At 42.6% G+C, this 71,199-nt stretch overlaps 5 protein-coding genes across 10 annotated transcripts in view; 1 reads left to right on the top strand and 4 right to left on the bottom strand.

Annotated features, from left to right (window-relative positions):
- peli2 (pellino E3 ubiquitin protein ligase family member 2) overlaps positions 1–4,203 on the bottom strand; it is a 13,987-nt gene extending 9,784 nt beyond the window's left edge. For both annotated transcript variants that reach the window (XM_034222284.1, XM_034222283.1), the window contains exon 1: positions 3,889–4,203. In XM_034222284.1, the coding sequence (XP_034078175.1) occupies positions 3,889–3,992 (104 nt within the window). In that variant the 5' untranslated portion in view covers positions 3,993–4,203. The remainder of the gene's footprint in view (positions 1–3,888) is intronic.
- A 3,782-nt stretch (positions 4,204–7,985) lies between these two features.
- Positions 7,986–28,289, bottom strand: ktn1 (kinectin 1). 5 transcript variants are annotated; one of them, XM_034222101.1, is made up of 36 exons: positions 28,039–28,289; positions 23,047–23,726; positions 22,723–22,881; positions 22,520–22,636; positions 22,298–22,428; positions 22,051–22,155; positions 21,774–21,914; positions 21,489–21,595; positions 20,654–20,798; positions 19,900–19,996; positions 19,566–19,750; positions 19,349–19,438; positions 19,211–19,248; positions 19,033–19,123; positions 18,809–18,877; positions 18,668–18,705; positions 18,458–18,548; positions 18,239–18,307; positions 18,110–18,147; positions 15,425–15,515; positions 15,195–15,304; positions 15,003–15,099; positions 14,772–14,809; positions 14,562–14,652; positions 13,699–13,785; positions 11,897–11,986; positions 11,693–11,779; positions 11,536–11,616; positions 11,363–11,455; positions 11,190–11,258; positions 10,990–11,073; positions 10,487–10,570; positions 9,495–9,578; positions 9,304–9,399; positions 9,084–9,194; positions 7,986–8,982 (listed from the first exon to the last, which is right to left on the bottom strand). In XM_034222101.1, exons 2-36 carry the CDS (start codon positions 23,723–23,725, stop codon positions 8,953–8,955), a joined length of 3,813 nt encoding a protein of 1,270 aa, XP_034077992.1. In that variant the 5' UTR covers position 23,726; positions 28,039–28,289; the 3' UTR covers positions 7,986–8,952. The 5 variants fall into 5 exon arrangements, with proteins under 5 accessions (XP_034077992.1, XP_034077991.1, XP_034077995.1 ...); XM_034222100.1 differs by having other exon boundaries at positions 14,772–14,812; positions 28,039–28,288; XM_034222104.1 differs by lacking the exon at positions 13,699–13,785 and having other exon boundaries at positions 28,039–28,288.
- Positions 28,290–28,425: 136 nt separating this feature from the next.
- msh4 (mutS homolog 4) lies at positions 28,426–36,370 on the bottom strand. Its single transcript, XM_034222105.1, has 20 exons — positions 36,137–36,370; positions 35,497–35,670; positions 35,251–35,414; positions 35,021–35,131; positions 34,416–34,531; positions 34,159–34,332; positions 33,897–34,069; positions 33,714–33,781; positions 33,495–33,569; positions 33,336–33,400; positions 33,079–33,248; positions 32,637–32,773; positions 32,428–32,531; positions 32,101–32,225; positions 30,291–30,491; positions 30,062–30,180; positions 29,840–29,968; positions 29,467–29,641; positions 29,297–29,385; positions 28,426–29,022 (listed from the first exon to the last, which is right to left on the bottom strand). Exons 1-20 carry the CDS (start codon positions 36,336–36,338, stop codon positions 28,825–28,827), a joined length of 2,769 nt encoding a protein of 922 aa, XP_034077996.1. The 5' UTR covers positions 36,339–36,370; the 3' UTR covers positions 28,426–28,824.
- Positions 36,371–36,928: 558 nt separating this feature from the next.
- vcpkmt (valosin containing protein lysine (K) methyltransferase) lies at positions 36,929–38,685 on the top strand. The gene is made up of 5 exons (XM_034222331.1): positions 36,929–37,200; positions 37,392–37,505; positions 37,606–37,678; positions 37,816–37,935; positions 38,059–38,685. Exons 1-5 carry the CDS (start codon positions 36,944–36,946, stop codon positions 38,161–38,163), a joined length of 669 nt encoding a protein of 222 aa, XP_034078222.1. The 5' UTR covers positions 36,929–36,943; the 3' UTR covers positions 38,164–38,685.
- A 7,538-nt stretch (positions 38,686–46,223) lies between these two features.
- On the bottom strand, positions 46,224–48,843 carry arf6b (ADP-ribosylation factor 6b). The gene is given in 3 exon segments (XM_034222332.1): positions 46,224–47,595; positions 47,597–48,443; positions 48,694–48,843. Coding segments are annotated over 2 exon segments (528 nt in total). The 5' UTR covers positions 47,792–48,443; positions 48,694–48,843; the 3' UTR covers positions 46,224–47,262.
- Between the last annotated feature and the right edge of the window lie 22,356 nt (positions 48,844–71,199).

The raw sequence follows: 71,199 nt of genomic DNA on the forward strand, positions 1-71,199 counted from the left end.
TAAAAAGACAAGGCACAGTGTAATGCCTGCTAATAGCTCGCCACAGGCATAGCTCAGTTCAAAAATAAAGCACAGCTATTGTGCAATACATTTGTATTGCATGTATATTTTTTATTTGTAAAAATGTCAGTTAAAGCTTAAAAGAATAAAGATATTTTTGTCATCTAAACGTTTGACCTCTTTCTTTTACAATTTTGGAATCAAAACGGGGAATCGATAAGAACCGGAATCGATACATTTCAAACGATACCCATCCCTACTAATATGTGGATCAGAGTTCTACTAAGTGGATTTGAGGGCTATCTGCCGGTTACCTGTGCCTTGGTGTCTCACATATAAACAAATAAAATATGTGCATCTTTGCATTTTCTAATGATCAGTTCTTACTGCTTTCTAACTCTTTGAGAAGAACAACCAACGACTTCTTTTATTCACCTTTACTTCGAGGAAATATTCTGTCACTAGGAACTGCCACATTAGTGAAGGACAGGCTTTTCAAAGCACTTTTTCTTCTGACCTGTGCGAGACAGACGGTGGATTTACCTTCCAATACTTGAAGGGATTAGAAGACTCTGGCGAATCACCACCTTTCCTCTGGGTTGCACTAAAGGAGCCAACAGCATCTCCTACCTCTTGTGCTAACATAAAAGGCTAGTGTTCGCAGAATGAGGAGGGGATATGCGGAGTGGTTAAACCCTCATTAGCGTGACACAGGGGCAGGGTGGTCTTAAAGGGTCACAGAAGATGGCATCGAGGTTAGACGATGCTGCAAATCAACTACAGGCTAGTAGTGCTCTGGTTAGGTCAAACTGTACAAATACATCAACGCTACATGGGAGGCAGCCAGATGGTACAGTGAGAGGGAAGAGCATCAGTCAACTGACTCAGATTTAAGCTGCCATGGCCTCAAGTATCCATCTGACTGATATAACCTTGCACCAGACACTGACACCAGACCAGCTCCACCAGCACGCTGACCTTGTTGAGGAACGCAAAAGGATAACTAGGGATGCTCAGTATGGCTTTTTTCAGCCAATACCAATACATTTCTGCTTTTCATAGCGGGCCTGATAATAACCAATAATTGTATACGTTTATAGCTTTAAAATAAGGGCATAAACTGTAGTTCATGCATACCGGGGTTAAAGAAAGGCTAGCAAGTAGTGAACAAAGACAGATGACTTTAAACTCCATCACTATGACCTGACCAAATCTAACTGACATCACTATTGTCAAAAACAAAACTAGTACTGGCTCTTGTTTGTTCATTTCTTTTTTCAAATAAAGTACATCTAAAAACTTGTAATGTATATCTGTGAAAAGTCCACATCGGTGACATGATGTTTAGTCTGACTTAGTCTAGTCAGCGTGCTGCGCTTGTAAAGACATTTAATAAAATGTGGCTTGTATTATTAGCTGATCATTTATCGGCAATCATGTTGTTATTGTACCCTGCAGTTTACATGGTGCAGCGTACCCCAAAATGCTCCCATAGGCTTGTGTACAGTATTGAAGTTCATGTTAAATAACGTGTATTATTTAACATAATATAAATGTCCCATTAACAACAGAATACATGTCCGCCTTAGGATAAGTTTTCTTCTTGGATGAATCTGTATAGCATCCGAACAATCAGTGCCAGTTTGTACCAAAGATGTCTGCAAGTTCATTTGTGCACTTCCTTTACGGACCGGTTCTTTAGGGGGAAATGTACAAAGTTCAATCAATAGGACCAGTCTCCCTGCCACAATGGACAGAGGAGGCTGAGGAGAGGCAAGGGCTGGGTCCTAATCAATCCATCCTTTCATTTCCAGGATACCCACGCAGCTAACCCCCCCCCACTGACCAGCACCAAGCCAATCCACCCAGGCAAAGATGGGGGGCAGCCATGCAAGTAATAAGAGCCACCACGGTCATGACAACAAACCACTGAGAGAACTGCTGCTCAAACAAGCTTTGTTCCATGCTGTCAGCTATCTTGTCTACCATCAGTTTTATCAGTGGGATGTGATGTCATGGCAGTGATTATACACCCGTCACATCTAATTCAAAATATGTGTCTTTATGTCAGGAGAGAGAACAAAAGTCTCAGCTTCAAACGTGCCACATGTTAAGCCCGGGGTAATAAGCAGTCAGCACTTTTGGTCCCTTCTAATAAGCAGTGTGTCTGTGAGTGTATGGGTGGAGGGCCAGGGACACAACCACACTCTGCATATATACCCTTTATTTATAAGCATCTCATTTCAAATGCTTCAAACAAATGCTACACACATGTCATTTTGTCAGCACAAACAGTCAAAGTGCTTATGTTAAATCAGTTGCAATACGGGCCAAACTCTAATCACTGATGACACAGCAGGTGTTTTCCATAATCTGTGGCAGCCGTTGCCCTTGACAGTTTATCAATATAAACATGATTGTTCATGGTGATAAGTATCTGCGGTGTCTCCTGAACAAATCATAAAAAAAACAGTAGTAGTTTCGTAATAGTTGATATAAACAAAGAAAGAGGCACGCCAGTTTGTACTCAGTGGCAGGATGAGACACGTCTAACTAATGCCACTATAACAGCCTTGCTTTTTTAACATCAACAGACCATGGAGGCATATTGTATGGTTTTTTTATTACGTGCCAACATCATAGTTTCAGTGGCAAAACTTTTGAACCCTTGTGTTTTTCTTCAAATGCTGTTTTAAAACTTACCAAATGTCAAATGACTCTCTTAAAAAGGGTCAACACAACCCAAGAACTGTGCCTTAATGGAGCAGTCTAATGGGCACTTAAGTCAGGATCTATCTTGTATAAAACAAGATCTGAGATAGCATTTGATGCAAACAAGCACAGTTAACAAAAAGTAACTTAGCTGATGAACAGTTAAGAATAGATTAATCAGCAACTATGTTGATGATCGTGTTTGATGATAAGTCCTTTATTAGTAAAAATGGGAGTTCCAAATGTTTAGAATTAGTGTTAACAGTATCCCTTTTTTCCCATTATAATTACCAGATTGTGATTTCAAAGTGCAGCATGATAAGGTGTTTATCTTCATCCCCCACTTATAGCTGATGTTGGTAGTTGTGCTCCAAAGCCTGGTTACAGTTAAGGCCCTCTACCTGACCATGTGGACAGCAGACATTACTCAATGTAAGTCATCCACTTTGTTTTGGGAAAAGCAAGGTATGTGCTTTCAAACTATTGAACGACACAATGACCTAAAGGTCAATTGTAACATCTTGTGAATAATACAACGCAGGGCCTTGTGACCACAGTGGGTGTTTCTTGAAGATGTAAAGTCTTGCGGTCTGAGCTACAGATAGTTTAGAAAATAGGAAGAACCCAGGGGGCTGGGGGAGGGGACCATCACCACTTCCGAATTCCTGAACCCCATGAATCCAACTTTAAGGTAGAAGTAGCAGCTCAGAGTTGCTGAGTATGGGCTTCGTTTCACCTGGGTTTGTAAAGTTGTGCTGAACGCATCTATTTGGTGGACAAAGGCTGGTTAAAATGTACCCAGGCTGTTGTTTATTTTAGAGAATGTAACATCGCCACCGACACGGCTCGGTGGAAGCAAAATGTACACATTTCTGATTGCGCACGTGTCTGATTAGCTGAGTAACGTGAGCCTGTAAATATAAACTGGGCTTGGCATGTTTCCCTGAGTATATTTTGAGAGTTCGCTGTGTAAAGTCAATGCGTGTTTAAAAATAAAAGGAAATGTCTTAAGCCTTAAGGTCACACCTTATTTGAAAAAATCACGTCACTACGCTCAGTTACCTACGCGAGTGCCCTGTTGTGAAACTTCCTCAAGCCACATAATCGCCTTTACGTTAACGTAGAGGAGTCTTATAAAGTAACACAAGAATGTATACAAGAAAAAGCACAACTTACCCCAGGACCACCAGCTCCCCGTATTTCACCGGGTCTTTGGACGGGGCGCAGTGCTCCTCTTGGCTTGACGAAAACATGAGGCTACTGGCTTCACTGTGTAACATTAGCTATACAGTAATAACAGCGGCTCAGAAATCACCGGGAAATACCTTCAAAAAACACGACAGGCTCTCATTTTAGATCATATATCCAGCGGCATATGTCTCTGTGCCCACGCCAATCCACTTTTCTATAAATAAACTGTCTCAAACTTCTTTAGCGTGACATGGCAAAATGTAACTTACTTGGCGGTCGAATCCGCTCTGAAGCAGATACAAAAACAGCGAGCAGCAGGGCCGGGATGTACCATTCGCTTGTTCTTTACTTTGTGTAGGGGGGGCTCCATTACAAATGTTTGTTTAGAATTATGTTTTTGAGCCTATTTTGGTTTTAAAGTTATACAATATATATAGAAGACAAAATAGAAGTACTTTTTGTTTAATGTATTGTTCGTTAAATAACGTTATTGATTTTAGAGTAAACCCCCCCCTACTTTTGCCACCTCAAATGGTCTATGGGTCGCACCCTGTGTTATGTAAACAAAGAGTACAATTTGGGAATGCTTAAAGGAATCATACTTTTCCTGAAATGTTTGCAGAGTTTCCAGTTTACTATATATTACGAGAAAAGGGCTTACACACCGTTTGTCATAACCTGCTTTAAATATTGGCAGGATATGACTCACTCCTTTTCAGCACAGAGGTTGCAAGGTTCACACAGTTGTATTTGACATTAATGTGTTTTGTTATAGTTACACAGGCCTAAGGGAGCCTGCAGAAGGTGAAGCAGTAATAGAAGGAAACACATGGTAAAAATAACCATCCTGGTACATTTCCTGACAGAGATAACATGCAGGGAGTCAAAGGATTGTGAAATCAGATTTGCTTATTTTATTGATGACTCCATGGGCCCTTTGAAAAACTGTATTTGATTATGGCTTTATTGCAGTTGGCTAATGTATGAAAGTTTTTTTGCAACCTAATGACATCGCTGTTTGTCTGCATGCCCGGACGTTTTAATTTCATATTGCCATTGCTCATTCTCATTCTGTTTAATTGTGTTGCCCAGCTTACCATTCTCATATTTCCTTTTGTCGGTTGCCAGCCCACAGGTATATGCTTATTTCTTTCCGTAAAATCTTATTTCTGTATTCACCAAGCTCCATGTGAGGAGATGCAAATCAATCTAATAATAACACCTAGTAATTTGCATAATTGCTCCTTCTGAGAATAACTCAGACTGTCTAATGTAACCAAAGGTCTACCTTATGTCAAAATACCTCTCAACCTTCCAGTATCTCACATGTCCAATTCTCACGGCTTTCTCTTCTTCACTTTTGTCTGGCCGTCTCATCAACATTTTACTGCCTCTGTCTTGTTTTCACAAGAACCTTCATGGCTGGAGGCGCCCTCACTGCTTCAGGCCCCTTCGGTGCTCCCATTGCAATTATGGCCTTCTGTTTGAACTGGTGTTCAGTTTCAAAGTGCCATAACACTTGACACAAAAACAAAAGGTAGTAGGGGTTTTCTGGGGTCCACAAAGTTACTTTCATCCCCACCCTTATTTACTTAAACTCTTTAATACTATAAGATGCATTAATGTGTTATCCAATTTGTGAGCAACCCAGATTAATCTGTGGCATTTGTTGGTTCCGTTCATAGCTGCACATACTTGTCCATTAATAGTACAGAGGAGTGGAGTTCAGCTCCTTCAGCAGTTGTGCAAAGGCTCAAGCTGCATTAGGCCTCTAACTGTAGGCCTAGGGGCTGAACTTAAAGCTGTGGGTATAATGAATGTTTACTGCTCTTTTGTGCCACTGCCTCTCTCCGCTTGCTTTCATCCATTTGGCATTGTCTGTGTAAACGAGCACTACAGTCTTTTCTGTGTCTGACTGACTCACCCTCCCGTATGCGCGTGCACACACACACAGTAGAGTTTGGGGGGGGGGATCAAAGGCTCTAGCACATACCACACTGATGGAGAGCAGATGCAGGGAGTGGGCTTCTTTGCTGTAGTTGTGCTGGCATAGTGTGAGTGCAAATCTGTTTAGGAGGAGGAGTTTAACGTTACCAGGCAAGAAGCATGCAGAGCAGAGGCCTACCGCAACAAGCTAAATTGCGCAATTGAGATCAAGTGTGTGCAATGATGACATGGGAAAGACAAAGCCCCTATTAAGTTCCTCACTGCTCTTTGGCAGGCTTCACACGTCAGACCTTCAATGGAAGTCATGGAGCTATTAGTAAGTGTCTGACAAAGTGTAACCTCGGGCAAATGTATTGCTGTTTTTCAATGCCATTTTTAATCCTTTATTGTCTATGACAGGATTTCCCAAGAACTGTGAGGCACATTATAAAGGATAAAAGTGACAGAACTGTAGAAAATCATCATTTTGTCAGTTTTAGAGATCATACAATGAGATGTATTGCAAACAGCTTGTTTATTTTATTCATAGGGATCATAGTATTTAAACTCATGACGGTAAATAAGCTATGTTACAGAGGACTGTGTACATATAACAGCAGCCTCCAGCAACACGTTATGAAAGGCACTAGTGTTATCGAATGACGAACATGTTGAAGATACAGTAATTCCTGTCTCTTCGCGAGGTTTCCATGAGGGTGAACGCCAGATCTCCAATCAGCTGACTGCAGCATGACAGTGTGGGAGAATGTGAGGAATGTGCTGATCCCATGTTGCTCGCACCCCTGACCTGACCGACCGACCGACCGACCGACCCCCCCCGCCCCCCCCAGCCGGCACAACAGTCCTGTTGTTTTAAAAAGGTCTTTTAACACAACAGTCCTGTTGTTTTAAAAAGGTCTTTTAACATGCAGAAGATGAAAGAAAGAGCTTTCTGTGCAGATACCCAGAGTCAGGTCCAGTCACACATAACCTGTACTTATCCTTGTATTAAAAATAGAAAGTGTGCAAAGAAACGTTAAAAAGGAAAATCACACCCCAAGCACATCTGGGTTTGCGACACACTTTCACACTCAACCACTCATAGCATCAACAAATGACCGCAGCAGAATAAAAGAGGTTCTTGGTAAGCTATTTTATTTTTACTTACTTTCACATCTTGTTGGAATATTTGTGTACAACTCAGGCAGGAGCTGAGAAAACAGTTTCCTGTTCTGAGGGATTATACCGTACGTTTCCTTCACGGGAAACTGGTCACACCCCAAAATGTTTCATCATTTAGGCAGCACAGTGTGTCACCTACTCTGCAGTCCACTTACCTGAAATAGCATCACTACATCATGACTAACATGATTCAAATGTACAGGGAACGCAGACGATTTTGTAATTTCCCTTTGCAAAATCTATTAGAAAGCTGCAGCTGATTCAGAACGCAGCTGCTCGAGTCCTCACTAACACTAAGAAAGTGGATCACATCACTCCTGTTCTGAAGTCTTTACACTGGCTTCCTGTGTGTCAAAGAATAGATTTCAAAAATACTGCTGCTGGTTTATAAAACACTGAATGGTTTAGGCCCAAAATACATTTCTGACCTCCTGCTAAATTATGAACCATCCAGATCTCTCAGGTCTTCAGGGACTGGTCAGCTTTCTGTCCCCAGAGTCAGAACTAAACATGGTAAAGCAGCGTTCAGTTATTATGCTCCAAATATCTGGAACAAACTCCCAGAAACCTGCCAGTCCGCTGCAACTCTTACTACTTTTAAATCCAGACTGAAGACTTTTCTTTTTGCCGCTGCTTTTAATTGAAACTGAGCCCTTGTGTTCATCAGTAAAGTGGAACTTCTGTGTGAACTATTTATATCTTAAACTGCACTGTAACTTTTTACTCATGTATTTTATCTTTTAATGTTTCTTTTATTATCTTTTACTGTTTTTAAATGCCTTTGTCTGAATGTCTTTCATTTTTGTAAAGCACCTTGAATTGCCTTGTGTTGAAAGGTGCTATATAAATAAACTTGCCTTGCCACATTCCGTTTCTTCAAGTCATCACAGTTTGAAATATTAACTAAGGTAGCATGCTGCCCCACAGTGGTGGGGAGAAAGAAATGCGCTGGAAAGAAAAAGATGTACGCTGGACAGATTTATCAAGCATCCCTTTTATTATCATCGCCTGTTACAAAAAGAACAAAATCTTCAGTGTTAATGAACTTAGCAACAATATAGCGAGTGTTGATTACAGATGATATGAGACGCTTATTCCTAAAGTAGTTGGAGAAGGATTAAAAACCTCTACACTGTTGACCTGGCCTTCTCTTTCCACAGCCTTCTCTGGAGCTGCAGTACAGACTCAATTTAATATGTCCATGCATCTCCTTAGTTAAAAATCACGTAGTGACCCTTCTGATATGCTCAGACCCCTTATGATCTCCCTTCTCCCACCCAATAGTAAGCCATGGTATGCATGGAGCTATGAATTCATGAACGCACGATTATGCAGTTTGATAGTTTTCTGGTCAGGAGGCAAACATGTATTTCAGCAGGTCCTAACTTGAACATTTAAACAATACATATCTTTTAAGTTAAGAAAAAAAGTACTGAAAACCCAAAGTTTGTTCCGTCAAGCTGGACATTTGTATCACTGCCACCCCTTGACAAATAACAACAAAAACTACTGCAGTATTCAAAAAGGGATTTCATTGAAAAATACAGGCGTTTCAAACAGAGGAATGGTTGCCACGCAGTTTAAATTAGGCTGGGTGTCATCTTAAAGTTTAGAATACAAATTGGCGATGCTGCTGCAAAACAGGAATGTGGTGGGAGTGGAGTAGTTTGTTTTGGTACAGTGTCTGGAGTGTTTGGAGTAAAGCAAGCTCTGCCTGCCCCCCCGCAGTGAGACTGGGGGGGGGGGGGGGGGTTTGCCAGCGCCTCTGCCAGAGTCAGATGGAGGCTCGTCTACAGTACAGGTGGGGTGACGGAGGTTGGGTGAAAGGGGGGTGGCTGGGTGTTACAGTATGGTGTGACGGTGTAAGTGATAAGACCGAAGGGCAAAGGTGATCTTTGTAGTGCAGTCAGGGTGGCTGCGGGGGGGTCTGTCGTCCTCTCACTATACCTTGGGCAGACCTTTGTCAGCCTCCTGAAGGGAAACACAAATGCAGAATGCTCAGTCTCCACATTCAAACACACCGTTGCGATTAGAAAGAATGATACTAAAATGAGCAGAGCAGCAGTCCTTACCTCTTCCTCTCTCTTGGTGAGTTTCCTGCTGACGCCTTGTAGCAGCTGCTGCAGCTCTTGAACTGTTTGGTTTAGTCCTGCAGTCATTTTCTCCTTTCTGTCAATCTCTTCCTATCAGACAAAATGACTGGTTTAAGCTCAACGTATCCACTTAGTCACCATACATAAATACACTTACACCAGAATCTGTTTAAACACCCAAACTGCCCCAGGCTCTTACGGTTTGTGACGAGAGACTGCTATTCTCTATCAGGCCATCAGCGTTTTCCGTCACCTTGGAGAGCTCCCCCTGGATCAGATCAAGAGACTGCTGGGCCTACATTAGGGACCAGGAAGTTACACTTGTTAACAATGCGGCCTGGAGTTGGACTCCTTGCAGCAGGGTAGTCAAATAATGACGAGTATTCTTACCGTGTACAGGTCACCTGCCACTTTTTGCCTCTCGCTCTCTTCTGTCTCCAGCTTAGACAGAGTCTCAGTGAGCTGGGTTTTCAGCTGGAATAAAAACAGACACTCAGCACATGTTTTAAAGCACATTATAGCTTTCCGTTATCACCTGGGAATCCCATTTAAATCTAGCATTGGACTTACAGAAAAGGCATTATTTCAGAGCCTCCTGCTAACATAAAATGCGTTCATTACGGTGCTCAACATTTGCACAGTGGTTCTACAACTAACAGTTATTTAGGGTAATCTAATGATTATTCAATTGAATAACTGTATATGCTATAAATGAGTAATACATAACTTAAACCTTATTAGAATTATATTTACATAACAATTATAACCAAGCATTTGCACTTTGCAAAGCCAAAGGTTAAATGCATTGTTGCCGGAACATATAGAGATGTATTGTAGCAAAACTTAAATGCTTGTTGTTTTTGTGTTGAAGTTCTCAGTGTAAATGCTCAAGTCTCATTTTTGACATGCAAATGCACTGTCAAAAATCTAATAACTGTTAACACAGGAATGGAGATCACAGACATACGTTTAGTGACACTATGGCACGACAAAGGCTAATAGACAGACAATCAGACAGACAAGGTTTGTGAGAAGGCCGAAGAGTGTAACATGTTAAGATTTAAGCTGAAGATGCACAAAATGAATAGTTTTTTGGAGACTCTGCAGAAGGAAGGCAAGCTGCAGTTAGTAGCCTGAACAGGCATGAGATAAGGTGCCAGTGTAAAGAAGGGAGGGTTAGTCTCTCAAAGTGTGAAGGAGAGTCATCACCCTCAATCTCAAAAACACAGAAATGTTTTTGAATGTAAGGTTTGAGGTTACAGAGGATGACCCCCAGTAGCAGAATAGAGAGATCCCGTCCTGTAGCAGTGCAGAGCCACTGCCGAGTGAAATAAGGGAAAGGCTTTAAAAGGAGCGCTAGCTAGAGGGTGAACACCGCTTACCAAGTTCAGCTCCTCATTCTGTCTGAACGCCTCTGTATATGAGCCATCAAGTCTGGTCTGCAATTCAGTCAACAGATCTTTGAGCTGAAATTAAGATGACGTTTAATGGGAGTCGGTCCAGGACAGCACTACCAGCACAATCTACTCAGTGAGCTAATCAGGCCATGAGAACAGAAAGGGAACGCTATTTAACAGAGCCATGTAGGGATGAATGAAGCACAGGATCGTGGTGTGCATGACTGTAATTTACCCAAAGCAGTCTATTAGGTTAGTCTGGTAGGTGGTGTAAATAAGGCTTTGGTAGACTAATTGCTAGATTGCTAACAGTGTGGAGCATGTGTGCTTTCAGTGTCTGTGTTGTGTGCATTTGCCTCCAATAAACAGAAAATAACAAACATCCAAAACAGGAAATGAACAAACAACAACAACTCGTGTTTTTGTCACAGGAGGATGATGCTGCTACGACATGATTTAGGGATCCAAACAGAGAGGTATGTGCTTACCTCTCTGACCTCTGTTACATAGGTGGCACTCTCCTGCTCTGCCCTCTCCAGCTCAGACTCCAAGTGCTGCTTTTCTCTTCTAAGCTGCAGGGGAAAGAGAGGTTCAAAGATAGTGAGGACACAAACAAACCAGAATGTAACATGGCCGGTGATCTGAACAACAGTGTAAGTTTGAAATGAGCGTTTTTAGGAAGACTTACATTTTCCAACTCGGCCCCTTCAGTTAGTCTCTCAATCTCCTGATCCATAAGTGTGACTTTCTGGTTCATCTATAAAAAAGACACGGAAGAGTTATACAATGAAACAGGCACGCAGTACTATATCTGCTCAGTGATCTGTTGTGCTATCTGGGAGTGGTTACTTGAACACACACCTCTTTGAGCTCTCCCTGAGATGCCTCCAGCTTCACCTTCCAGCGGGACTCCTCCTGCTCCACGCTGTTCTGCAGGCGCTGCAGGATGCCCTCCTGTGGACGCAGCAGGAATGACAGCTCAGTTTGGAACGATAGGCCACCATAAAAGCACACATTTTAAAACCTCATCTTACCGTCTCTGCCAACACCTTCTTGTACGTCTCGCAGTCTTTCTGTAGGATCTTTTGTGCTTCCTCCAGCTTCTCAGCCGCTCTCTGTTGAGAGGGAAGTTGCTTAAGATATCTTCAGTTTGAGGAAAGACATTAACCTTTACACTTCCACTTTATTTACCTCAGAGTCCCCTGATGCAGGGGTGGATAGTGCAGCTGAGCTTTCAGCTACTGCCCCCTCAAATCTGTGAAGCCACTCTTGGTGGTTCTAGAAGAAAGGAAGAGAAAGATAAACAAGGGACATCTATACACAGCAGAAGTACAACAGTGTAAGACGGGTAATCGAATACAATTTCCATGGTGATAAATATCCCGTTACCCTTACCTGCTCACTGGGCAGAGGCACATGGGGCAGAAGTCTCTGCAGAACATCTCGACACTCGGCCTGACACATTTCCAGTGCTGTCTGGTTCTCCTAAAAGGCGATGGGAGGGGGCAAAGAGGAAAAAGAATAAAAACAGAGGAGAGGAGATTGAGCACCCAAAGTTCAATTAGTTCAGTCGATTCGAAGACAAAGTCCAGGCGTCCTCAGGGCAGATGACCACCACCCTTCTGCTTTTTCATTCACACCATGATTTTTCTTTAAACCCCTCATAATCAACGCTTCTGCTGATAAACCTTGTTTATCATAGTGCATTATGCCATTTCATAAATGACACATTTCATACTCATCATGGTTTCAGGAACCTCCTTACACTCAAGAACAATATACCAACCAGCCTTTTTTTATGTATACAAATATATTAAAGCTGCCAACCTACTTCCAACTACTTCTTTCATAAATCAAGTAACTACAGGGTACAATGTAGTTACTGTTTCACCTCTGATATCCCTGTACACACAAATGTGGGAATAAGTGGTTTCAGTTACTATACACCTATAGTGTAAATCTTGGTCTCAAGTCGACTGCCTGATTAAATGATTATTTAATTTGAAAAGCCATCCATCATGGCGCTCCAATCAATGTCACAGGAATGACTCACTTAACATAATCTTAAACTGTAATTTTAAAGCATTAGGATAAACGCTGTCTCACTCCTACTTCCAATTACCCTGAGAGAAAACATCAGCATCTTTCAAAAGGCCCATGCTACACCAAGTGTCAGCAACCTCCCATTCAGAGCAGATCACATGCTTCACACCTCCTGCAAGCACCAACAAATCAACCTTCTTTCGTGTATCTTGAAACTCTTAAATACGTAAAAGAAAATGCAGTCCATCAACAATAATCTGGCCTCCTGCACTGTCACCCTGAGGCTGGCACTCTCACAACCTCTCACATTACCACACTGCGTCACAGGGCAGCTCTGAGACGAGTTTAATACAAACAGTGTTTTATGATAGTACACAACAGCTGCCAAGGAACTCCCTGGCCCGACTCTGAGGAGGTGCTTTCTACTATACTCTGATGGCAGAAGAGCAGCTGCGTGCTGACGGTTCAGCTTTTACGCTTTCTTAATGTAGGCGACAAGGAGGGCACAGATATATACGTTCACTGTTAATAGACAGGCTATCTGGTAACCCACTCTATGTCTTCACTGAGGGATCTCCAGATACATGATGGTGGATTTAGTTACACAAGTCTTTCAAGGCCACGGTTGCATATTCATCAAACGTTTCGAATGATCCCTTTGGCATTTAAATCGTAGTGAATTAAACAGATTTCCATTGACTGATTAACTGGTGGTATTGACAGCACGGATGTCACAAAACGGAAAACATGCTAGAAATGAGTGACATGACAGAAAGACAGGAAGCGGCCGAAATGATTACAATGAAATCAATCTAATGAAATAATGTCTAGGTCACTGCACACTCATTTCCAAGCATCAGCCAGGAAAATTATTTATTATTTATATTTCAGATCTTCAAGCAAAAATATTTGTTAAGTTAATTAAGTCAGAGATTCTCCTGGGGAGTAGCAGAGTTCAGCATTGAGCCAATTGAGGCCAAACAAAAGAGGCGAGGGGCAAGAGGTAGGTAAATGAGTATGCAGCTTTGTAATGGATGGGCGAAAAAAGAAATCTCACTGGGTCAATTATGGCAAAAAAACAGCATTTTTAGGGGGGGATGCATCAGATTGGAACTAGAGTGAAGCAGACTGAGGGGGGGAGGGGGGTGTCGAACCTTGACAGCTTTGCTGAGTTTCCCTTGAAGTATGGATTCGGTGGCTGACAGAGCTTCCATAGCACTCCAGTTTTTCTCCCGAAGCTCCTGTTTTGGTCAGTTCCAGAGAAATACTACTTTCAGTTCAGCCCCAGGAAATGCATTCAGTGACCCGAACATGAAGACTGGTAGAGTGATACAACAAACCGAACGCATTTCTCATTTTTACATTCCTACACTCTGCTTATCACCCATGCTCCAACAGCTAAAAATAAGTATGAACAACTAGCCTCGAGAATCCCAGTCTCACACCTCGTGTGGGTCACAGCAACATGCATAGTGTGCAAGATGTGCATTGTAACAATATTCTGTGAGTCATTTATATTCAAACGGAGGAAATAATATATATATATATAGTAGATACAAAAATGAGGGGGAAAAAAAGTCCTGATTTTCAATTAAATTCAACTTTAAAGAATAAAAAGGTAGGCGAGTCTAAGAGTCTGAATCACCCACAAGCACAGACAAGCTTTGCCGGAATAGTGAAGGCCAATGGCAGCATATCAGGAGTAGGCTGGGAGCCCTGTTATGCAACACTGAGCTTTAGCTATCCGAATCAAGATAGACATCTGTGCTGATGTGCATGTTTAGAACACAACCTCAGCTGAAGGTGGTGTTTGCATTTGGTTTAAAAAAGAAGAAGCAAAACAAGCGAGACTAAATGGCGGTGGACAACAGGAAGTATGGATGTATGCAGGGCAGTATGTGACTCCAGTGTGAGGGGAGTGTTTAGGGTGCCACACAAGGGGAGGGGGATGATGTCTCATAGGGCTGGACCAGATACTGGTGTAATACAGTTCAGGTAATCGCTGTGGGAAACCTACGTTGTTCTTCTTCCTGTGAAGCTCCACGGAGTCTCTCAGCTCGGCCAGCTCAGCCTGCAGATCTGAGACCTGCTTGTCCTTCTCTGTCAACCTGACAGACAACAACATAACAACTTATTGTGAATCATTATATAGTAGGGGACTTTGAAATGAAAACATGTGGAAAAGGTATGTGTAATGATACATCATATGGAATGCAACATGACTTACGCTGATAGAAGCTCTGTGCTTGGCACTGCTGCCTGGGACTGCTATTTGAGGAGAGGAAAAGAAAAAAGAAGAACATTTAAGACAAATTCAAACATGAAGCAAAGTCAGAAGAGCTCTTTCATCCAAATGAATTTGTTGTCCAATTCGTATTGTCTAGCTAGAGGAATCTTGCTGATTTAATCCAAAACACATGTCACACTTGCACAGAATTCCTTTGCGGTGTTTCCTCACCTGTTGCTGCATCTGCTCCACCTGCTCACTCACTGCCTTTGTCCTCGCCTCCATCTCAGCCTGCAGCATCTGGATCTCTTGGTCCTTTGCTGCCAGTCTGTGGGTCAGATGTGCTGCTCGTTAGACTCATTTGTGAAGGAAGCGCTGAACAACTTCATGTTAAGGTGTGTGGGGGGGGGGGGGTTAACCTACTGAGCTTGGAGTTTTTGGAGCTCGGCATCAGAACTGGACACTTGTGTTGTCTCCTTCTGTCTCAGCTGCTCCATCTCTGTCTGCAGGGCAGCCAACTGCTGCTCCAGAGCCTGAGAGACAACATGTATTTAGATAAGAGCTCAAAGTAGGACTGGACAACATTAACAATATCATGAAGACTAAGTGAAATGTGCAAATCTAGTATATCATTAGAAAAGAAAAGCCCACACCTCTACCGCCTTCTCTCTGGTAGAGCTGCTCTCCTGTGCCGTCTGTAGACTCTCCTCCACTGACTTTAGCTTCACATCCTTCTCCTGGATCCTATAAAAGCATATTGAGCCAAAGGTTTGTCACACTAAAACAGTTTGACGTCACACAGAGAGAAGGTATCTGGGATGAAAGGACATTAAAGAATACACAGCCTCTCCTGACAGTGGATAATTACAATCAGGGGTGTGTCAAGGGAGTGGCCAGGGGGAATGAGTTTGATCTGCCTACAGTAGAACAAGTAGTATCCTTGGGCAAATAACATGAAATTATGACCTACACCAGCTGTTCTTCATCTATTGTCTGGTGTTAAGGACACTAAAGTCAATGTTGGTCAGTGTGTATTATGGCGCATTTCCACTGCAGGGCCTCGCACGGCTTAGTACGGTATAGTTAGGCCAGGCTCATTTTATGCTGCGTTTCCATTACAGTTTAGTAGCTGGGGCAGTAACTATAGTAACGCAGTGTAGGCGGAACCGTGACGTCATCTTCAATGCGAACCACAGAAAACCAACATCAGCCATTAGCTGTTAGCACTCAAGCTCACAGCTCCTCATATCTGTTCAGAAACTAGACAACAGTTAAACAAGTACAAACCACAGACTGTCTGTGTCATGGTGAATACAGTCGCTGCTTTATTTATATCTGTAGGCCGTTGTTGCGCGTGTGTAGACGACCAGAGCATATACTGCGTTAGCTTAGCGGATCTCTATTCAGAAAACACGCATTTTAAAAGGTTTTTCGCCTGCAGACTTGTCAAAGCATTAATTCATCGTTTTTACTAACCGGTATCAGTATGTTGTTACTTCGGCATCATTTTGAAACGTGCATTACAATTAAATCACGGTCAAATATTTTTTATTTATATTTTTTATTCATTTATATCTTTAAACAACTCTCCTGTTATCTCAATCAGAACAACCTTCTGGATCCGCACCAGTCTGGTTTCAAGGCAGGTCACTCCACAGAAACTGCTCTCATTGCTGTCACGGAGGAACTGCACACTGCCAAAACTGCATCCTTCTCCTCTGTCATCATCCTGTTGGAACTGTCTGCTGCATTCGACACGGTGAATCATCAGATCCTCCTTCGCACGCTCCAAAAACTTGGAGTTTCAGGCTCTGCTCTTTCCCTCCTCACCTCATACCTGAAAGACCGTACCTACAGGGTGACTTGGAGAGGGTCTGAGTCCGACCCTTGTCAATTAACTACGGGGGTCCCTCAGGGCTCTGTTCTTGGTCCCCTCCTCTTCTCCCTGTACACAAACTCGCTCGGATCAGTCATTAGCCCGCATGGTTTTTCTTACCACTGCTACGCTGACGACACCCAATTAATTCTGTCCTTTCCCCGCTCAGAGACCCAAGTCATCGCACGCATCTCTGCTTGTCTAGCTGACATCTCTCAGTGGATGTCTGCTCACCACCTCAAGCTCAACCTTGACAAGACTGAGCTGCTCTTCCTCCCGGGAAAAGATTGTCCAACTCTTGACCTGACAATCAACATCGGCACCTCAGTTGTTTCCCCGACTCAGACTGCAAGGAATCTGGGTGTGACCCTAGATAACAACCTGTCCTTCACTGCAAACATCGCTGCTACAACCCGTTGCTGCAGATACACGCTTTACAACATCAGGAAGATACGTCCCCAGCTGACTCAGAAAGCGACTCAGGTTCTGGTCCAGGCTCTCGTCATCTCACGCCTAGACTACTGCAACTCCCTCCTGGCTGGTCTACCTGCATGTGCCATCCGACCTCTGCAGCTCATCCAGAATACAGCGGCTCGTCTGGTCTTCAACCTTCCTACATTCTCCCACACCACTCCGCTCCTCCGCTCCCTTCACTGGCTTCCGGTAACTGCTAGAATCCACTTCAAGACACTGGTACTTGCTTACCATGCTGCGAATGGATCTGGCCCTTCCTATATCCAGGACATGGTTAAACCGTACACCCCAGCGCGTGCACTACGCTCTGCATCAGCCAAACGACTCGTTGCGCCCTCGCTGCGAGGGGGACCCAAGTTCCCATCGGCGAAAACACGTGGGTTTGCTGTCCTGGCTCCAAGATGGTGGAATGAGCTCCCCATTGACATCAGGACGGCAGATAGCTTGCACATCTTCCGGCGCAAACTGAAAACTCATCTCTTTCGACTCCACTTCGAGCGTTAGAACTATTAACGAAGCACTTTTATACTAATAAAGGGCTGGCTTACCTAAAGCCAGTTGAGTAGCACTTGAAATGTTTGGCTCTATGAAACCTGATGTACTTATATGATTCTGTTTTCTTCAAGGTTGTGTCTTCCTGGTCGAATGTACTTATTGTAAGTCGCTTTGGATAAAAGCGTCAGCTAAATGCAATGTAATGTAATGTAAAAATATGTTCATTTTGTTGTAGTTGTAGCCCCCTTGCCAGCGATTCTCTGTCTAGTTTAGCATATTCAGCCCGGTTGTTGGTCTGGAAAGAACCTGGATTTTGGAGAGCCAGAAAAACAGTACCCGTTAGCCGGTACTACCCCTAGTGGAAACGCAACCAAAAACAGGCCGGGTTTGGCACGGCACGCTTAAACCGCGCTGTAGTGGAAATGCGCCATTAGTGTGTAGCGGAAAGGGTTGGGTGACCACAAAACACCAAAGTCAACTTGAGTGATCTTACATGCTCTGGAGATCTTCTATCATTGACTCTGATGGTGCCTGTGATGAGAGAAAAATACAATTAAAAAAAGACAGAATGAGGTGTGAAAAACACAGCAACTTCTTTACGTAAAGATTTTAGAGATCTCACCTGTTCCGCTGTCATTGTCTTTAAGGCCTCCATTTCCTGTTTTAGTCCCTTGTTTTCCTCTCTTACAGCCTGCATCAGGGAGAGAAATGACTTAAAGATTTTCCTTTTCCCCCCATTAGGGATTGTGATTACAAAGCAAGCAGGGAAATGCAGAGTCATTGAAAGCCTGCTGATGTCAGTAAGAGAGTGTGTGAGGCAGCAAAAGAGAAAAACAAACACCTTGAGCTCCTCCTCCTTGTTGGCCACCTCGATCAGCCCCTTCTCCAGCAGGTCCTCCACAGTTTTCATGTTGTCTTCCTTTTCCCGAACACTGGGTGGGAAGCAATGTTTGACAAGGTCATCAGGTTATTCTTTAGAACTTATAAAAGCGACACGTCTAGCCCAACACGTTTAACCAGCTGACTTGTTCAAAATATGTTTCACACACACCTCATCTGGAACTGGTCCAAGGCTATTTGGGAGGCAGTCTACATGGGGAGAGACAGATAAAAGAGGGTGTGTTAAAGAGAAGAACACAAACACATTGGGGCCTTTTAATTATTGGAAAAACAGTCAAGGTACATGGCTAACCTGATCAGAAATCAGATTCTGCAGATTCTGAACCTCTGCCTTCATGGACATGTTATCATTGTGCAAGGCCTGCAGAGGAAAACAACAAAACGTATTTCACTGAGACATGACAGGATCTGACAGACATAATCATTACTCTGTCAAAGGGTTATAAAACTGTGGAGTAAATTATATCTGTAAATGATATCTGTTAGTATAGGAAGCTGTAGATAAAGTGGCTTTACCTGCATACTCGTTTCTCTAGTGGCCCCACCGCTCCTCTCGGCATTTAGAGAATCCTCCAGACTCTTTCTCTGCAACTCCTTCTCAGCCAACCTGAGGGGAACAGTAGGAAGAGTGCATGAGAAACAGCTTCAAAGGAATAACTTTTCTATATGTTTGAAAAGGTCAAGTGTTTCTTACAGCTTCTGTAGCTCGTCAAAGTGAGAGACATGGCTGACCTACATGAGAAAGAAATGACACATTAGCCTAAATTCATACTGTAGCGCAGGCGGCATCTCTTTTTCTGACTTAAAAACTGAATGAGGTTGACCCGTTTACCTGTGTAGACATCTGGGCCTGCAGGGCCTCATTCTGGACTTGCAGGGTCTCGCTCTGGACCTGAAGACCTTGGTTTTCATTAATAAGGTCCTGTTAAACACAGTCTGTATTAGTTGACAAGAAGTGTGGGTTGCTCTGCTTCACCTAAATATAGAATCAACACTTCAGAGTACTAAAGTGCCTCTTAGATGTTGTGTTGGATGTTGTGGAGGCTCACCTGAACCCGGCCTTGCAGCACTTCATCAGGCATGCTGTGCTGGGACATCTCCATCAGCTCCATCACTCTCTGCTCCAGCCGCTCCTTGGACACCATGGCTTCAGTCAGGCTGCTGTGTATGGTCTGGATCTCCTTGTTCTTGTTGTTCATCTCCGTCTCCACTGCAACCAGCTGGCTGTGCAGATCTGCGCCCACACACACACACACACACACACACACACACACACACACACACCGACCGACCATCAGTTGCTGAATGTAACCTAATGATTTCTCTTTAATGGATTCAGAAAGCTACAAAGGATTTCATCTCAAATGCAACAGGATGTATCACCTTGGTTTGAGGCCTGGAGCTTCTCCCTCTCAGTGTTGACATTGTGGAGGAATTTCTGCAGTTCTTCCCAGCTTCTCTTCGCATCCTGCAGTTGGGCCTGGAGATGGAGAGATACATCTACTTTACTGAATTGTACCAAACATCTGAATAGAAAACAAGTCTAGTACTGCCACACTAAAGGTAAACTAACAAATAACATCCTTTTATTTCAGTGTTAATATCTTTACTGAGTCTATGGCTTCCTACTACCGTCAACAAGCCTTTTGTTGACTCAAGAATTCAAACACAACTCGGGATGTTGCAAACTGTGTAGTGTATCATAAGCATTTTAATTGATTTGTATTAAGTCGGCGCAATAAAGAACATCTCAACTCTACAGTTATTTGCTGAGACTCTTGTGTATAGAGCCAGCGACAATATTTTCCATCTTTGATCGTGGTCAATTCAATGAAAAGACAGGAAAGGCTGATCTGGGTGTCTCACAGGAAAGCGTTGTTCATACACAGCACAAAGCTTCTAACATTCCTGCTTCCCAAGCCAACACAACCCTTCCAACCCAGGTTATATTTCCCACACCCCCTCCCCAGGACTTCCACTATAACCTCCTCCCATTTCCTCGGCAATGCTTCCACACCCACCAACCAGATTTGAAGCTGTGCGGAATGGCCCAGAGCTTTAAACAGCTCTGTTCATTTTTGTCTCGGCTGGGGAAACTGAAGCTAAATAAACACATTGTGCATCTGGATTAGCGTACCTCCAGCTGGGACACGTTCTGCTTGTAGTTGGCCTCCAGTGACTTCCTCTGGTGCTCCTCCTGCTGCAGCTTGCTGTTGTTGTCTGCCAGCTCTTTCATCAGACCGGTGTACTCAGAACGCAGATTGTTCAGCTCTGCTGAATTCCTATGGAGAAAAAAGCATCATAAATGATAGATGTGGAAATAGATGAGGGGGCATCATTGTTGGATGCATTGATGAAACACACCACAAATAGCATGTATGTGGCATTTCACATTATGTAACTGTGCATAGTAGATGGGTCTCTTAAAGGTGGGGTGGGTAATTTTGGAGAAACCAGCTCGAGTGCGGTAGAATTTGAAAATACACAGCTGGAAAAAATCTGCCACTTCCTTACAGAGCCCCTCCTCCAACACACACGAACGCGCACATGACCAATGAGGGCACGAGGTAAGTTTGTGCACAGATGTAAGGCTGACAGGCAGGTAGGCCATCCAGTTACTTTAGCCGGGCCGGCTAAAATGATTGGTCGTGCTTTTTACAGCGCCACGGCTTCCACAGATGCATGTTTTTATGGATTTTTTGTCAAAGCACTTCAGATATTCATTGCTATCGGGATGTTGAGAGCATTCCATGGAATATAACAAAAAGTGTATCTCGAGCCGGTTTCTCAAACTTACCTACCCCACCTTTAACGTGAGCAACACATGCAGGAGAAAGGAAGGGAAAATGTAAATCCGAAACGAGCTAAAATTAAAAACACAATGCTGAAATTCTAATATTGTTTTACTAAGAGGAGCAGATAAGACATGTAGGAAGCATGACCAGTCGCAGATATTGCAGTGCAACACTCACTTGCTCTCCATCTGGTTGGTGGCAGAGCTGACTGCGTCCCTCAGGATGCCGTTCTCCTGCTGCAGTCGAGTGATCTGGCTTTCCAGCTGCTCCCTCACCTGCTGGAACTACATATACAAGAGGATTCAGTATCAATACCATTTTTTTTGATTTGTTCAAATTATTCAAATGACAGGATTTCCCCAATTGTATTAGTTCTATGTAATGTTGTCTAATGTGAAACTGTGCTTATAATAAAACAACAACATGGGAAAGTGTTGATGCTTATGTAAGAAATCTGCTCACCTTGATCTGCATGGACTGGAGCTCCTGGTAGCTGCCCTGTGCTTTGCCCTGCATGCTCCCCAGTTCTTTCTCCACGGCTGCACGTTGGTCCCTCATCACGGCCTCCACTCGGGATGTCTTCTGCTTCTCAACATGAAGCTCCTACAGCACAGTAGAACAACTAAATATTAAGCTCTACACTGAGACTGAAAGTACTACTCGATTTGGAGAATAAGTTGAGAATAAAATGGTGTCATGACATCATGTGATTCAGGAGGTAGAACATGAGAATCCTGACCTGGCTAAGCTGCTTCACTTTGTCCTTGGCAATGGACGCCTCCTCTTGTACAGTTGTAAGAAGTCTCTCTCGCTCCTGTAGAGCTGGGTCAGGCCTGGCTGCAGACTGGTGGTGAGACACATAAAGTTAAAATAAAAGTGGTCATAGCTGGTTCAACTATAAGCACCATGTCTCCTGCGAAATAAAAATAAAACGTTTCTCGTCCCCACACTTTTTCTTCTCTATGTATCACTTATTAATGTCTCACTTTGAAGCAGGCATCCAAAGCATTAGGGCTCTTTTCCCGGAGAAGAGTCATCACACTGACGGCCTCGGCCTCTGACAGAGCGAGGCTGGACAGACCAGACAGCAACTCCTTCAGCTTCACCCCGGTGTTCTCTGTTTAAACACATACGATAGGGAACACCATTTAGCATGTTATCACAACAAACGGAACCAAATGAGGGATCAGACTTGTTTTCCCTCTCACCTTTGTCAGTTTCATTCTTCTGTTTCTTGCCACTCCCTTTAGCTGGTGCATCGTTGTTATGACCTGCCTGGTGGTTGGCAGAAGCCGCCAAATCTGCCAGAACATGGGCTTCGTCAACTGGATTGAAGGAAAAGTGGTTGATTAGAATACTAGGATTTGGTTTAAGAAATGTAGATATGACTTTGCTTGTGTATCAGCCTTACCATGCTCGGTCTTCTGCTTCTTGGAGGAGTTCTTCTTCTTGCCACTCGTAGCAACAGGGGTTGCACCGTCCAGAACTTTGGTTTCCGCCACAATAGGAGCTTCCTTCTTCACTGGGGCCGGCTCGGACTTAGCCTCAGGCTGCTGGTCATCCACTGCAACTAAGGAATCATTTATTGAATCTAAGAGTTAGCTATTTCTGTCTACGAGATGCACACCCACATTCAACAGTGCCCTAGGCCAGTGGTTCCCAAACGGCTTTTTACTTGTCCTTTGGTGTGCCTTGGGCACAACAAGTTTGGGAACCACTGCCCTAGGCTACTCACCAGGCTCTGCTTTTTGTTTCTTCTTGTCCTTCTTCTTCCCAGAGGTTTGGGGAGGTGTCTGAGCCTGAACAGGAGCCTGGACAGATTGGACCTGGACCTCAACCTCAAGCAGGGGAGAGGGGGGGCTGGACTGTTTGCCCGCAGACAGAGTTTGCTCTGACTTGCGGCTCACCGGCTTGGATCCGTTCATCTCTGGCTCCTCAGAGGAAGCTGCAGCAGCAGCAGCCGCAGCAGCCTTGGCGGCCTTCTTGTCCTTCTTCTTCCTCTCCCTCAGACCAACAGGAGCCTCAGGTGACACAGAGACCGGCACGTAAGGAGTAGGCGTCTCTGGAGCTGGATCTGGTGTAGCCACTGGTGTAGGTTCCTCTTCTACCTCCATATCGTTGGTACCATCAGCCAAATCAAAGTCCTGCAGATCCTCTTCAGACTCTCCTCCACCTCTGCCGCCGCCTCCTCCTCCTCCACTAGCACTCTCCTTCTTCTTGCTCTTCTTCTTGTCATTCTTCTTACGCGTGTCTGGCTTGGATGGTGGTAGCTTGAGGTCTCGTTTCTGCCGGGCCAGCACCTCATCGTAGGAGGTCTCCTTCATGAAGAGCCAGAAGAAGAGGAACATCAGGGCGATGACCAGGGTGGGGGCCAGGATGAGCAGGTACTGAGAGTCGTAGATATCCAGCGCCATTCTGAAAGGGTTTAGAAAAGAAACAAGGGATCGATATTTTATTTTGGCCTCATCATTCAAAGTAACCACCAACCAAATTGCATGTGTATTTCCCACATACTGAATGTGTGACATTGTGGTGATAGCTTTCCACCAACAGAAGGCAACTGGCAAATTCTGCTACAAACCGAGAGAGCAAAAGAACAGACAAGCACACATATTTTATTAAATTGAATCTGAGATTTCAGCTTGCTGCTCCTATCCATCCTATACCAGTCCTGCTGGTCAATTATTCTTACTTTTGCAAGTGTGAACTGGTGCAGATATGAGATGTGGTAGGTGGAGGTGTGACAGCCTATCCTTTAAGTGATATGATTAAATGAGATAACACCAACACAGCTACATATCTTCTCCATCTGGACACATTTTTTTAACATGGCTTCATACAGCTCACAAAGGGGACAAAATAGGTCAAGAACATCCGAGTGACAACTAGGCTTAAAAGAAGATGGGTCACTATCTTATTTAGTCACTTCCCCTCCTTCAACCCCCACAAAGACGACACGGTGGTATTCGAAACTCATATCAGCATGGATTTGCAAGAGGCAAAAATACCCCCACACATGCATGTGTCACACACTGAGGTCTGCTGCAGCTGCAGTTTGACCCCTGCCTGCTTTAAGCCAACGGAGAGGAGGTTCTTCTTCTATCAAAGGCAAAGTTAACAGAGTTGAGAGGTCCTGTAGAGACAACATCCATTAGGCTCAGTCAAAGACATTCTTAGGAACTATGTGTTGTCTGCTCAAGGCTACACGGTACAGATTAATTGGGGTGGAATCAATGCAGAGAAAGCAGTAATCATTTGAGACACCGTATTGCTAACTAGAACCCCCTATAAACCAAATGTAAATAATTACACCTACTTGGCAAAAATGACACTGAGGAAAGGGCTGTTTAGATGACGTAGACTGTATATGAATAATGAATGAGCTTACATATTTTCTTGATTATCCTCTTATATACTTATATTATTTTTTTCTTGCAGCACATATTATTCTATTAGCTCAAACTGATCAGACCCCAGGTGGCATGTTTGATGTTAAAATAGCTGAGGTGGTGCTGCAATGTCGTATGTGGCAGAGTAGAACTCGTTTTTAAACATTATTGCATCTGGAGAATACGTTTTGCAACACACAGCAGCAATGCCTTGTGCAAACTTTGACTACATAAGAAATCATCACTTCTGTGAAAACCTGGGTGACGGTAGCATCATTGTTTTGTCAACACTGCAGGGTGGCAGCGACAGTGAGTGTCATGAAGTGGTGACCAATCCCATTCTATACCAAGGATCTGTAGCAGTAATTAGTTTGGGAGTCCGTGTCTTAAAGCAGACCTCTTTAGTCATTTGGATTAAGCAGATTACCCATGATAATACATTTAAGAATAACTTTCCACTGCAGGGCTTCCTGCGAACTGACAAGCTTAGCCTTATAGTTAAATGATGACCCCGTTTCAGTCCCACCTCAAAAACCTCTTCCACAGCACACACAGATTTACCAGGTCTGTTACAATATCTAATAAGTTTTAGATCTCTTTTTTGGAAACTGGTTTTGGACTTTAAAGCACCTCCCTTTAAGCATAGACCAAAACATTATTATATAAGCTTTGAATCTGGCAAATACATCGGATAGGCTTACTAGGTTATTAGGAATGTTTGCTTTATGCCTGTACATTTCTCTAGAGATGTTTGTATGGTAACTGTGTCAAAGAGCATGCATTCCTACACACTCGATAGGCTGCAGCGAAGGAAAAACCGATAGAAAATATGTGTGAACAGTGAGCAGAGAAATAGCTGTTGGTTAAGAGAGCGCTATGGAAACTCAGCACTGAGTCATAACCCATGCCATTATAGAAACGAAAAGTTTAAAACTGTTACCGTCTAATGTATAGTATTAATATGATGTTTTACTCGCTACCTCATTGGAAGATGCCTCGTACTAAAATGACACTACAGAAATCCCAAACCAAGTGTAATAAACAGCAGAATAAGACTAAAAAAGGCTTTCAGTTGACTTCAGATTGTACCCATATTAAAACTGGACATAAACCAACCAGGCCAAAGTTTTTTTAAATAAGTCATTAGACATAAAGAAGCCATAGTACATCATGTACTACATACCACACACACCCTGGGTGAATTGTGTAACAACTGCTAACATTCACTGGCTCCTGAATGAGGACATTCTTTGTTATGTTACATTCATTCATTGTGTGATCCAGGAAACTTCCATGTTCGACCAAATGAAGACAAGAAATTACTCTTAATAAAGCAACATTGCTTCTGGGCGTAATAATCAAGGGTGGAGTAAGTGGCATAAAAGTTTGAAGCCTGCTTGCTTCCCTTTAGTCCCTGCCTCAGAGAGGAAGGGGCATGAGTTTCCTTGTGCAGCCCGAGCCTTGTCCCAGCATCAGAATGAGCCCGGGGGACAAAGCTCTCTCGGGCTGTTGGCTCCTCGGAATCTAGCCACTTAGCTGGCCAGGCCTCCTGATTTGGCAGGCGTGGACAGAGAGGGAAGCCCTGATAACTATCGAGTCTAAAAAGCTGTGCTGACAGTACTTGAAAACCAGGACAGGCAGCAATTTATAACTTTAAGATGGCAAGAATTCACTTAAAAAGCAAATCAAGGGTCCAGGAAAGCACAGAAAGCTATTTTTCCGGATATATAAACATAAAGATAACAAGTTAGATTTAGAATTGGACTACAAAATCCAAATAAGACAAAGATGGTGTGCTGGTGCTAGGCAACTGGCAGAAAAGGTTAAGTATTACAACATTTTATATAAATAATAAGCCATGTCGCAAATATTTTAAAAAGGCATGATTCCACAACAAAAGAAGACTATGAAACTATCCGATAGTGTTACCCTTTATCAGTCAAGTTTAAATGGCTGCATGCCATAACAAACTAATGTATTTACAAGTGATAGGTATGGAAATTGGGAGGTGGTTCCTTGAATAGTTAAGCCTGACAAATGATAATGTACAATCATAATTCCTGTAATAAACTATAAACAAGTAGCAAAGTCCACAGACAGTATGGCATCATAGTAGGAAAACATTAACACATCTGCTCTTCTTGAGTGTAAAACATGTTGAATCAAGTACAACTAAGACACCCTAGATACGGGCTTATCTGAAGCTATAGCTTAAGGAAATTAACAATGATGCTAACAAGATAAAACTGATACCATGTGTCAAGCTCAGGCATACATTGAAAAGACTCATCATTTCTCAAAGTGGGGCAATTGGGGTGCTTGAAGGATTTCAAATATTCTCCAGAAAATACTTTCATTCAGCATCAAAGTTAGATCAACAAACTATACATGTATTAGGACACAGTGTGACATTTATATTCACGTATTTGTTCGTTTCTTTATTCAAGGTGTAGTAAAGCTACCAACATAAGTATTGTTCATTTACATACCAAAAGTAATAACAACACCACAACTGGTCTTAGATGTCCATTGAGCCTCCTCACAATTCAACAAGAGCTGTTCAGTGTAGTTGAGTACCAAATGTCCCAGCATGCTTCGTCATGTCTAATCGACGGGGCCGGCCTTGTGCTCACTACTGAACCAAGATATGTAATGGCAGCTGTTCGTACAGTAAGAAATAGAGTACTTGTGGATACATAGCCTGCAATCACAGAAATAGCAGAACTGATCCAGCGGTTATCTTCCGTGCTAGCCCAGATTAGCTTATAAATCACACGTTATAATGGAATAAACCATAAGAGCATAAGAATATACACATGTCGACGAAAAGCACACTTTACCGACATTATTAGCACAAAAGTGGGGGCTAAATAGTGGTCCGGATACGACTACAAGTAGTAGTAGTTGTATTATCCACACGGGAAAAGGCTTGCCTCTCAAGTTCGTCTCAGAGTGGCTACAGCTCAGCATGATGAATGGGCTAGCTAACATTAGCTAACCAACTAACGTGAGGCAGGTTAGCCGACCAATCCAATTATTGGTAGAGGACGACTCCACAGATAGACTGATTAAGCTATCATATTAGCAGGAACAATTGTATTTCCTTCCCACACACTCAGTCCGTGTGGAGGCGTGGACCTCTGCCTCACGGGCCTCGCTGGTGACCCAACCTCCCTCTCTCCTGAAATCTGTAACCCGGTTTGCTGCTTCTTTCTTCCGCTCAAGTCCTGAGGGCCGTTCCCAGGCCTGGGTGAGAGCTTAGCCGCGGTGAGACCGGAATGAGCGGCCTGTTGACGGAATACACATAATACCAACGAGAACAGCTAATTGAGGCGTACCTGTAGCTTTAGTTTGCTGTTCCCGTGGCTGGTGGTTAAATGACGTTGTTCCGCGTTGACTCCGGCAGACTCCTGACTTCCCAGGGCAGCTCCAGCCTGGCTTTCTTCTGCGCTATCCGTCACACTATCTGCCGTTTCTGGTTCGCGGGGGCGGGTCATACTTAGGATGCTTTGGTGCGCTTGTTTTGAGATTCCGGGCACACCGTTCGGGGCGGCTAGTAAGCAAGGCTAATTAAAGAGATATGCCCGCCTTTCCAAGACAGCCTTTGCTCTTGAATCTTACTTTCGACAAAAGCAAAGAGGGGAGTGGTCATTGCACTTCCCCAAAGTCCACAAAACAGCACTACAGAGCACAGCAGTGGTATTTAACCAGCCACACTACTCATTTCAGTTACATTTATCTGTGGTATCTTCTTGTGACCTAACGACAATTGATTTTCATTTATTATAATAGGGAAAAAACCGTATTTCTTACAGAATTGAAATAAAATTACCTTTGTCTACAACATTTTATATTACATGTATTACAAAATGAACAGTTGTTATTATTAAGCAATAAACCAGAGGCCATCATTTACAGTAATTTTACAACAGCTAAAGGGTGTTGTTGGGCACAAAGTGGATTATTATTGTTATTGATTGACAGACCTAAAAACAAAAAAACACTGGCTTCAAAGGAAAACCATTTAATATCAAATAAGTCAATCTTAAACACTATATGTGAAGTAATGATAATCAAACACTGATATTTTCTTTTGTAGCTATTACTGCGTCAGGATGAATCCGTCATTCCTCCTCTGTGTCCATGGACTCTGAGGGCCCTGCGGCCTGTAGCTCTGCCTCATATTGCTTCTTCAGGCCCTTCAGATACATTCTCAAGCTTTCAGGGTCAAGTCTGGAGTTCCTGGCAGTCTGCATGAGGCGGGTGGCCAGGTGGTACACAGCTCTCTGCCTCTGTGTTTCCGGATCACTGTGATGTTTGGCCTGGAGCAATAATAAACCACATCATTAGGGTATAGTCTCTTTGCTCTGATGTGAAGCAGGATTATTTATTGGACGCAAAAATATTTGTGCTGTCTCTCATGTCAGGCCAAGCCAAAGTATTTGACTCTCTCAGGGTCAAATATTTGTTTATGGTAAATGAAAGCTTGTTTTACTGTTGCAAGATGTAGCTTGTGCTGTATAAAATCATGTACTGTAAATTAAAGGGACACATAAAACGTTGAAGATGGCAAAAGCAAATCATCGTGAACCATACCAGAAGCTGCTGGCTAACTTTGGAGGCAATTATTTTTGCCTCTTGAATTATGTTTGAAGGAAGTGCAGTCATTTCTGCTGCTCTCAGACCTAAGGAAGCAAAATCAAGCAGTGAGAAATGTCTCTGACCAGTTTAATCAGGATTGTATTCAGATTTTACAGACTCAGTACCATAGTGTCTTTCTTCAGAGCACCCTCGATTTAGCAGGTACGTGTACACCACGCTCTCTGCCCCGGTGTCCCCACTGCGTGTGTGCTGAACCTCCATGTGCTGGTTCTCCACGTTGGGATAAAGAGACTCCAGATGGCAGAGCTCCAGATAATGTGTTGCAAACAGAGTGAACGCCTGCAAACACAGAGGAAACAGCACACCTTAAAGAATTAAACACACGGTATTCCTGTATTGACTTTACCTCTTTGTTGTTGACCTAAGAGGTGTATCTCACAGACAATTGCAAGTTATTAATAAAGCGCATAGGAATCAGATTTTTCTGGTTTCCATTTGAGAGGAAGGAATGTCAGTGGAGGACTGTATGCATACTACCTTGAGGCTAAGGAGGAACTCGCAAACTGTGTGGCAGATGCCGATGCCTTCCTCAGCACTGGTTCCACGCCCCAACTCATCTATGATGATCAGGGACCTGTCACTTACATTGTGGATTATGTAAGCGATCTTTGGGGAGTAAATATGCAGTCAATCATTATTTCATTATTTATTTCGCTTTTAAAGAAAGTGAGAAGCCCTAATGTTAAAATACAAACATACCTCCTTCATTTCCAACATGAAGGTGGAAGAGTTTGTTTCAAAATCATCATCCACACCTATCCTGGTGAAGATCTGATCAGCAACACGAAAAGATGCATACTCAGCAGGGACAAAGGAACCTGGAATACAAAATAATGTAAGGGCGTTACTCAAAAAGTCAAATCAAATCCTGGCACTGTGCAGCTCCACATTCCAGGTTCCTGCGAGGCTTTAGAGGTTTGCTGCCGACCTATCTGAGCCATGATCTGACACAGCGCCACCTGCTTGAGGTAGGTGGATTTGCCGCTCATGTTGGGTCCAGTGATGATGACAAAGTTGCTGCCCTCGGAGATGTAGCTATTGTTCGATACGGGCTGCTGTCCAACAATCCGCTCCAGAATGGGGTGACGACCCTGCTTGATGGCCAGCGTGTCTGTGAACTCTGGGCGCACTGGCAGACGCAGCAGAAAGAAAAGGAACAATCAAAATGACCTCTACTTGTTAGTATGTTGTTTACATAATAACTCTCTTTCATGCATGTCCATGGGATGATGCCAGTAAACTGTGAGTTAATTAATGTGAATTAATCTACATAATTAAATTCTTACGTAAGCTGGTTGTTTAACTGAAAGGTTTGTGACAGGATAATAAAGCAGATTTTTCAAAGAGGAGTGTGCATTGGTTACAGCCAGTTAGCTCCTCTGCTGGGGGGATTTGTCTGGGTTAATACAGCGCACCAGTGCACACTTATGTAACAAGGGTAAACTGAGTACAGGCTGGCTGGGATAGAGGGGGGCAGGCAGTCAGCACATGTATATGGAGATACACTTTCAGACAGCTGAGGCCCAGCACACACCACCCACGTGGCTGATCGGGCTGGTGCTGCCCACGACCCCACAACAAAAAAAAGACCTGATGCCAGCAGAGCTGCCAGCTCAGTGGAGCAGTGTCTGACTGTTGTGTGTGACGTCGGCTGGGTGCTGACTTTGTGCACACAGCACTCCTTAAGACAACAGATCAGCATCCTGAAAGGTTCATTTGACAGTTTGACTGAATTGAGATAGGCAGTGGCGGCGCCAGAGTATTTTGTTGGGTAATCTATGGTAGGGCTAACCCATACAGTGGTGGGGCTCAAGTCAGTATTTGCAATGTAATTACATACACGCTATATCGCCCCCCGTGACAGTGAAACGCCACACGTGAGGTTTAGATTATTTCCCTGTCTCAATCCAAATTGAACTGTATGAAATAAAAAGGCACATTTGTCTTGTAGTAAATAAAAAGGGCGACCTGGAGCCAATCCTGCAATTTCCCCACAAGTGAAAGAGTTGACATGACAAACCCAACCCCTGCAGGGGGGTCTGGGGGGATTCTCCCCCAGGAGATTTTTTGAAATACTAACATAAAATACACATTCTGGTACTCTCTTGAGAAGAAAATAAATACATCTATTACTACACGACATATTTAAAAATATGAATGCCATTTTAGTTTTTTGTTACTTTGTTCTGAAAGCTGAACCTGCTGCTCCTCGCAGAGAGAAGAGAGAAGAGGCTGTGAATTACTTTACATTGTGGATAAGGGTGGATATCCCCCATTGTTCTGTGTGTCAAAATGAAAGACAGCCCACACATCTATCAATCATCAAACCGTGGGGTCTTATTTCATTACGTGTTGATTTCTATCAACACGTAATGTTGTATCGATGTATCGGGACTTCCTGCAACACCACGCCGTTATGGTGATTCTGATTGGCCAGAAGAAATTATTAAAGATGTTCTATTGAGAAGACGATCACTACGTGACAAAAGTTTTCCAAACCGTTTCTGGTCTTCGGTATTTCCAAACAAGTGGCTACTGAAATCAATCTTACTAACTGCAGTCTGTGCAATTTACTCCGCGCGAGTTGGCAGACTTTATTTAGCTTACTTTAACTTTTTACTTACTTATCATTTTTCATGGTGGGGCTAAGCCATTTCTTGGTATGGCTGTAGCCTACCCCAACCATACCCTGGCGCCGCCACTGGAGATAGGTAGTCGGTTCAGTGATTCATACTAACCATAGTCTGAGATGGTGCATGCGTTGGCCAGTGACAGCAACATGTCCAGCATGGAGACAGCATCAGAGAGCTTGTAAAGGCAGTGGATGTGCTCGTGGACAGTGCTTAGCAGCTGACATGTAACCCTGTGTGGAAGACAGGTTAGAATGCTGCAGGGGAATAGTACTGAAGGAACATTTGCTAACAAACAGTACCCTCTGGTGGACAAAAGGTAGAACACAATAATTGATCTAAATAAGCTGTTAAAATGAAAACTTAGACAGTGCCCACAAAACAATACATTACTGTGAATGTTTGGTACTAGTAATATGATCATGATTTCCTCACACATAGGACATATGGAAGATCTCCCTCAGGGCTTCATCACAGCGGTCATTCATCTTCATCAGGTCAGCAATAGTGAAGCCATAGTTGTTCTTGTGCTTGGTGACCTGCGGAGGCAGATGTTGAAATCAAGCTTTTGTGTTCTTTCAATAGTTAGATATAGCATTTTCTCTGTTCTTAGTTAGCCTGTTAACTCTCTAACTTGAGTGGACCTTGATGAACTCAGGGGGGAGTTTCCCTTCAGGCAATACCACCCCTTCAAGCTTCATCTGGATGAAGAAACCTCGAGCTGTGCTGAAGCTGGTACGCATCGGCAAACCGTATTTCTCCCCCGTCTGGTTCACCAGGCCTGTGCAACATTCAAAGTGTTTTGTTGTTAAAAAATGGAAAAAGATTATGGCAGAAAATACTTTATTCAGCCTCTCATATATGTAGAATATATATGTATCATATTAAAATGTATATATTTAGGTTTTGGACTGTCAAAACAATCTGGAATGGACATGTTTTAGTATGCTTTTTATAAAGTATGGACCGAAACAAATAGAGAAATATTTGCCATATAATTATGATAATGAGAGGTAATGAAAATAATGAATAGTTGCAGCCCTAATTGTAAGCCAAATATATCAACTGAACAGCCAAATGACACACCTGCAATGTCGTCCACTATCTCAGTGTAAGCTCTGCGTGCGATGTCGAGGAACTCGTTGATGTTGGGGCGGACAGCATAACACTTCTGGGTGCGCATGTTCAGGCTGCCCTTCAGGTAGGTAGTATCCTCATTTATCACTGTCTTGATCTGCGCTAGGATCATGTCAAACCTGAGGATAACTCAAAAATATTGAGTGAAAGAAGTCTGTAGTACATGATGGCAAATGTATATCAAACATAGTCACAACACTTGGTACCTGTTGTCTTCCAGGGAGGTGCTGTATGCCTTGAGCAGAGCTGTTTTGCAATTCTTTAACACCAACTAATCGAAAGGGGAAAATGCTTGAAACTTAATATTTGCCTACTTCATCATTTTCTAAATGGGTATAGAATGATTTCAAACCAATTTCACAAACCCGTAACCGTGGCACTAGGTCTAACGTGTGTTTCAGCTGAATGACGTGAGTAATTTTTGCTTCAGCAACCTGAATCTGCAGGAATACAGAAACAAGAACTGATTTGCTAAAAGGCAGACAAACATTTCTCACATATTTTGGCAATTTAGTTTGCTAACATTTTCACAAGCATTCCACTGCTATGAAATCAGTTTATACAATCACAAACACTGAAAGTACCGTTTCCTGCTTTGGGATTTGGACGAGAACAGAGAGCAGCTGGTCAATGTCAAGGAAATGACCTATGGCTGTGCAAAAGAGCAGATATTGAAAAACTGTGTCATATTATTATTATATGCCCATCTTCAGTATGCACATGAATCTTTAATGTATCAATAAAAAGCATTTGTGGTTATTCCTGACCATTCTTCAGGCCAAAGAAGAGCTCCTCGTCCTGCAGCAGCTCTTGTATAGTATCCAAGCGTATGTTGATGGTGTCCACATCAACTAGAGGCTCCAGAATATTGGAGCGCAACCTTCTAGCTCCACCAGGCGTTTTAGTGTGGTTAAGTACACCTAAAAGAGTATGCTCGCTCCTATACACAGATAAACAGACAGATCACTTAATGCACATAATAAAAGCACTACACACTTAAAAGATGCTTTGAAAGTCTCGCCCTCTTACCTGTGGTCTCTGTTATTGACCACCAACTCCAAGTTAGTGGCAGATGCTGAGTCAATCATTGCTGTCTGCTCGCTCCCTTTAAAAGTCACTTTGAGAGACTTGGCAGCGTAGACAGAGTTCTGGATGAACTCCAAATATTTCAACAAAGCAGCTGCTGCAGCTAGGCAATAATACCTGAAAACATAATGACATTTGGTAATAAAAAAATATTGTTACAGTACATCTGCTTCTATACATTAATGTACTCAGTAGCGTACTTAGTTTGCACTTCCATGATGACGGTGCCAAATTCTGGAGCACACAGCTGCTGAATGTACTCCAGTCCTTTCCTCTCATTAAAGTACTTCCTTTGGATAGCAGTGAAAGCTACACCCTGACAAACAAACATAATAATATTGTAATAAATATAATAATATGATAAATACAAATAGTATGTCACAATAGCAGCTTTAATAACACAGGTGAATAGATGGTACACACCATACAGAAGAGACAGCAAGGGGTGAGACAATAAGATTTGATTATGGATCGCAATTGAATAAATCTTTCGGGCTATTGTAAACATCCTTGGAAAGGCTTTTTATTTTTGCACTCATTGTAGTAAAATGAAATACATTAGTGGATACATTAAAGCGTTTTGTTTTCTAAGAAAACCTGGGAATACAATGTTTTAGTGCCATTTAAGCATATTTTTAGGAATCGCGATTATTCTGGCCTAAATGTCGCATTAAATCTTCCTATCGTCCCGTGCCTAGTATGAGTGAGTGAATACTGTGAGCATGAGTGATCTACTATCTTCTTTCAAAGTGGGTCTGTTTGAACAAATGGTGTTTGACTCATAACAACTATTCTGCACAGGTACCGGGAAGTTCTCCGTGATGAGGTTGAACAGCTTGGTCCCTTTCCCCTTCTCACTGGCTGTGTCTGGCATCAGTATTTCCAGTGGCACCAATATGTGCATTTTGGTAATGACCTACAAAAGAGTAACATATGAGCGAGACAAGAGTTTCTTCTATTTTAAGAGTCTGTGCTGAGTGTAGCCATGATTTCCAGCCAATTAAGCATGTAGGTTAGAGCTTTTGACAACATTACCTTGGCATACGCCCCAGTGTCTGCAAACTGGGAGAGGATAAGCTCTGGGCATTTCAAGTTGAGACTAGCAATGCCAATCTCTCCCCTGGCCAAACCGCGGCCTTCAACCACCGCAACAATCACAGAGGCACCACAAGTTGACGTTGCAGAGGAACAGCTTGTTACTGCAACCAAAACATTCATTATAATTAGAATCACAGCTTCAGTCATGTTGACATGGTCAAACAGTATTTGAGGTTAAAGTACCAGTGTGATCAGTCAGTGGTGTCCGTGCTGGGTGTGTGCCAGGGGCCCCAACAGACCCCGGGGTCCTCCTGAGTTTCGGTGTTCCTCCACGGCTGCGAAGGGAGGAGCTGTCCGAGGTAGTCGCAAGAAGTGATGAACTGGTCCTGTCTAACGTGTAGCTGTGATGGAGCTGACCTTTTTCAAGACAAATATAAGTATATATATTTGAATGGAAATTCAGCATTGTTGTTGTTGAAATGTCTTCTGTCCAATAACAATAGCTTCACATTCATGTGACCTATAGAATACCATTCCATATTAGATATTATTACTATTCTCGACAAATAAGACCTTTTGTATTTTATTTTAAGGCATACTCTGTTTCATACCAATACTGTATTCAAATGCAGCTTTTTTTGTTGAAAAGTCTCGATGTATTTCATAAGCTTCCATATAATGTAACCCATTGACTCCAAATCAATGCAGAATTGTAAAACTACACAGGTAAATCAGCACACACTTATTTTCAATGGATTTTAGTGTTTTTTCTATGTTAAGAGACGTCCACTGACTGTTGACAGTCTTTAACTTCATTTGTAAGGCCATTGTTGTAAAAGAAGCTAACATTGGTGCTAGCTTAAACTGCTACGGCTAGCATCACCTGAGGCCATCCGAGGGAGCGATAGACCATGGCCGGAGCTCGAGCTGCCTTCACCTAAACTCTGGTGGGATGAACTGGACGAAGTTGAAGGGGGACAGTACGAGGTCGTTTCATTCGGCTCGCTTCTGTCCATTGGGGACACCCCCCATGTTTCTCTACATTCTGGGGTGTCACCTACCTCGTCTGTGCTGCTAGAAAACATTTAAAAACCTGGCAAAGGCAGATGAAGAGACCTAAATTACCGAACGTATTAATACATGTTTTAAACGTTATGCTAGGAGTAGCAAAAATAAATGTGGAAGAAGTCCGACCGGAAGCTTCCAAAACCCGCCACACCGAAAGTACGATGCACGAGCCAAATCAGCGCGCGGTCATGTTAGGTCCTAGCCTAGCATGCAGCATCATCGGGTGTCAGTCACGATGGATTGTTTAACCAAGACTACTGACTGACTTAAATACATATCTAGGCTACATCAAATATTATATACACACAAAACATTGACATCGGTGGGACATAGGTACATATACAGAGTCAAACAAATACAAAGAGGTAAAGAAAGAAAATAAAGAAAGTGATTGAAAATATATTTGTCAAATAGCCTACCCATTTGGTTTTGATTGCATTCATATTTTTTTTTATTAAAGTGTTGCCATATTGAGAATAAGTGAGTAGGCTCACATGATCACTGGTTCTTGTTACATAAATAGTTATCTTGTAATAACATTCAGTAAGGGCACTTTTTTCCTGCTTTTATTCTGAAAATAACACATACCGGAAATCACCTACTTGTTCCTGCCGCTGCCAACATGGCGGCTGATTCAGAAGAGGGTGATTATTTTGTGAGAGAAATTGAGAAAAACGACGGCTTTTCCCTAAAAGTGAAGCAGTGCTACTTGGGAGATGTTGGTTGTGTTGTTTGGGATGCAGCTATTGTCCTGGCAAAATATTTAGAGACGAAGCAGTTTTATGATCCGCCCTCAGGAGTGAACGTGTGGGCTGGGAGGACTGTGGTGGAGTTAGGAGCTGGGACAGGAGTTGTTGGGCTGATGGCAGCAACACTGGGGTGAGAAAATAAACTTAGAATCAGAGTTATAATGATGCCTAATTATTTAAATATTATTATACAAGTGTTGTACCTCCAACGTGTTGCTATTCAACAACGAACTAGCTGCTCCCCACCCTTGCTTTGGAGTTATGAACTAATAACAAACAGAATAGTAATAGATTGTTTTGTTTGTGTTATAAATCCCATAGAGCTGACGTTACTGTGACAGACCTGGAGGATTTGCAGACCCTCCTGAGGTTGAACATCCAGGAAAACCAGGCTCTAATCAAAAGTGGATCAGTTACTGCCAAGGTACTGAAATGGTTTGTACTTGAATTTTGTTATTTGTATTTCAGTCATATAACCCAATGTGATGTTCAACACATTGCAAGACAACTGCTTGATTTCTGCTCTCCTTAAAAGGGGTGAAGATGTGTCTGACTTCCGACCTCCCCCACATTATGTCCTTATGGCTGATTGCATCTATTATGAGCAGGTAATTTACTTTTACTTTGCCCTTAAATCTAATCATGAATATTTCTAAAATTGTGCTGTATCACTGTCATTGCAAAACAGAACAAACAACTGTAGCACTGTATTTCTCTTAGTGACTTATAATACATTTCCACACAGTCTATTGTTCCTCTGGTGGAGAGCTTGAAGCTGCTCTCGGGGCCAGAAACCTGCATTATTTGCTGCTATGAGCAACGCACAGAAGGAGTCAACCCAAAAGTGGAGAAGCAGTTTTTTGAGGTGAGAGACCAACTGTTTGTTCCATTTGTAAATACTTATAAACAGGTAATTAAGTAATAATACGTTGAAATGTATGTCATAGCCTCTCAGTAAATCATCATGGTTGTTCGTGTTATCTTCTAGTTGCTGCAAAGAAACTTCAACTGTGAGGAGATCCCTTCAGAAAAGCAAGACCCAGAGTTTAGTAGTCCAGACATCCACATCTTGCACATCCGGAGAAAAGCCTGAGTTTGTGTCTACACTACAGTAATCAGTATTGTACCCTAATACCCTATGGAAATCAGACTTCAATTTGTACCTGTTTTATATTTAATGTATCTTCATTTCTGCACTCACTGTAACATTTTTTTAAGGAAATATATGTTTTGGATATATCAGTAAAGAATGTACTTGATGATTGGAGAACACTTTTTTTTTTTCAAAGCGAAACCATTGTAAAAACCTGTTTTTCGTAAACTTCAAAACACATGAAGATAATATCAGGAGTTTCATAGGTGTGTTTCATTGTAGGGCTGTGAAGGTAGATGGCAGACATGGGCAAGCAGAGACATGACAGACTATGCAGCCTATCCTTAATATAAAATGAGTTGTTTAAGCTAGACTAGATCACAAATTGACCTAAATTAAACCATGGTTTCTTGGTGATTGTTTGGATTTTTGTCTCGCTAATCTATGTAAAAGACAGTGAAAGTTTGAGTTTAAAGCTCAGTAAACTGCAGCAAAAATAAAAAAACATTAGACTTGCTGTGATTTTGCTTTGGACTGTCCCTTTCTGATGTGAATGGTTCATTATACATGTTTGTAGGTTATAACATTAGGATAATACGCAGAGTCACAAATTAGATTGATATAGTTAACATTCCCCGAATGAGCAGCTGAGGTATGTAAATTCACACATTACTGATTTGGAGCACTAGGGGGCAATAGTTGCCTTGAGTAAATGCAAAGTATTTAACTTTGAGTAATGTTAAGTCTGTGCAATACAACCTATTAGATTATGACTTCTAGTGAGGACCAAGATTGTTAAATTAAAACAGAGTTAATTTAGGTTTTGAAATGTTATTTTTACATTTTTATAACTTTTTACATTTAGAGAGGTGGGAAAATAAATAATGACTAAAACTCCCTTATCCATATATTTCGGTAGCTTGCCCAGTTATAAACATCTCCTAAAAAGCTTCTGCCCTGCCTGCGAGGGGAATTCCATCCCAAGCCCCAGATTAGCTGAAAGATTACGGCTCTTTTTCAAGCATAAACCATGAAGTACGCCCCGCACTCCCACAGGCATGCAGGGGCCCCTCACAGCCTTTCATGCTGCACTCTGTTTACACAGGAGAGATGCAGTGTAATGAGCAGGGTGGCTTCCAACGCTCACACCAAATAAAAATGTTAATACTGAAGTTGACGGGTGAGGTTGACACTGAAGGTCCTATTAAATACCAAAATTACTTTATAAAAGATTACAATGTGGACTCAAGTTTGGTTATGTACTACATGCATTAATGTAATGTTCAATAATAGTGCTATAGGCTAACCTGTTTGTATGAAATCTGCTGACACTGTACAGCAAACATCTGCGAGCCATGAATATTCCTGAATTGAATGGTTACATTTTTTATTAAAATCGAACATCTCATTATCCATCTTGTGCGTTGTGTAAAAAGATCATTATATAATAATATATAAATACTTCAAACAGCAGATGCTTTAGCAGTGTGTAAAGGTAATTAATGGTAAATAATCATTGTTTAAGTACAACATTATGAGATGTTTGTTCATCTGAAAACACGTACAGACACAAATAAAGTCCCTCCTGTCCCAACTGATATATTCTTTATCAACAAATTCCCCGTAGAGGCTTGGGAATGTAAGGAGGCGAAACAGAGAGGGATGAATCATGGTTAAATAATCTAAGCCCTGGATCCCTGTTGACATAAATCAATGATATGGCCTAACACAAAAGGGATAAAGTAAGATTAATTATCTTTATTCTCATTCTCTTTTACAGATACTTAAATTAAAGCAGGTCATTTAAGATGATCACTCCCTGTGGCCCTTATCTGCCCTCTCACTTCTTCCAAGTCCAGCTGGGCTGCAACAATCAGACCAGGATATATGTCTGGCTAATTCATTTGTTTTAAAGCTGGTATTAAGTTCATGTCCCCCATGTGGCGAGGACAGTATTCAGGGGGGATATTGGGGAGATTAGAGGGGGATTCTGTGTCAACATTTCATCCTCCTCCCCTCCCTTAGCTCTCCCAGTCAAGCCATTTATAATATGTTTTACAGTCTCACCAGTCCTATCTTCTTTATTAAAATGTTAACTTGAAATACTGTAGTTATATCATTTTTGTGGTTGGCTAATTAGGCTAGCACTACAGGGGAATACAGGAGGCTAAATGAGGACAGCCCACAGTGAAACCGTTACAGTTTATTCCATAAAAGCGATAAAAATGCATCACTGGCGTATACTGCATGCACCAAGACAGAATGGGGGCGTGTTCTGCCAACAGATGGTGCTATTTGTAGAAATAACTCTTACCTGTGTGGAAAACCTGCAGCAGGCTGAAAAGTCGTCATAAATAGCTGAAAAAGCCCCCTGTTTTTGACACAGGCAGTTTATTGACTATGGAATGATGATGACATTTGTTGGAGCTCTGTTGTATTTGTATATGTGATGAGTCTATGATCTTAATTCATGTGCAATATACAACCAGACATATTTAATTTCTACACAGATATCCTGGTAAATAACATCTGCATAGACTCCGTAATGCACCTGGTTCTTTGAAAACATGAGGGAGCAGTGCAGCGCCCCTCCAAACCAGCTGGGTGGAGGAGAGTCTGACTCCAGGCAGCCTGTTTGGTGTGTGCACCACTCTGCTGCATCACAGCCAAGTGACACAGAAGATCCTTTGTGTCTCCATCCTCACACTGCCTGGAGCCAAGAGACACTGTTCCAGAAAAAGGAAGACTCATTTTCTCGCTAACTATTAGGGAGTGGCTCAAGAATAGACATCAAACTGGGCTGATTAAAAATAGAATAATAGAAGAATCCGGCATGAGTGTGTAACTTCTCTGATCCTGCAAAGGTGCCTCACAGCCCATTTTAGGCACACAGATCACATTACAAACGGGGCCTTTATGCTGCACAAAGGGCTCTGTTCCAAAACAAAGCAGGTGATTCGTTTTGCAGCTTCTTCAATAATGAGATGCAACAATGCTAATAATCTGTGCCACTCTTGTTCAATGGATTCAGAAGCAAGCGGTGGTACGGTGCCAGTGAAGCAAAGCCCGACAGGACAACTAGCTTATAGAAACACAATGCTGACTCAACCCCCCCTCACCCTAACCACTCCCACCCCCCTGCAGGAGATGGGAGGATGGATGGGGGTGCTGTTAGGACAGCTGTGCTGCAGTTGAGAAGGGACACACAACCAGTACTGTGAGAAAATGATGCACACTCCCCACTCCTTCAATTCATGACAATACTGCAATATTCGACACACCAATGATTGTTTAGCTGGATATTTAAAGAGCATTTATAACCTGTTGTAGTCTTTGTAGGCAGTATTAGGCTTAACTGTTACAATAAACTATGGGTATATGGTCAGTGATTAATGGAGGTAACATGGTATCAGTAAAAATGAAATAGTGTATTGATCCCTCACTTGAAATACCACAGGTTATGCGGCAACTTGCCGGTGACTGCTGTCCCTGAGGCATTCTAGTGCAATGATGTATTTGTCATCATTAAGATGGGTGGCGGACCAGCACAGAGGGGAGAACTGCAGAAGGGAGGGTGAAGCGTGTGTGTGTGTGCGGTCTTTTCCTGAGTCATTATATCTCAGTAGTCTGAATCTAGTGTGAGCAGCAGCGCCTGACTTGCCTTAGATCTGAGGTTTCCTCCAAAACTGTTGTCTAATCCAAACACTGTCTCCACTGTAATTACAGCGCTCCTGTCAGACATACAGATGTAGTCAGTCATGGAGTGTGGCAGTGTGGTGGCAAGCTGCTGAAGGAGGCCTTTGAGGTTGCTCTACATGGATCTCTATCATTGTGTCAGTCCTTGTGTGAAGGCTGTGAATGAATACATGTGTGGCTGCTGGATACTGCTGCTGGGTGAATGACTCCTGTCTATGTTCAACTTGGTATTAGAGTCACCTGTTTCTGTGGGTGTTGAGGTTATGTTAAGCCAAATTACACATGCCACATGGTTAGCAAAGGTCCACGCTCTGAATAATAAAAAATCCAATTAATTTAATTTTGTTTTAGGAACTGACGCACATTCTGTTCCTGGCAGCCAATCGACCTCAAGCTGCAGCACCATATATAACGTCTGCCGCCCCCCTCCCTTTTCTATACTGTAGCATTGCTTACGTCTGAAGGCAAGATAGTCCACACTCAGCTACAATCCTTATTATCTCTGTGTGTGTTACAGCTGGAAAAACACAGCAGTGGAGTCCAAGGACAGACTGGTTCACACTTTCACACAGCTGTGTCCGACATCCTGCAATTCTCAACAGGAACCGTGTGGACACATTTCAGGTTTTCACATAATGTAATTTCAATAGAAGCTAGAGGCTTAAATGTAATGGGACTTAGATTGTATATTTTTAAAGTGGAGAAACCGATTATAGGCCAGTAAGGCCGAACCAACACATCTGTACTGTATTGTTAATGGTTAAATCATGTAGTTAATGCTTGTATGAGCACTTTGTCTTTCATTTAAAAAACAAATTGGTTTTGTCGTGTGGACCTTCAGCTTTACATAATCATTTTCTGGTTCTTTGAATTTGTAACTTCACCACAGCAAGTAACCTTCAGTTTCAGATATGACTGGAATGTATTTTTGGACCAATGCCCAGAGTGCACCTTGGACTTCACAGCTTCACATTTTCAACCTCCACTGGCCTACACCACTGCACAACCCTTTTTCAAATAGTTTATAACCAAAGCCTTCCCTGGCACACAATAAAAACACAAGAGACGCCTACAATATAAACAAAAAAGAGTACGTCTGTGAGCGTTAGCCTCAGCAGGAAACCTGAAAAAAAGTTTAGCCACTTCCTGCTATTTTTTACACTGTGCTCTGCGTGAGTTCATTATTCAAAAGCTCTCTTGAAAAGGCTACCCATTGAAGGATTTAATCAGAGGACAGAGAGATAGAGGTTTCATAACCAAATAGGCTGTTTTACTGTCCTTAAGCAGCCACTGTATTGTGTGAGGTGTGGCTTACAGTAGGTGTTCCCTCCTACCATTTGGCAGATAACTGAACCACCTTAATTACATAGTTCACCAATGTGCACATGAATATATGTGTCTAAAGGCATAACAAATCCAACAGTGCTTATCCAGCTGGGTGTGGCTGTTCAACTGTAGGCTAACTGTAGGCCAAATGTAAGCCTGCAATGACTATTCACAACCCACAGTCAGAAAGAAGTATTATATTCGTACTACCTGCACAAATGTGACCCTGCAGTGAAGAGGAAGTAACGACAAGTGAGGAAGAAGAAACCACACCCTTGAAAACCACAAGCATTACTCAGGCTATAGGTTTGTAGGCATGTCGGGCATGCAGCTGTAATATAGCCTTCCACTCACCACAGTTATCCTTAAGCTACTTTAAATCTTTCTCAAGTTGACAAATGAAGGCCGGGCTGTTATTGCGACAAAAGGATTAAAATAAGGTCTGATCCGTTATTGCAGAACTGAGCTCACCAAACGCGGGGTGTCTTTCAATTTCTCTACTCTCTTCCGCTTTTTATATAGAATAGAGGAAGTGACTGGAAACATGCAGCACAGTCAGCAACCTATGTGAAACCAAAAACACCAGGCCACACTAGCAGGGTCCCATCATGCTGTCCTCATAGGAACTGCCCCAACAAACAGGAAGGGAAGATATCTTTGTGCAAACTAATGGAAGCATTTAGGCCTTTTTTTAATCATCTAACTAACTAATCATCTAACCCCCAAATAATCGTAGCAAAAATATGATCATAATAATTTCGAAAAGTATAGGCCTCTATACTGTGTGTTTATATGTATATCAAATAAAAAAATAAAATAACTAAATAATATTAGTGAAAAAGCCTAATTAATTTCATTCCTTAATTTCAGTCTTATGTCTTTACAGGAAATTCATAGAGAATATGCATATTTTCCATATTTCCTGAATTTAGTAAGCATTATGTCTGATAACAAAATTATTTAAATCAACGCAGGATGCCATTTCCTGTAACTAGGTTGCAGGTTTAAGGCTGTCCTTTTACACCTTAAAGAGACCACTCTCTTACAGCTTATCCTCTGTACATGATAGATTCTGACACCAGGACGGTATGGATCTGAAATAAGCTTTTTGTTTCATTTGTGAGATGCTAAATGAACGTGGTGCTGTGCTGTTGTGAACACAATCATATTCAAACCCCACCTTTCTAAATGCTGTCTTGCATCTCATAACACACAATAATGAAACTGATTATACGTGGCACCCATAACTGATCTTCTCTCTATGACCTTTCCTCTCAGGAAGTCTAAGGAATTCCAGCCAGGCACAGAGGGAGTTGAGGGAAGGGCCAGGAGGTCTCATTTTTACAGAGGAGAGGTCATAGAACATTGCCAACGTTCGCTGTCCTGGCCCCAGGGGCCCCAGTGCTTCTAATAAAGCTGTGAGAATCATATGGTTGTAATGAAGTGGTGGGAACCAGAATGGCCATTATAGCCCAATTAAACTGCCATCAGCATATAATGGAGGCCCTCGACCAAGCTCTCACTGAAGGAAACATATTTACAAATACCCTCAGAAGCCTGGATATCTGAAGTGTTTGTGTCTGATTATTACAATAGCTGTTTACTCTGATAGAGCAGTTAAATCACAGCTGCAAGAAGTGTGTGGGTGATGTGGAACATCTTCTGTGGCAGAGGAGCTGTATCTTTCTGTCACCTGACCTGTGTGACGGAAACCTCTGTGGTGCTAAAGCAAACATCCTGAGGCCTCGACAGCAACTTGCTAAGCACCAGTTTCCACACGCTAAATGACTATACATACAAACACTTAGACACATGTACGATAGGGTGAGGTTATGAGAGAATGCTGCAAATACTTACCTTGTATGCTTGAGAGATAGTGTGCATCCTATTCTTGTAACCTGTGCTTTTTAAGGGAAGGTTGCATTACATTGTGCCAGATTTCTTTATGTGGAGGTGTTAAACACTGGAAAGAGTGCCTTTCAGTATGCTGAGAGGAAGAATCCTTAAAAATCAAAGCTTCAGTATTCAGTAACCCTAAACACAGTAGTCAGACTATATATCACTATTAATACTGTCTTTGTCAAGAGAGCTAACAAGTGTTAATCAACTTAATGGAAACTAAAACATTACTGTGTCTGACTTCCTAATGAAATGTCAAACTGACTATCTTTTAAAAGGCCTATTCGACTTAAATAGCTTGACAGAAATGATTATTCAGCAGCAGCAAGAATTACATTACATCAGCGTTTTTGCAGAGTAGAAAAGGGGAATAATAAAGACACCAAAGGATATGGCGTCATCTTTCGGGCATATAACAAACTATAGATTGGACACGGATCACACTCACTTTTGAGAGGTTACATACACCAATATGATGGTTATTATCCTTATTACACACTCATTATACTCATGCTGAAAGACTGCAACATATGGTTGTGGGTTTCTCCTTTTGATAAGAGCAATAAACGGTCTTATTAGTTACTATTATCTCTTTACAGATGAGTCTCAAGTTAATCTTATTTACATTAGTCCACTTGAAAAGCCTTCCCTTCTCAGGGCTCGCTTTTAAATGCCAGTCCCAACCAAATGCATATTCAGGAAGTTACAGCTGACAGCTCAGCTATGGCTCAAACCCAACATTTAAAAAGAATTCACAAGTGGGCTGTATATCGCAGCTGCCCCTCCGACTCCCATGCAAACTATCATGTGGCTGTTGTTCTAAAGAGACCAGCAGTCGGACTTCCTGTTTTGTACATTTCCCACCCCCCCATTTACTGGCAGGGGAACTGAGGCCAGCAACTTTGTCTGAGGGTGGACATAAACCCTTTATGAAGAATCTGCTAAATTGTCCTAAACCCAAGATAATTTGAACACAACATACTTCTACTTGGAGCATTCTCAATACTTCTCAGTTTTTATTTTTAACCACTATAGTTACAAGTAACTTAAACTTTCACCAAAAACAAAATGGTTTCATCTCACAGGCCTAGCCAAGATAATTGACTTTAATCCTTGAAAAAACAAACAAACAGACATAACAGATTTAAAATCACTTTTTTAATAAGACATTACAATGACATTGTTCTGTACATGGTTCCCCCAGTCAAAATAAGAGCTGCACTGCAGGGTGTCTTCTACAATTCACCAGTAACAGCTCCCTCTGACTGCACGACAGATGGACTCTGGTGTGGGGTTACTGTACTTTCGTACTCATGCTACAGATATAGGCTATCATATAATGTCCCAATACTGACACTAATCAACTGTGGTATCAGATTGAGAGCTCAGAGCTGAATGACATTCCTTTGGAAAGATTGAGTCAACTGACTACTTGTTACCCAAAATCAAAAATGCAATTCCAACAAGCATGTTTAAGAGTTACAGGAGGCGTATTTGTTGAATATTCAGCACAATTAGGTATCAAGACATGAAACGGAAGGTCAATCAGAAAATTATATAGCCCACATAAGGGGATTTGGGGGGGGGGGGGTAACAAAACATGTCTGAAGTTATTTTATTTCTTTGTCAAGACAGATGACGATTAAATTAAACCAATGTTGATTTTTTCCCATTGCAGCAGTCAATACCATTGAGAAGAAATACTTATCACAGCACTGTGTTAAAACAAATACCAAATTCCTTCAAGTATGCTACATGACATTTAAGATCTCCCCTCAGAAGAACAACAAGATCCAAGTTCGATGCAGCAGAGACTGAAGGGCCTTGAAACAAGCTTTAGTCCTTGAATGAAGACACAAACTTCATTAGAAAAATTATACAAAACAGGGAAAAGAATAGGCAAAGGCGGTGATCTCTGTGGCTTTAACATTAGGACCAATCAATTCAGAATTCATCAAGCAAGCCCCAAGATGATGAAGGTGAAATAGCCCTGCTACAGAGTACAAGCAAACTTTAAGCCAGCAAACCCAGTTAAAGATAAATTAGTCATGGGGTAAACGTAGTATTAAAAATAAATGGGAAATAATCAACTTTTTCTTAACCATACTCATTTTGAAAAGTTATTTGTTACTTGCAACGTTATTATAGTTTTGACCTAAAACAGTCAGCACTCAATCATTAAGATTTGTAATTTGATGTTAGCCATGTCAAGCCCTCATACAGTCCATCACCTGTGGTCGCACAGGAGGGCTGAACATACCAATTCCTATCTCTGATGCGGGTCAATCCGAGCTTCTCTTGGATTTCATGTGGCTTCATGGCATCCGGGAGGTCTTGCTTGTTGGCAAATATCAAGATGATGGCATCCCTCATCTCCCGGTCATTAATGATGCGGTGGAGTTCCTGCCTTGCCTCGTCGATGCGATCCCTGTCCGCGCAATCCACCACGAAAATTAACCCTTGGGTGCCTGTGTAGTAGTGTCGCCACAGAGGACGAATCTTATCTTGCCCCTCCAACATCCCAGACGTTGAACTTCACATTTTTGTAGGTGACAGTCTCCACATTGAAGCCGACTGTGGGGATTGTGGTGACAGACTGTCCAAGTTTCAGTTTGTAAAGGATTGTTGTCTTTCCAGCAGCATCAAGTCCAAGCATTAATATTCTCATCTCCTTGTTGCCAAATATTTTAGACAGCACTTTCCCCATTTTGAAATCGTGTGCATAAATACTTAGTTTCTAACGAGAAAAATGTCAGATTCGGTGCTGATGACTATTCACTTTTAACTGTAGCTTCGCGTTAAGGGCTTATTTGTGATGACATGACTCAGTGAAGAGCATATATCGGAGAGAAAAGTCAAAACCGCACACTCATTTTAAAATCTAACAAACAGTACTTATAGGGGTTTTCATTGAAAGTCTGTGCGTCCTGTTAAGTGCTGGGACGTTTATGTTCAGAGTATCACAATGTTTGCAGGGCCTATACACAACATGGCACGGTTACACTAAGAACTTGGCAGCAGCTGTTGCAGGACGTTCATTTTGTTGACTAAATCAACATAAAGCTGATTGGCAAACACAAGCTGCGAAGGTTAAAAACCACAAAGAGCAGACACGTTGTGTATACAAGGCCTCGAAAAGGCCACGTTACTTGTGAGTTCTTTCTGGTGTCCGGTCCTCCTCATCGGGTGCGCCCTTGTTCTCTTCACCGCTACCGGGGAGAAAAGCAGCTTTTCTGCGGCTAGTCCATCAAGCGTCGCGCCGGGCAACTTCACCGAGCTGTAAGGGACGTTTTCGAAAATAAATCTTCTGTGACTCAGCAACACATGTATCCACCCATGAAACTCCAGTTCGTAGCCCCCTGAAAAGAGATTTAGAAGGTGGGTCAGACGTGCCAAATTAGCAAGATACCGCTCATGGCTGCTAAAGAGGGCTAGCAAGCTAACGTTAGCTAGCTGGTTTCCTAGCAAGCTAGCCTTAAGCTAACTAGATAACGGTTGTTAGCTGTGGAAAACTAACCATATATAGATACAAAATACGTGCGACAGTGACAAAATGTTTGCCTCACGTCTCGCTGGGATAAACACTTAATTGAAATATAAGAAATGTACCTCCTATCTCCCCCTCCTGTATCAATAAATACAGCCAGCTCTCGTCTTTCTCCTTAAAGTCGAGCTGGTCGCAGTGCTGCTACACCGGAAAGGTGTGGAGCTGCATTAACCGCCACTTCCTCTCGGCTCCATTCAGCTGCTGCTGTCGTATGTTACAACAGCTTTCACTGTCTGAGACATTCACGATACAGAAACAACTATTAAAAATACAAACTCACGTGAAATACATTTTACTTTAGTTAATTGTACACCATAAGTTAACATTTCATAATATTTTTTTTCTGAATGCACTAGTTCATTTTTTGTTTTTAAGTTGTGCCTGTTGTTAATATTTTGGTGTATTTTTGGAGTTACGACATTACAAATAAAATACTAATATTGAAATATTTATATTGAAAAACATCACTTTGATAACATGTTCAGCATCTAAGTTGTATCTGTTTAGAATAGTGATTCTAGGTATGTAAAGGGTAACAGCACCCTAGCTAGCAATATTTTTAAATGATTTCCTTTTGTCTGTTTTTGACAAGTCTCTGTGGCAAACGCATATAAAACAAACCATTTACCTGACCTGTCAGTGTTCTCTCTGCCAATAATTTAAATAATATTGAAAATAGTTGAATCTATTAACTCTAGTGAACTAAAGCAATCTTCCTCAGGGCCCCATTGGTGTTTTTCTATTGGTAACGTTTTCTTCCAGATAAAAATAAATAAATATGCTAAATGTGGTTATATACTTGCTAAAGGAATTACATTCTGTAATCAGCATTTGATTATTGTAACCTGTACAGTAGGTCAAACTAATTCTAACTATTGCCTGGTTGGTATTACAATACGTTCATGTAAACTAAATAAATGGAAGTGTAGTTTCACATTTTTACCCAACTGAAATAGGTCTTGTAACATATTTATGAAATTGTAAGAAAGGTTTTAAATGTTTTTTTCTGATAGAAGGATAAGAGAGGATGAAGGCTGTATATGATCTTGAAGCTCTGTGACTAGAAATTGTCCTTGGAGGAGTGTATGGCATGCTATTCTTCCACTGCAACATTTTGTTCTTATGAATAGACAAAGAGTTTTTCTCAGCTGCTGTCTTTTTTACATTAACTTAGTCATTCATTACAGTACAAAAGTTAACCAGCTCGTTTATGGATAACTGCAAGAGCTGGCATTCTGTTATTTTTATCTTCAAACAATAATGAACAAAAACATTCCTCTACAGTGCCACATTGGCGTCTTTATTGGTAAGTTTACTTCCATATATAAAGCCAAATATGCCAAAAATGTGGTCCTATAATTTCACTGCTAAAAATGTGATACTCTGTAATCAGTATTTCATTATTCTAACCTTCTTAGGTGGCCCCAACTCTAACTACATTAGCTGGGATTTACAATAAGTAGATTTTTTACAAACTTAAAGAGTAGTCCAATTTTGCATTTCATTCATCTATTTAATTGAAATAGACCTAGTTGTAACAAGTTAAATGTAAATCTTATATATTATATTATATATTCTGCCAAATCCGGTGGCATGATGCTATTGGAACATTTGCAACCATGCTTATGTGGTGGGTCCCTTAAGTCCCAGGCAACTCATTGTGTAAAACAGCAGAAGCATCTCCTGCTGATTTAAGTCAAGGAGCCCCTAATCTCTTTTGATGAGGTCTGAATGCTTCCCTTTAGCCCCCAACACTCATTTCCTAGAAAGTTGGAGCCACTGCAACTCTTATCTAACAAATGTCCCTAGAACGACCGGTCCCGATGACTTTCTTGTAAGATATGGGTATCTGAGATTGTGCCCTGAACCAAGAGATGGCAGAACAAGCTGTTGTAATGTGACCTGAGGCCCAGTGTTAGGTGAAGAAGCTGAACATTTGACTAACCGTTGCTCTTATCGCATTCCAAATCAGAGGATAAAATCATTATCCACTACAACCATTTATGAAATTATTGCATATAGTCTATCCATTAAATATATATTTCGCTTGTGAAATATAAACTTTCATAGAGGTCTACCTTAATGAAACGTGTTATAAAGTTTATGCTTTAGCTTAACTTCATGAGATACAGCACAGAAATGTCAGTTGCAAGCAAAGGTTACAAGCTAACAAATATAGGCTGGATCCTTGATTAGCATACAAATATGGTACATCTTAAGCAATTTAAATGAAGAGGATAAATGTCAGCTGTGGGGGAAGGTGTTATTAGATATTTCACTTTAGATAGACTATTGTAAGTAAAAGTAGCAGTAACACAGTTTCGAAATACTCAAGTACTACAAGTAAAAGACACACTAAATAGTGAAGTCAAGTTAAAATGATAAGCATTAAGCTAAAATAGTATCATTATATAAAGTTTAATATTTGTATCAAATGATAATTCATTGATTTTATGTGAAAATAAAAACATGTACAATATTTTCCTCTGATATAATGAAATTGAAGAATAAGTTTGCATTAAATAAAAACCAGTACGATTCACCGTAATTGTTCTACATTACTTACTTTTAACCACTGAGGTTACACTACTTTATTTTAGGATATTCTTTGTTGTATGCATATTTGCACATTTGATGTAGTAAACATTATTAAGATATAATATTATTAAAAACTAAATCTGTAGTTTTAGTGTAAATCCTGTTGCACTTGAGGCCACACCCACAACACTGACGTCAGAGTAAACGCTGTCCATCGGTGTTTTTCAAGGGCAAAAATACAGTGAGGGGTCTAAAATGAGGAAAAGTCCTATACTGTGTGTAGATTACACTGGAATATGATTCAAACTATGGTGCCACTGCCACCCAGTGGCGTAACCACCATAAGGCCAGGCCCACCCTGAGAAATCTTCGGTGTAATTTTTAAATTATTATTATAGTTACGTGCCGTAGTGGGTGTGTGTGTGTGTGTGTGTGTGTGTGTGTGTGTGTGTGTGTGTGTGTGTGTGTGTGTGTGTGTGTGTGTGTGTGTGTGTGTGTCTCTCGCTTTCTCCCTCTGATTGTCTCCAGGTGTAGCCGCTCCCCCAGGTGCTCTCAATCCCCAATCAGGGCCTAGAGGACCTGAGGAAGGCTGCAGTCGCTCTCTCCTTCTCCTCTGGCTGCATGTGTGCAGCATGGTGTCTATGTCTCTGTGTTTCGTTAATTAGGAGATGTGCTCCAGGATATATGTGTACCTTAGTTTCAAGTTGGCTGGTGAGACCTTTTTCTTTTTGTCCATTAAAAGACCTGCTTGTGGCTTCAGAGATCAGCTTCCTCTCCTTTTTCTCTCGCCTGGGGCCTCATTTATAAAGGGATATACGCAAAAAAAAATAGCGTACGCCAGTTTCTACGCAATGTTTGCGATTTATAAAATACTAACTTGACGGGAAAATGTGCGGTCCTCCACGCAAACTCTAACCCATGCGTACGCACTAAGCACAAAAACGGGAGAAACTGCGACACCGTTGGCAGAAGGAAGAATGGAGAGAAATATGTGGAAATAATACCATAAATAAAATGTTCCCTCATTTATCATTATGAAGAATTCATTTTCACGCGCAACTTCCAACAGGAGTCATTTGGGGGGGGCTCTTGGGAAAAAAGTTTGGGAACCACTGGCATAGAGGGTAGTACCCATAGAGTCCAGTAGAGGGCGGAGCCTCTGAGAGATATAACAAACAGGTAGCACAAGGTAGCAACAACACAAAAACTGACTGTGACCAACATGGAGGGAGACAGGAAAGACAATGAACCGACAAGGAACCCAGGGCAAGACAAGACTAAATACAAAGAGGGGTAATCACAGGACAAGACACAGCTGGGCAGGCATGGGCGGTGCCAGGATCTTTTTGCTGCAGGAGCTATGACAGCACGGCGTTGCTAGTTAATTTTTTAAATAAATAAACAAACAATACCAGTGGGCCAAGCACGAGCCTGTTCATATTGTAGCGTTCACCGCTATTCAAGATCACAGATCACGAGACTTCAATGTCGAAAACGTTCTCTTTATTTTCTGGTATTGACGGCCACAGCCTTACAGAACCAATCAATCATTATGACTTTTCTCCACCCTTGAACACAACTCCTGGGTTGCGGTCGGATAATCCAAAAATCAGCTCCTAACGTCTAACCCTATCGTCTATTCCTTGACCTCTGAGTGAAACGTCACGGGGTTAAGGGATAGTGGATAGGAGAATTCAAAAGGACTTAGTAGAAGAGACTGCGGCCGTTTCTCAATCGCGAGGATGCTTGCTTGGTAGCACATGTCTTCCGAGTCACTTGCTTCAGAAGCTAGGCAAGACTCCTTCCTTGCATTCGGAAAACGAAGAGTGGAACAGGCTAGCAAGTGTGCAGGTGTGCGTCATATGTACGACTTACATTTTCAGCCACAGATTTGGGGAAATTGGTCCGTGCGCAAAGCATTGTGGGGATTTTAAGGACGCAAAGTCTACCCATTTGCAGCCTCAAAATTACCCCCAAACCAAGGACGCGGCCTCTGTGGAATTCCAAGTATACTGGAGATTGGAACAGTCCTTCGGCGGCACTCGATGACGTAGCATCCTTGAAACATTGGCTTGGAAGCCAGTTTCCTCGAGATTGAGAAACGGCCTGCGGTACTTTAGAGAATCCGACTGCACTTTCACTATCCAACGTGTTCATGATGTGCCAGCGTCATAAATGTGCGTCTGCTGCTGTGGGGAAACTATGGAAACTACAGTTTTCTATATAGCGGACTACAACATGGATGTATAATAAGAACGAGGGACTACTGGAAACCAGTGGCGTAGCCAGGAATTATTGTGTGGGTGGGCCTGGAGAAATGTAGGTGGGCCAGGGGGAGACATATTAAGCGTGGGGTCTGAGCTGAAACTTCATTAATGATTTTAATGATTTTTTAATGCACTAATAGAACATAAGCATAAATTAGCAGTGAAAACAAAAAACATAGGCACGGCGGCCTTAGAACGTGTGTAAAACTGACATCCACATAGGGTACACAACGGTACTACTAATTTTATCGATAGCGCTTATGCTTATGCTCCAGGTTCAGTACCAACCACATCATAAAGTACGCGACTCATGGGGGACAACAACGAACAGGCCTACAGGGAGGAGGTGAAACATCTGACAGACTGGTGTAACACCAACAACCTGATCCTGAATGTCGATAAAACAAAAGAGATCATTGTCGACTTCAGGAACAAAAAGCACTGTCACCTGTAGAGGAAACTTCTGTGTAGCAGCAATGCAGTGGGAGTCACCGACTCAGGAAGGAGACACAGTAGGAGCAGGAGCTTTGATGTCAAACACTGATGGTTTATTTGGAGTTACGGCCGGAGGATTCACATCACAAGTCCAAGAGCCAGAGGTTCTGACTTCACGGTAGAGTTGCCACGTCAATTCTGGAGAGCCTCTCTCTTGCCAGCCCATTTAACTGGTTCCACAGAGAGTCATCAACATGTTTTGATAAGATAACTTTAGATAGTTTGGGCACACTAAGTTACCAGCTTCCGCCACTTATGGCCTTGGATATGTCATGCCCTGGAATCCTCAGACAACAGAGAAGGAAGTGTCCCAGTGTACCCACAATACAGACCATCTGTGACCCAGTATTGACCGGTCACAGAATGGGAACAATAACATTATTGGCTGAAACAGCCTGTGTCCTTAAAGGAGGTAAACAGACGTCAAGGTTTGTCCTGTATGTCACATCTTGGCATCTATGATAATTATTTCCATAACATCACCCACCACTCCACATCAACGGCACAGCAGTGAAGACTACAGACAGCACCAAGTTCCCGGGGGTGCATATCACAAGCAGTCTGACCTGGTCCACTCACACGACATCACTATTTAAGAAGGCACACACAGCTCCCCCCTCCCATCCTCACCACGTTCTACAGAGGAACCATAGAGAGCGTGCTGACCAGCGGCATCTCCATCTGGTCGAGAGACTGCAACGCCAAAGACTGGAAGTCTCTGCAGAGAGTGGTTAGGACAGCAGAGAAGATCATCGGAGTTTCTCTCCCTCCCATCAGAGACACCGCTCAGAAACGCTGCCTGACAAAAGCCCAGAACATTTTTAAAGACCCCACTCATCCTCACCATGCTCTGTTCTCCCTGCTGCACTCCCGCAAGAGGTTCCGCAGCATTAAGAGCAGAACAGCCAGATTCTGCAATAGCTTTTTCCCCCATGCCATCAGACTGCTGAACAGCAAGTAGACCAGTAACATAAAGATTACATTACGCTGTGTAATGAGCACATATTTGTTATATAGTATGTCTATTTTATTTATATGTATAGTAAGTCTTTATATTTTAAACGCACACTTTATCTTTAATTTTATCAGCACCACGTTACTATTATTTATTTATATGTACAATTTTAGCAAGTTTTTATATTGTCCTGTTCCTGTAATAGTACACTCTGTGTCTTGTTGAAATGACAATAAAGTATTTCTATGTCTATGTCTTATCGATCCGGTCCTTTAACACCTACTTTTATCGGTTCTTTTAGAGAAAAAAATAAAGTAAACTAACTAAACAAATTGTGAACAAAATTAACATTGCTTTTTATTTCAATTAAATAAATAATATTTCACATCAAAAGAAACAACAATGTTTTAACAAATCGTATTAAATAATGTGATGACAGAATTGTAAACAGAATAGCTGAAACTTTAACAAACTAAATAACTCAGTTACCTCTAATCATTAACCCATGTTTGTATAATTGAGTTAACTCTGTGTGTTGCTGCTAGCATACATAACACCTGACGTGGAAACGTTACTCGTGGATGGGGCTACAGAGCTGCTAGAAAGACAGTCGAACCCGGTGCATTTCTCCGTCTGAATGTGGAGCACTTTTGCTAAATGTTTAGACAAATTGCTCGTGTTACCGCCCTTACATGATAAACTCTTATTCCACTTTTGGTAACGAGTATTTTCCACATCGACACGGCCAGTGCTGGAATTGGGCCGGTACTCACCGGTACGCAGTACCGGCACTTCTGGTTCTGACCCATGGAGTACCGGCACTTCTTGCTCAGTACCGGCATGCTGGCGGTACTCCGGTACTCATGCACCGTGCCAGTACTCAACACTCTCCCGCCGTTCTTATTATACATCCATATATATATATACAGCCGCCCGGTACTCAGTAGATGCGTCATGAGGTGCCGAACGGACATTCTCATAGCTCTAACCGCTGGAGTTTCACAGCGGGTGTCAGCTGTTTACTCCTGTCATTCAAACAGAACGTGCTGGAGAGGGGGCGGGGCTTATCTTCTCCATGTAAATACTGTGGTGGAAACGACTATGTCAAAATTAACCTATTTGACCGTGATTTAATAGTAATACACGTTTCAAAATAATATTAATAATAATGCCGAAGTAACAACATACTGAAAACTGTTAGTAAAACCATGTTTTAATGCTTTACAATTTACAAACCTAGATGCACGTGTGTTGTGTTTATGCAGTGCAACTCCCACCCAGTGGGTGGCTATGTAGAGTGATAGAACAGAGCAGGCACGCCCCCGAGAGAAGGAAAGCAAGTCATGTCACAAATTAGCATTTCTAAAATGTTAGCGTGGATTAATAAAAGTGCAAAAAGACAGCGGTTGTCGCCGGAAGAAACTTCAAATACAGAGAATGCTGTGCCTGTGTTGGAAATTGTGTCTGATGGGGAGCTTTCTTTGGTTGATCCTCCTGCTCCAAGTTCTAGTGCATTAGCATTAGCACTAGCTCCGCCGCCTCCTCCAGAGCCTCTAACGTTAGCTGCTGCTGGCGCAACTGCCACCACCAACACCGGGCAAAGCGATGCACCTGACTGCTGGACAACGGACCAGGTGCAATATTTTTGCAAGACCAATGCATGGCTCCTTCTTAAAGATAAGAAGCTAGGATGTCGGATATGCAGAGATGTCAAATCTTTGGGAATACACACTGGACAAGGACTGAAACTGTCAACTGAATGGGGTGAGTGTGCAGTGTCTCATTTCGGTGTTGACAAGGGCAAACAACAAGCTAGTCTGAGAAAAAAAAATCAAAGAACATAAAGAATCACAAGCCCATGTAAAAGCTGCTGACATCCTTACATCTGCTTCACGTGAAACTATTCAACATCAAGTGCAGTCTATGCATACATCTGAATTAGACACCACTATCAGAGTTTTTCGAACGGCATATAAAATTGGCAAACATAGCCGGCCATTCACAGACATGCCAATTGATTTGAATGTACAGAAACTGAATGGGCTGAACGTGGGCAGGGTTTTGCACTCCAATAAAACCTGTGGCGAAATCATCGACCACATAGCTCATGAGCTGAAGAAAAAAATGGCAAAAGACATTACAGAAAACCAAAGAAAACTCTGTGTTTTGGTCGATGAATCTACCACTATTAGTGGTAAAACGGTGCTTGTTGTGTGTCTACGCTCAGCATTAGCTGATGCTGAGCCCGAAACGTTTTTTTGGGAGCTGATCGAGTTGGATGGAACAACGGCTGATGACATCACAAAGGCGTTAATGGAGTGTCTTGGAAGAGATTTTAACGAGGACTTTTTAGGTCAGTGTTTCGTTTCTTTTGCATGTGATGGGGCTTCAGTCATGCTAGGGAAGAGAACAGGCGTTGCTACCCAGTTGTGTAGTAAATTCCCAAGCCTGTTTGTGTGGCACTGCTCCAATCATCGTCTAGAGCTGGCAGTTGGGGATGTGGTCAAGGAGGTCTCAGGGCTCAATCATTTCCAGATCTTTTTTGACAAACTCTATTCCTTGTTCCATGCCTCCCCCAAAAATCAGAGGCAGTTAGCGCAGTGTGCGCAAGCAGTCGGACAGCGTCTCCTGGTGATAGGGCGTGTTTTGTCCATCCGCTGGGTGGCTTCAAGTGAAAGGAGCGTCAGAGCAGTCTGGGAAAACTACCGAGTGCTTCATGATCACTTCACAAATGCTGCAAACGACACGAGCAGGGATTCCAGAGACAGAGCAAAGTACAAGGGCCTGGATGATGTGCTCACATCTGCAACGTTTGTCAGCAATCTGGGACTGATGTACGATGCGCTCACAGAGCTCAGCGACCTCTCTCGGCAACTCCAAAAAAGAGAGATGACACTGCCTACAGCAGATAGGCTCTTAACTCGAGAAATACGAGTTTTTGAATCCATGGTCACCATGCCTGGCCCACACATGACTACAGTTCATACAGCTTTAGCTGAGAAGTCCTTCAAGGGTGTTGCCCTGCGTGAGAATGGCAGGCTTGTACAGATTCATGCAGGTCAGTTTTTCCGCAGTATGGTAGAGAATCTGAGACACAGAATGACTTCCACAACCTCCTCTCATGTCAGCACAAGAGAAATCCCATTACATGGCCGGGAGGCCCGGGACAATCAGCTAATCCAGGACATGAAAGTTATCCATCCTGGAAGTTGGCCTGAAGAGGAGTTAGACGTACAGTATGGGGACGTAGAGGTGCTACGTTTGTGCGAAGTGCTGAAAGTGGACAGAAGAGAGACTGTTCAGGGCTTTCGCGAATACAAGGAAACCAGGGCATCTCGTACACCTGCTGCCATGGAGCCTCTACTGAAAGCAGTCCGAACCATCGCTGTCTCCACTAGTGAGTGTGAGCGGGCATTCAGCTGCATGAACGATATCCTTACTGCAAAAAGGAATGCTCTCTCTGTCAGCCGACTGTCCAGCCTGGTTTTCATTAAATGTAATGGACCATCACTAGGACAGTTCAATCCGGAACAGTATGTGAGGTCCTGGCTGGCAAAGGGAAGGAGAAGTGCTGATGAAAGAGCCTGTCCAGCTCCAGCCCCTGATACTGATGTCCCCAAGGCCTTCTGGAGCCTTTTCTAACAATGTGAAGTATATTGCAAAGCAGCTCACCCAGTGAGAAGACTTTTGGCATAATGTGCCGATTTGTACAGATCCTGGAGATAGAAGGACTTCAGACCAACCAGGGAGTTATCTGATCAGCTTGGTGTTCAATGTAACTCTTTACCATGGCTCAGACTTTGTTACTTGCAGTTACAGTTTCTCATTTTAGATTGTGCAAATTTTGCATTTGTTTTTACATGTTCTTTGTTCATGCTCTTTATCATTTTTCTGAGTTGGAAAGTTAGATTGCATCATAGTTTATTTTATACATATTTGTATTCTTCAGTGGTGAAGTATATTGCAAAGCAGCTCAGCCATGTGAGAAGACTTTTGGCACTTTTTCGTTTTTCGTTTTCTGAGTTGGAAAGTTAGATTGCATTCAAAATGTACAGAAATACTTAATTTTGTTAAAGCTTTTTATAAAAAATGCTTCTGACCAGAGCTTTGTTTCCTTGTCATTAATGTTGAACACCACCAGAGGGGCTCTCACCTGAAAAGTCTCTGCTTCATGTGTCTTCAGCAGAAGATCTAGACTTTGATTGCTATATTTTCAGTTAATATTGACCTTACTGAGCTTTAGCCATATCCGCTGCCTATCATAAAAAATGTTAAGTACAGTGAACCTTTCTAAAATATACAGTAGTAAAGAGACAAACCCACCAGCATTATAGTAGCCAAATTCTTGTTTGTGGGCTGTATATATAAAATTGACTTGAAAAAGTTGCTGATTTTAGAGTACTGGCACCTTTTTCATTCCAATTCAAGCACTGGACACGGCTATAGTTTATCCACACCTCGGAGCGCGTTCTCTCCGCCATCTCCTCCGTGTGTGTGTGTGTGTGTGTGTGTGTGTGTGTGTGTGTGTGTGTGTGTGTGTGTGTGTGTGTGTGTGTGTGTGTGTGTTGCTGCATGGAGCAGCTGTGTGTGTGTAAACTGCCCCGCCCCCTCGCTCATTCACTCACGGCAAAAGTTACTTTACTTACTATAAAAACTCACGGTAAAAATAGGCACTCCCTATTCCATTGTCATGAAGGTGGAATCTAACTATATCCGGAATAAGTTTTATTGGATCCAGGCTAGAAACATGTTTATTTCTGCTGTAAAGTTGGGCATTTTAACATGGGGGTCTATGGGAATTGCTCCTTTTTGCATCCATCGGCGGCCACTAGATGAACTGCAGTTTGTGGCACATCCTTCTGGGCTTCCCGGCTCTGCGCTATGAAGCGCTGATTGGCTGTGGGTGGGCCAGACGTGCATGTGGGTGGGCCCACCCACAGCTACGCCACTGCTGGAAACACACATTTAAAACGGTTTTGCCTGCCGTTTTTGTGTACACAAGCATTCATCAAGGGTTCGGAAAGTCGCGCGGTGCCTTAATAATATAAAGGCTTGTATTTGCGTGCATTTCCTGTTCGGAAAGTGGCGCTGTACTGAGAGTGGAGGTGTCCTGACATTAGCGCCTGCAGGCAGGCTCCATGGACCTGTCAGCTCCGGACTGCGCAAAATGCGTGCATGAAGCGCTACGTCATGAACGCAAGAAATCTACCCTCGTGGGGGCGCACTCATGTGATTGGCTTAGAGTTGAGGAGACATCTGATTGGCTATAGATAGAAAAAATTACAAGTACGAATCGGCTGACCGTCAGTCTCAAAAAACCCACACACGAATGCACAGCGATCCGTGCACAGAAAGCGGTTTGTGTTTGCAGGTTCAGGGGATTTAAACGGAAAACAAATATGTGTGGATCAAAAATACATATGTAAGACTTTTTTCTGTATTTGGATTTTATTTACATGTATATGAAACGGAACACATTTGTGTGTGCATTGAAAAACACAAGTGTGGATCCGGAAATACAAGTGTGAATCCTTCTGTGTGCATGTGTGTATTATGAGACTGTTCTGAGCCCATATATATTTAGTGATTTTAATGTTAACAGATCATTGATGCAATAACATTTTGACCCAATTTGCCTGACTTGACACATGGAATAAAACATGGGCGTAGGAAGCATCCTCAATGTGGGTGAGACAATTTAACAGGGGGTGTGGGCAGGTGGTGGACCTCACCTCGGGTCCGGGGGCAAGTTCCCCCGGGAAGATTTTTTTTTTAAATGTTGAAGTTAAATGCATCAATCTGGTCCATTTTGAGAGCAAAATTAGGGACTAAATCTCAGTCCGTAGGGGCTTGTACTGTGAGCCGTAGGGTCGCCGGTTCAAGTCCCCGACCAGACCTATTTGGAGTGTGGACTTCTACTTGGAGAGCTCCCAGTTCACCTCCTGCCGTGGTGGTGCCCTTGAGCAAGGCACCAGACATCCCCCTTCCCCCCTCACTACCATTGCTCCGCGGGCGCTGTACAATAGCTGCCCACTGCTCCTAGTACTAGACTCCTGGTACTAGGATGCAGTGGCGAACCGTGTCTATCACAACTGGACCTTCTGTAGACAAAAAGAGCCAGTGTAAAGACTTCAGAACATGAGTGATGTGATCCACTTTCTTAGTGTTAGTGAGGACTCGAGCAGCGGCGTTCTGAATCAGCTGCAGCTTCCTAATAGATTTTTTAGTGAGACTTGTGAAGACACCATTGCAGTAGTCGAGTCTACTGAAGATAAAAGCATGGACAAGTTTTTCCAAATCCTGCTGTGACATTAGTCTTTTAATCCTAGATATATTCTTTAGGTGATAGTAGGCTGATTTAGTAACTGTTTTAATGTGACTGTTGAAATTCAGGTCAGAGTCCATGACTACACCTAGATTTCTGGCTTTATCTGTTGTTTTGAACATTGCAGATGCGAGAAATATGAGTTGTTATTTCAGATTATGTGTGCAGTGGATGTACATGATCTTTAGTTTGCTAGTTATTACGAAGATTACTTCAGGAAATCGCGACGTTTTCATTGTTACCAATGTGGCGGTGTGGTGCTCATGTAGAATGATTGGTTTGCTGACAACGCCACCTGGGGGAGTTTCGCCCCCAGGATATTACTAAAAACTAAAGTTATACAATTTAATAAAAGGCAATCAGGTTCGTTTGAACACCACAGGCAGAGACAGTATAAAGGATATTACAACAATTGTTATTTTATTGGTACATAATTATATTCCTAATAGTACACAATATAATGTTATAAAAGTTCTCCAGGGAGGAGGGAGAAGGACAATGCTGGGGCTTACCACGGCGGCAATTAACAAAACGGGGAGGAAAGGGTCAAATCAAAATCACCCGTGACACTGCACACCAAACAAAACGGACACGTGAAGAACACCACCACCAGGGATTGGGTTTGCCACCTCGAGCCCACAGCACCTGTCCGGCACAAGAGAAACAGTTAAAAATCAGTAAGATTATAAAACTTGGTTAGAGATGAATAAACAAAAGGAAAACAACTAAAATAAACCAAATCTAAATAACCGTAAACAACAAAGACTTGAGTAAACTAATTAAACCAAACGTTAACAAAAGAAAATAAACAAAATCACACAATAACAAAATATTATGAATGTAGGCCTACTCAAAACATGAGATGCACAAAACAGCTAATCAAAAGAAATCAACTAAACAATAAGTGTCCTTGCAATTCCGCGACCTCAAAACGGCCCTGGTGACAGTCCAACACGGAATAGTCAGGGCCTGTCAATTATATGACGCCACAGCTCGGTGCGAGAGCTCGCCGAGCCAAAACAGCAGGAAGGGGGGGGAATGATGACCAGAGGTGGGGAGAGTGGTTCCGGCGTCCCAACTTTTACAGCTAGGCGCTGCCACCGAGCCCACCAGGAAGGGAGAATGTTTATGGCACCCCTGGAAAGAGGTTTAAAATGACTGGTGAATAGCCTACTTAAGTTTATTGAATTAAAAGTTATCTATGGGGAAATTCATACATACCAGCCTGTGCGGCCAGTTGCACCCAGTGCTTGAATTGGAATGAAAAAGGTGCCAGTACTCTAAAATCAGCAACTTTTTCAAGTCAATTTTATATATACAGCCCACAAACAAGAATTTGGCTACTATAATGCTGGTGGGTTTGTCTCTTTACTACTGTATATTTTAGAAAGGTTCACTGTACTTAACATTTTTTATGATAGGCAGCGGATATGGCTAAAGCTCAGTAAGGTCAATATGAACTGAAAATATAGCAATCAAAGTCTAGATCTTCTGCTGAAGACACATGAAGCAGAGACCTTTCAGGTGAGAGCCCCTCTGGTGGTGTTCAACATTAATGACAAGGAAACAAAGCTCTGGTCAGAAGCATTTTTTATAAAAAGCTTTAACAAAATTAAGTATTTCTGTACATTTTGAATGCAATCTAACTTTCCAACTCAGAAAACGAAAAAGTGCCAAAAGTCTTCTCACATGGCTGAGCTGCTTTGCAATATACTTCACCACTGAAGAATACAAATATGTATAAAGTAAACTATGATGCAATCTAACTTTCCAACTCAGAAAAATGATAAAGAGCATGAACAAAGAACATGTAAAAACAAATGCAAAATTTGCACAATCTAAAATGAGAAACTGTAACTGCAAGTAACAAAGTCTGAGCCATGGTAAAGAGTTACATTGAACACCAAGCTGATCAGATAACTCCCTGGTTGGTCTGAAGTCCTTCTATCTCCAGGATCTGTACAAATCGGCACATTATGCCAAAAGTCTTCTCACTGGGTGAGCTGCTTTGCAATATACTTCACATTGTTAGAAAAGGCTCCAGAAGGCCTTGGGGACATCAGTATCAGGGGCTGGAGCTGGACAGGCTCTTTCATCAGCACTTCTCCTTCCCTTTGCCAGCCAGGACCTCACATACTGTTCCGGATTGAACTGTCCTAGTGATGGTCCATTACATTTAATGAAAACCAGGCTGGACAGTCGGCTGACAGAGAGAGCATTCCTTTTTGCAGTAAGGATATCGTTCATGCAGCTGAATGCCCGCTCACACTCACTAGTGGAGACAGCGATGGTTCGGACTGCTTTCAGTAGAGGCTCCATGGCAGCAGGTGTACGGGATGCCCTGGTTTCCTTGTATTCGCGAAAGCCCTGAACAGTCTCTCTTCTGTCCACTTTCAGCACTTCGCACAAACGTAGCACCTCTACGTCCCCATACTGTACGTCTAACTCCTCTTCAGGCCAACTTCCAGGATGGATAACTTTCATGTCCTGGATTAGCTGATTGTCCCGGGCCTCCCGGCCATGTAATGGGATTTCTCTTGTGCTGACATGAGAGGAGGTTGTGGAAGTCATTCTGTGTCTCAGATTCTCTACCATACTGCGGAAAAACTGACCTGCATGAATCTGTACAAGCCTGCCATTCTCACGCAGGGCAACACCCTTGAAGGACTTCTCAGCTAGAGCTGTATGAACTGTAGTCATGTGTGGGCCAGGCATGGTGACCATGGATTCAAAAACTCGTATTTCTCGAGTTAAGAGCCTATCTGCTGTAGGCAGTGTCATCTCTCTTTTTTGGAGTTGCCGAGAGAGGTCGCTGAGCTCTGTGAGCGCATCGTACATCAGTCCCAGATTGCTGACAAACGTTGCAGATGTGAGCACATCATCCAGGCCCTTGTACTTTGCTCTGTCTCTGGAATCCCTGCTCGTGTCGTTTGCAGCATTTGTGAAGTGATCATGAAGCACTCGGTAGTTTTCCCAGACTGCTCTGACGCTCCTTTCACTTGAAGCCACCCAGCGGATGGAAAAAACACGCCCTATCACCAGGAGACGCTGTCCGACTGCTTGCGCACACTGCGCTAACTGCCTCTGATTTTTGGGGGAGGCATGGAACAAGGAATAGAGTTTGTCAAAAAAGATCTGGAAATGATTGAGCCCTGAGACCTCCTTGACCACATCCCCAACTGCCAGCTCTAGACGATGATTGGAGCAGTGCCACACAAACAGGCTTGGGAATTTACTACACAACTGGGTAGCAACGCCTGTTCTCTTCCCTAGCATGACTGAAGCCCCATCACATGCAAAAGAAACGAAACACTGACCTAAAAAGTCCTCGTTAAAATCTCTTCCAAGACACTCCATTAACGCCTTTGTGATGTCATCAGCCGTTGTTCCATCCAACTCGATCAGCTCCCAAAAAAAACGTTTCGGGCTCAGCATCAGCTAATGCTGAGCGTAGACACACAACAAGCACCGTTTTACCACTAATAGTGGTAGATTCATCGACCAAAACACAGAGTTTTCTTTGGTTTTCTGTAATGTCTTTTGCCATTTTTTTCTTCAGCTCATGAGCTATGTGGTCGATGATTTCGCCACAGGTTTTATTGGAGTGCAAAACCCTGCCCACGTTCAGCCCATTCAGTTTCTGTACATTCAAATCAATTGGCATGTCTGTGAATGGCCGGCTATGTTTGCCAATTGTATATGCCGTTCGAAAAACTCTGATAGTGGTGTCTAATTCAGATTTATGCATAGACTGCACTTGATGTTGAATAGTTTCACGTGAAGCAGATGTAAGGATGTCAGCAGCTTTTACATGGGCTTGTGATTCTTTATGTTCTTTGATTTTTTTTCTCAGGCTAGCTTGTTGTTTGCCCTTGTCAACACCGAAATGAGACACTGCACACTCACCCCATTCAGTTGACAGTTTCAGTCCTTGTCCAGTGTGTATTCCCAAAGATTTGACATCTCTGCATATCCGACATCCTAGCTTCTTATCTTTAAGAAGGAGCCATGCATTGGTCTTGCAAAAATATTGCACCTGGTCCGTTGTCCAGCAGTCAGGTGCATCGCTTTGCCCGGTGTTGGTGGTGGCAGTTGCGCCAGCAGCAGCTAACGTTAGAGGCTCTGGAGGAGGCGGCGGAGCTAGTGCTAATGCTAATGCACTAGAACTTGGAGCAGGAGGATCAACCAAAGAAAGCTCCCCATCAGACACCATTTCCAACACAGGCACAGCATTCTCTGTATTTGAAGTTTCTTCCGGCGACAACCGCTGTCTTTTTGCACTTTTATTAATCCAGGCTAACATTTTAGAAATGCTAATTTGTGACGTGACTTGCTTTCCTTCTCTCGGGGGCGTGCCTGCTCTGTTCTATCACTCTACATAGCCACCCACTGGGTGGGAGTTGCACTGCATAAACACAACACACGTGCATCTAGGTATGTAAATTGTAAAGCATTAAAACATGGTTTTACTAACAGTTTTCAGTATGTTGTTACTTCGGCATTATTATTATTATTATTATTTTGAAACGTGTATTACTATTAAATCACGGTCAAATAGGTTAATTTTGACATAGTCGTTTCCACCACAGTATTTACATGGAGAAGATAAGCCCCGCCCCCTCTCCAGCACGTTCTGTTTGAATGACAGGAGTAAACAGCTGACAGCCGCTGTGAAACTCCAGCGGTTAGAGCGATGAGAATGTCCGTTCGGCACCTCATGACGCATCTACTGAGTACCGGGCGGCTGTATATATATATATGGATGTATAATAAGAACGGCGGGAGAGTGTTGAGTACTGGCACGGTGCATGAGTACCGGAGTACCGCCAGCATACCGGTACTGAGCAAGAAGTGCCGGTACTCCATGGGTCAGAACCAGAAGTGCCGGTACTGCGTACCGGTGAGTACCGGCCCAATTCCAGCACTGGTTTTATTGTGTTGCACTATTGGAGGAGCCTGCGACCTAAGAGGGGGTGGGGGGGGGGGGGGGGGTGGGGGGGATAGGACACGTTCGATTCCTGTTTTGAATAGTGTGCTGTCGATGGGTTTCATTCCATTTCAAGGTGCTTTTTGACGCTCCGTGTAAAATTCGCGCACTGCCACTCCAACATCCAATCACAGAGCTTGAGGACTGATCACGGGGTTTGTCAAGCTAAGCACATGGTGTAGTCCCAAACGATAGCTGAGGATTCTATTCTATTCGTTTCTCCAAATCGAAGGGGAAAAATACAAAAGCATTGTACACATTTTAAACCAATCAATGTTGTGTAATTAACAAGGATAATTTGGTGTTTTTGAGTTGATGAGTAGTTCAGATATCACTGTAAAATCAATCGACAGTAAGGAGAATACTTACTTCCGGGTGTAAAATTCTCCGTTATCCAATGGGAATGGACGCTCGTAATACAATAAAGGGGACATGATCATTATCTTTTAAATAACGTTAACTAAACGGAACAATCTATTTGACACAGCTGAAGCTCTGGCCTTCCTTAAAAACTAACTAATTTAATAAAAATCACAGTTGTATTACACACACTGTTTTTTTAAAACAAAAATTCGTAACTAATATAATTTTTACATTCTGACGAAAAATAAAAATTATTATGAATACAAATAAAATAAAAGAAGTCTCCCGTGAGTTACTACAAGCTATATAGTAGATTTTAAAAACGTTTTATAGAATAAAAGCTCACTGCGGGACGTTGTAGAAATGCGTGTGTGCACCACGACAAAAGAGCCTCATTCACTTTACATTGGGGTTTTTTGCGTGGTGCCGACACGTAAATGTAGCAGAATGCGTGACTCTACCACGCAATGTGGTGTTGTCGTGGTGGAGTCACGCATTCTGGTGAGATCAGGTTGGTAATAATATGCATTCATTATGACAATATCATACTATAGGAGTGTTCTATAGTGTGTTCAAAAAACAACTACAGAAACACTATATATTATACTATAGTTATACTATTTAAAATAATATAGGAATACTACAAAGATCTAGATACATAGTATTACTATTGAAATATTATAGGGCTACTATGGCATACAGAAAAAACTATAGTAATACAATAGCTGGTGAAAAATACTACAGAACACTACAAACTTACTATAGGACACTATACAACTCTTATAGTAGCCTATACTATAGTCATACTATAGTTCATTTATAGTTCATTTCGTAAGGGAGGTGCATACAGCAGACAGTAGCTAGCAGTTTTCGACAGATACAGCCCACTCAAAAATATATTGTTTTATATAAAATTAATTTATATATATATATATATATATATATTAGCTGTACACTTTACGAATATAATAGTTTTTTATGGACAACTTTACCATTCAATCTCGTCCAACAAAGTCCAGTGGCTCCGCCCCAAAGTGTCAGAAACTTTTCACGCGCGCGTAGACAGACTCCGCGAGGCTGATACTCCCGCGAGCGAGCAAGAGGGCTGTCTCTCTCGCGAGCGAGCGCAGAGCCGCTCGCGGGCGCAGAGCCGCTCGCGGGGGCAGAGCCGCTCGCGGGGGTTTAATCTGCGCGCGAGGGTCATTTTATGCGCGTGTAAAAGCACATTTTCCGTTCGTGAGTAGCTTGTTTTACGCGCTAGAATATTGACCCAAATCTGACTCCATAGCAACGGCAGCTCTGAGCTGTGTATTTACACAACTAATGGCCCATCAACCACAGCTCTCTCCCCCCCTCCCCCCTGATCTTTCTTCTCCAGCAGCTAAATTAACTGTAGGTTACTAGCTGTAGAGTGACAAGCTTACAGTTAGTGACGTAACAACACCATAAAAGCTGGTGGGTTGAAAACAATACGGGAGGTAAAAAGAACTAGAATAATTGTGATTTATTTATTGTGGCTTTTATGTTTTTAGGTAGCCTATAAAATGTTATATAATTCAGGCTTATAATTCACCCTTCTCTAAAAGCCTTCAACAATGACAATATTCCTAATAATTTAATAAATCCTTACAACACACATTGTAAAAAATAGTCTACTGTAAGTTAAGAAATCATTCCAATATGTACATCTTCTGATGTAACAACAATACCATTATAAATAGTAACATAGCTGAACATGGTATTGCACATTTAGCTTTGAGTGTTACTGACCTGAGATGTTTTTATTACATGAATTAAGGTGACTGAGGCTTTTTAACATAGACAGAGCACAACTGAAACATAACATCTGAAACGATGTAACAACATAATACACTTTTTGGGGATGCAGCTTGGGATGTGAGGAGTGAGGGACATGTATGGGCATAGATATGTCTCATAATTATTTGTGTGAACATAAAAATAATTTGTGTGTAAATATGTGATTTGGAAATGTAAAACACCATCCACAAATGCATTTAAAAGATTTGCAAACTCACAAATAAATTTGCAAGTGTAAAACGGATCTGCAAATACGCTAAATATGTTCACAAATTAAAAAAAAGATCTGTGAATATCTCTTTAACATTTACAACTTTCGATCCGGCATTTGTGAATCCATTTTGTATTTGTCGACCAAAAATGCGCTTGCGGATCTCAAATCTCTGCTCGTGGATCTCACATTTCTGCTTGTGGATCGTCTTTTTACACACATGGAATTTTGAGACATATTTTCCGCCGGTCTCCGCTAAAATCTACTTGTGTCACTCGGTTATCCCGAGTCCCCCGGGATAACAAATCCCTGAAGGCCTCCTTCTTCAGTCGGACGGCTTCCCTGACCACCGGTGTCCACCAGGAGGTTCGAGGGTTACCGCCCCTTGAGGCACCTAGGACCTTGAGACCACAGCTCCCCGCCGTGGCTTCGGCAATAGAGGCTTTGAACACCGACCACTCTGGTTCAATGTCCCCAACCTCCACAGGAATGCCCGAAAAGCTCCGCCGGAGGTGTGAGTTGAAGGCCTCCTGAACTTGGGCCTCCTCCAGACGTTCCCAGTTCACCCGAACTACACGTTTGGGCTTACCAGGTCTATCCAGAGGCTTCCCCCGCCACTCGACCCAACTCACCACCAGATGGTGATCAGTTGACAACTCCGCCCCTCTCTTTACCCGAGTGTCCAAAACATACGGCCTCAGGTCCGATGATACGATAACGAAATAGATCATGGACCTTCTGCCTAGGGTGCTCTGGTACCACGTACACTTATGAGCATCCTTATGTTCGAACATGGTGTTTGTTATGGCCAATCCATGACTAGCACAGAAGTCCAGTAACAAACCACCACTCCGGTTCAGATCAGGGGGGCCGTTCCTCCCAATCACGCCCCTCCAAGTGTCTCCATCATTGCCCACATGTGCGTTGAAGTCTCCCAGCAAGATTAAAGAGTCCCCTTCAGGAGCCCCATACAGGACTCTTTCCAGGGTCTCCAAGAAGGCTGTATACTCTGAACTGCTGTTGGGTGCATAAGCACACACAACAGTCAGAGTTTTCCCCCCCATAACCCGCAGGCGTAGGGAGGCGACCCTCTCGTCCACTGGGGTAAACTCCAACAACGAAGCACCTAACCGGGGACTTGTGAGTATCCCCACACCCGCCTGGCGCCTCACACCTTGAGCAACTCCGGAGAAGAATAGAGTCCAACCCCTATCCAGAAGTAAGGTTCCAGAGCCGACGCTGTGCGTAGAGGTGAGCCCAACCAGATCCAACTGGTAACGCTCCACCTCCCGCACAAGCTCCGGCTCCTTCCCCCCCAGAGAGGTGACGTTCCACGTCCCCAAAGCCAGCTTCTGTCGCCCGGGTCTGGTCCGTCGAGACCCTCCGCTTTCACTGCCACCCTTCTGGCAGCGCACCCGACCCCATCGATGTTTCCCGTAGGTGGTGGGCCCGCGGGACGGAGAAGCGGAGGTGTTGCCCACGTTGCCTTTTCGGGCTGGGCCCGGCCGGGCTCCGTGGCAAGCCCGGCCACCAGACGCTCGCCGACGAGTTCTCCTTCTGGGCCTGGCTCCAGAAGGGGACCCCGGGCTTCCTCCGGGCCGGGTATCCTCACTTCTTAGTTTTTCTTTCATGAGGTCTTTTGAACCAATCTTAGTCTGGCCCCTTGCCTGAGACCAATTTGCCATGGGAGACCCTACCAGGAACACAAGGTTCCAGACAACACAGCCCCCAGGTTCATCAGGGCACACAAACCTCTCTACCACGGTAAGGTGCTGGTTCTTCAGTTCAATGAGGAAGAACTGATTATTCAAATGTTGTAGTACAAGTAGTAATGAAGTTGCAATTACTATTGCAACAAATGTGTTCAATGAACAGGAACACCAGAAGAGACAAGAGTCAATGGGTAACATGACTGATTTAGGGACTGCAGATACAGGGCCAAGGCAAGTGAGACATCACTGCTTTCCATCCAGCATGTTTGGCCAGCAAAAGAGATAATTTCAACCGCAAACAGCAAGAGATGAGGGAAGCAGCAAGTGATGAGGGATTATTATTTCTTCCTTCCATCCATTTTTTCTGTTTAATCTGATTACTAACAACTTCTAATAATTTGACATAGTTTATGATTTAATTGGAAAATGAAGTGTTTTTAAATAATAAACCCGTTTCTGATTCTGAGATTTTTTTTTACATATGGGTGTTGGGAGATGTGTCCATATCTCTTAATGTTGCTCTCAAAGTGCACAAGATTGATGCTTTTAACTTCAATATTTAAAAAAAATCTTCCTGGGGGACCCCAGAGGAGGTGAGTTCCCCCCAAAATAGCACTTTATCTCTGCTTATGTAACTCCGGTGTAGTGCCCCCTCGGCAACAGATCACTCAGAGCTGGTGATTACTTTCCTGCATTTCAATGGACAGCATATACAAAGGACACGTGAGCTGCATTGCTTAAGAGATCCTCACATGCTATCTCTTTTACAAAATAAGTGTCCAGTCAACAACAAAACATCAGCGATCGTATAGTGGTAGTATATTTTTCACAAGCAATGTGAAACATTAAACTTATACAAACTGGTGTACAAAACTCACATACCTGCGTTGATCTACT

The sequence above is a fragment of the Gymnodraco acuticeps genome, unplaced genomic scaffold (genome assembly GCF_902827175.1).
Source record: "Gymnodraco acuticeps unplaced genomic scaffold, fGymAcu1.1, whole genome shotgun sequence".
NCBI lineage: Eukaryota > Metazoa > Chordata > Actinopteri > Perciformes > Bathydraconidae > Gymnodraco > Gymnodraco acuticeps.

Coding starts and splice junctions, on each gene's coding strand:
- ktn1 (XM_034222100.1), bottom strand. CDS start 23,725: ATGGCGCTGGATATCTACGACTCTCAGTACCTGCTCATCCTGGCCCCC. Junction 19,997..20,653: donor AGAACGTGTCCCAGCTGGAG/GTACGCTAATCC, acceptor CTCCATCTCCAG/GCCCAACTGCAGGATGCGAA. Junction 11,259..11,362: donor CTCAGGGAGAGCTCAAAGAG/GTGTGTGTTCAA, acceptor TCTTTTTTATAG/ATGAACCAGAAAGTCACACT.
- msh4 (XM_034222105.1), bottom strand. CDS start 36,338: ATGTTTTCTAGCAGCACAGACGAGGTAGGTGACACCCCAGAATGTAGA. Junction 33,782..33,896: donor CTTCTTTGGCCTGAAGAATG/GTCAGGAATAAC, acceptor TCTTTTGCACAG/CCATAGGTCATTTCCTTGAC. Junction 32,774..33,078: donor GATAGTGGACGACATTGCAG/GTGTGTCATTTG, acceptor AATGTTGCACAG/GCCTGGTGAACCAGACGGGG.
- vcpkmt (XM_034222331.1), top strand. CDS start 36,944: ATGGCGGCTGATTCAGAAGAGGGTGATTATTTTGTGAGAGAAATTGAG. Junction 37,679..37,815: donor ATTGCATCTATTATGAGCAG/GTAATTTACTTT, acceptor ATTTCCACACAG/TCTATTGTTCCTCTGGTGGA. Junction 37,936..38,058: donor TGGAGAAGCAGTTTTTTGAG/GTGAGAGACCAA, acceptor GTTATCTTCTAG/TTGCTGCAAAGAAACTTCAA.